This window comes from Leuciscus leuciscus, assembly GCF_965113295.1.
Source record: "Leuciscus leuciscus genome assembly, chromosome: 6".
NCBI lineage: Eukaryota > Metazoa > Chordata > Actinopteri > Cypriniformes > Leuciscidae > Leuciscus > Leuciscus leuciscus.
Genome location: NC_138730.1, coordinates 34,603,619 through 34,664,566, shown reverse-complemented (window position 1 = coordinate 34,664,566; position 60,948 = coordinate 34,603,619). Strand labels below are relative to the sequence as shown.

The following is a 60,948-nucleotide window of genomic DNA, read 5'->3' as shown; positions in this document are numbered from 1 at the left end:
ACTGAAAGAAACAGTAAAGACTTTTACATCGTTAGAAAATATTTCTATTTTAGATAATGTTCATGTAACTTTCTATTAATTTCTATGAACCGTTTTTGTGATGTAAATGCAGCCTTGATGAAAACCTTTTTCTAAAACATTGCAAAAAAATTTTTTTTTAAACTTACTGACCTCAAACTTTTTTAAAGTTCCATGCAAATCTAGTTGTATTTGGTGTTTTTGATACGTTACCCTGTTAATACCATGTTTTTGGACATTTATGTACCATCTTTGAAGTAGGCTATCTTATGTAAATATGGAATATGAGTATAATTTGGTACCATGGTATAACAATGTACCATGGTGTTATTATCTGTCTGGAAAAGGCTAGTCACAGAGTACAGTAAAAAGAACAACAGCACATGTGATATTCAGTTTTTTATTCATTCAATTACATTTAGTAGAAAATAAAGTTCATTTAGGGCCGGCAAATTCTTAAACATTATCCAGTTGCATAAACAATGCCTGATTAAGACAACAGTAATACTGCTATGATATTGATCGAGTAGACGGAAAATGATAAGAATAAGTTAGTCGCACACTACAAAACTTCACATGGGTAATGTCGGACATAAAGGGGAGGTACATCCACCAAACCAAACGAGAAATCAAGCGATGATTAGTGCAAATATTGGTTCTGTTTATATATTATACTTTACAAAATATCATTCTATGGTTTTGAAGATAAATAGATCAAAATGTTCCTTTATGTCAAAGATTGTCAAAAGACTGGGAGAGAGACAGAGAGAGAAATAAAGGAATAGTTGTTAAGTGCAGAAGGTTAAGAATGATGGTTAAGTAAAAGCGGGAGCAAAACAATTCACTTGAGTAAGCAAGAATATGCTGAATATGTGAGTGTAAAATTGTCTGAGAGAGTCTTTATGAATTCATCAAGGTGCAAATTCATCTACTGATCATATTTCTCCCTCTCTCTCCTCTCAGCATCACAATGACCCTCTGTTTTCACAGGGCTTTGGTTCAAATGGTTGTCATGATGCTTCAGCGTTGCTTGGCTCCGAACTCTGATGACCTGCAGAGGTAAACAGAGGAATAGAGAGAGAGAGAGAGAGAGAGAGAGAGAGCAATGAATGATGGCCTACTTGCGTTACCTGTTTACTAATCTGGCTTAGTTAAAGGTCAGTTCAGAGCCATCTGTCTGTGGACACACAAACACGGACAGGTGCACACTCGCACGCTCACGATACATTCACATGTAACAGGAAAGATTTCCTCTAATGACTGAAGCAGTTTCCAGTCAGACTAGACAATTAAACTGCTTCTCGCTTCCAAGAAGTACATACACACACAAAACAACACAGTACCGGGGAAATCCAAAGATTTATTTCGTTTCGGAGGGAGTCTAGGTTTTTTCACAGGGGGTTTGCGATCTGAGGATCTTTCCAGATCACAGCGGTTATCCTGCTCCATTCCTAAGGGAGTAAATACAGGGGGCACACACACAGAGGGGGGGATAGGCACGACGTGAGGATCAGGCTGATGCGGAGCTGATGTATGAAAGATGCATGCTAGAGCTGAAAAGCTAAATTCGAATTTCATTCTTAAATGTTCGCAAAATTCCAATTATATTCGAATTCTGAAGCCAATACTAATGTGAGAGGGAAAAAAGTACTGTATTGTCTCCTATGCCCACAAGAGGGCGCAAGTGAGCGCAATAAGCGAATATAAAGTAAATCAAGCATCGCATCTTTTATTGAAATGAAATTCACTTTTTAAAGTACATTAACTTTTGAAACAATTGTTCCTTAATAAAATATAATTTCCTTAACATTAACTTTTGAAACAATTGTTCCTTAATAAAATATAATTTCCTTAATGTGCATGCAAGGAAAATTAGGTTACGATAGTGCATAAAACTGTAAATGCATCAGTAACCTGAGAGAAAACACTTCAACAGACAGCGTAATGAACTACATGAACACAAAATAGCAAACTGCCATTCAGAAACAATCCACTTCTATTTACTACACATCTACATATTGTTTGTCAAAAACACCAGACGGTCAACTTGATCTGCAGCGAGTGCTGAGCGCTTTTTGTTGACAATGTTTTCCGCTGATGAAAACACACGCTCAGCTCTGACCGATGTGCCAGGTATGGTCAAGTATGTCCTTGCACGATTTTTGCCACCAACTGAGAGGGTTTTTATCAGCAGGAAGCCCCTTTCCACCCTAACAACGCAGCCGCACCAGTCAGTTACGTCATCATCATGTCTCGCGTGCCTCTTGACACACCAAAAATTCGAATGCACGGTTTTTGCATTGGAATGTGTTTTTTTTGGGACAAATTTTCGAAATTCGAATTTATATTTGACAGCTCTATAGAGCAGTAGATGTTGAACGCAGACCCTCGTCGCATGCTCAAAAGGGATGTGAAGAGTGTACCTGTGTCACATGAGTTCGCTTTCCTGTTTCGATGTGGCTTCATGGGACCTACAGGGCTGCTTTTGATTTCATCACCTGAAAAAAACAAAACATAATACATTCTCTACATCAGGGGTTTTCAAACTGGGAAGCCACAAAAAAATGTTTTACAAAATCATTTTTAGAGCTGTAAAAGTCCTTAAAATATTAATTTGATATTTAGAATTAATACACTAATTAAAATATGTATTTAAGATATTAGTAAAATATTAATATCATTATTTTTTACATTCACATTTATCAAATTTGATATTACCATTTCATTCTGCTTTCTAAAAACTGTTTTAAAGTGTTGATCTCAGATATTCTGTTAACTTAATTAAAAATAAATATTTTTTCATATATAATATATATATAAAAATCCTTTTATGAAGTTATGCAATAAAGTAAAAGTGAATTATTAGATTTTTAAACAATAATTGTTATAATTAATAATAAAGTCTTTATAATATTACATTTAATTATTTCACAAAGTTTAAATGTACAATGTATAATTGTATAGGCCTAGGAAAATATATATATATCTTTATATTTTAGGAAAGAAGTCCCTCACTAGGGATCATCATATAAAGGAGTCCTTTGCTTGTGATCCAAAATGTAACTTTAGCTTATGGAAAGTTAAATGCAACTACCAGTATGACATTTTAACGTAACTGTTGCCTCTGAATGAATTACCTTGAAGTAAAGCAGAATCTACTGAAGCAGAGTGAAACACAGGCTTAGCAGAGCTGGGCGGAGGAGCTGGTGGCTGATTCTCATTGGCCACGTCATTTGGAGTGGAGCCAATGGGAGACGTGTGAGGTGAATAATAACATGGCTGAAAGGAAAGATATAATCAAAAGCTGTTTTAATGATACATAAAAGACACACTCCCACTCAACAATCACTGACATTATGAATCAAAGATGTTTCACGATACTATGATCCAAACACCTTTTCGGGGATAGGTGGAGTCTGTCCTTCTGGTTCTTTTTGGTCTTCTCCACATCTCCAGTTCTCCTTTTCCTCATCCTTCTCCCTCAATTCTCCAGAATCTTCAGTAGATTTATCTAGGGACAGAAAAATAATGACCATGCTCATACTATTGATACAGAGAATTAAATAGTGTAATATGCTTATTAAAACTAGTTAACATGAATTGACTTTTCAAATAAAAGACTAAATATGCAGATATATTATTATATCTATAATAACATATACCAGAGCTCTCCTCCAGATGGCGCTGGCGTGTCTTAGCCAGGCTTGGCTTGGCGCTCTGAAGCGGTGGCTCTGGTCTTTTTCTGGTTTCCAGCAGCTGAGGGTCCATTATATTGTCTGCCTTTTTCTGGCTGTCTGAATGTGATTCCTGTCTTCTTGTTTCTGTCTGTCTGTCAATAGATGGCATGTGCCCTTTAGCAACAATATCTGAATGTCGGTCCATCTCAGGGTCTCCGAATCCAATCTCTTCAGATGAGCCGAACACCTCACTGTAATCAGGCGACTGCAGGAAACAGAAAGACAAGAGTGTGAGAGACTGTGGTAAAATTCATAGTGTGTATAAATTAAATACACATCTCTGATAGCATTTTAAATATTATTAATATTATCTGATGTTTCTGGAAATAGTCAAAGGAATAATATACATTTATTTTAATTAAATTTTACTTCCTTAAAATTCACAGTTTCAAGAACTGAACAGGAATTTAAATGATGTCATGTGGTGGACTACCTGTCTCTGTGAGAAGCAGGAGGGGCTAATTCCCATCATTCCTGGCAGGGGTATACCCTGCACGGGCCGTCCCGACAGTTGAGGGGTCCTCTGAACACCTGGCCCAGCCAACCTCCCATTGGTGCTTTCAGTGCCTGGGTCTAACCTCCCACGATCCTTTGGGTTTTGAATCAAGGAGTACACATTCTCAGTGGCAATACTGAAAAAGCAAAAAACAACCAAGATTAAGAGTTTGACTTACAGTATGTTGTCTGATTTATTAATGTAAAACAACGACTTTATAATGTATTATTTCATTTACAACTACCATTTAAAAGTTTGGGTTTCAGTACTTTTATTCAGCAAGGACATATTAAATTAATCAAAAGCTACAGTAAAACATTTATAATGTTACTAAAGATTTCTATTTCAAATGAATGCTATTCTTTTGAACTTTCCATTCATCAAAGAATGCTAGAAAAAAATGTATCATGGTTTTCACAAAATAATATTTAGCAGCACAATAATTACATTTTCACATTCCTTTATTCATATTTTGATAATCAATGTTGATTTTTTTTTTGTGTGTTTTGCTTCTATATAAAATATAAGCTAAATATTTATATTTTGATGGTTTAATCAAACTTGTAGGGCAATTAGAACCAAATATCCCTTCTGGACATCACTTTTGGCCACTACTGTATTAAATTATGAATGACTCACTTAGTGCGACATTCCTCCCCACAGGCCCCGCTCCTTCCTGTAGGGTCTGGCTCCTGATATGATATGGTAGAGTTTCGGTTCTTCCTGAATCCTGAAAAGATTGACAGCACACTACGTCGTTTCTTCCTCCTCAGAGCCTGAGCGTGATGGTGGGATGACAGCTGACTGCGAGGCAGAAAGTCAGGGTGTCAGAGATAAGATAACGTCCACATTTATGCATGCCCACATTACTTCAACCTTTAAAACCTTCATTGTTACACTTCATTACTACACAGAAGTGTTCAGTGCTGAAGCACCTGTCTGGTAAAACTCTCTTGGTGTAGAAGTCAGGCAGTCCATCATCCAATAGAGATACCCCACCATTCTCCGAGCAGTGCTACAGGACGACAAGAGAAATAATGATAATGATGTCTGCTTTTGAGGACTGGGGCTGGAGTAGATCATCTCTCTAAATTTGTGTTAGAGGATGATGCTGTCATAGTGCTGTGTCTCACCATCTGGGATTTGTTCCTCTATATTATGTCAGTGCATTAATTTGATCAACGGGCAAAACAAAGACAATCAGAAGTGATTGAAAAGAAGAGAGCCTTTAATGCTTGATGCTGGAGACCATGCAGAAAATATCTGGGCCTACGTTTAGTCAGATTTCTGAGAAAAATCACGTTAACAAGAGAACGTGATTAAAATCTCCCCCCCTTCCTCTTAACATCTTGAATGGTTGTTGGTTAACCCATTTTATTTCATATTTAGCGTATTTTTGAAGAATATCTCCTGTAGAATACATAAACCAGCGTGATTTTGACTTAATTTACTGTAAATCATATTTAATTACAGTATGTTTTTTTTTTCTCTTTAAGAATCCAGAACTGATTAGTTTGCTAGTCAGCGGAATAATAGAAGTTACAAGAAGACTGCAGGGGATACAAGCAATTCAACGACAACATGATAAGGAATGCCTCTGGAGGTGCAAATCTAGACGCGTCTGTCTGCAACAGATTTAATTACAGGTGAAATTCAGAATTCAGTTTGATGTGATCGTGTTCTCCCGCAATACACCAAGGCCCCGGTATATGACTGGTTGCCAAGTGCATCCATCAAACTGAATTGAATACAATATTGATCACACAAAAAAATGATGAATATGTGGCTAATATCAAACTATAGGGCAACGACACAATAGGAGGCAAAGCCTGAAATGATCGGAGTGCAGTGTTAAGTCATTTTTATGACATTTACCTTATTTTAGCAATAAACATGCTATATAAAGATATATGAAAAGTAGTACTGGTGTGGTAATACTGGCAATGGCATTGGTTCTTACTGTCTCAAAAGGAGCATGTGCAGCCCTGTGTTTTCGTGGTGGCCGCGGTCTGACGTGGGTCACATGACGCAGAGGTGAACCCTGTGTGGGCAGGGTGGACAGACCTTCCCAAGATGCAGAGCGTGAAAGAGGAGCAGACGTCTGAGGAGTGGACACTAAAGGTGAGGAGTTAGGGTCGTCACCTAGACCTAGAGGACAGTGAATCACATCAAATGAATTACATGATATGCAAATGTATTAATGAACTAATCAAATCATTCGCAAATAATCATATACATTTTTGTAGAGAAAAGCACTCAAATGAAGACATTATTGTGGCAGACAAAAAGCAGTGAATGGCAAAAAGTGTCTTTAAAAAGTTAAAATATTTATTTATTTATTTATCAGTGCAGTTAACATGTTAACATCATAAACTGACAAGCCTACTAAATGTTATATAAATATTATACAATTGAGCTAAAATATGATATAAAGAATGAATGGGTTTAAACTTAAAAATTTATGAAGTATACATGACTTGAAAGCACTGAATGAATGTTAACTAAAAAAACTGAATGATATGGTTTCATCCTACATAACGTGTGTGTGTGACTCACTGAGTCTGTTGGACACGGGACGAATGCGTCTGGTCCTGGAGCTGCGTTTCTTAATGGCGATAGTGTCCTGGGTGCAGAACGACAGAAGTGAGTGAGAACATTGCAAACTGAGCAGATGATGAGGCAGTTGAGTTACAAGAGATGACAGATACTGTAAATACCACCAAACACACAGATGAGTCAGTTGTGAGTGATTCACGTAACACACTCACTATGCTGATGCCAAAGTCATCCTCCACAGCATCCAGTATGTCAGCGTGTCTGTGTGCGCGCCTGGCCGTTCCCCCGTCTTCCAGCCGTCTCATCTGTGAAATCTGCCGGAGCTGTGATGACGAACAGATGCGTGAGGAAGAGCGATGCGCGCGCACATGCTCAGAATGAACAGACGAATGGAGTGAGAAATTGGTTTGTAGTTACCAGGGTTTTGTGTGTGGCATAAAGTTCCTGAAGGATCTGGTCCACTATGGAGTTGGTGAGATATGAGACGACAGACAGTTTCACCTCCCTGAGAGTGAGAGAGATGGAGACACAAAAATTCATGTTAGATCATGTTAAAACCATGCTGGGAATTCCAACTGTGAACACAGTGGCTACAGAAAAGTAGGTTTCGTCCATCCATTAAAGATTTCATCATTTCGATTGATGAGTGAGCGTTTGACTGAACAAAAATCTGGATGCACCCATGAGTGTAACAGTTTGGGATATTTCTGTCATTCCCCATTCAAGTAGACAGCTGTTTTGAAAGCTGCAGCCAAGGGGTGTTATAAAGATGGACGCTGAGCGAACTGACTTCAAAAGGACTTTGACATAATTCTCAAGGTGTTAAACTGAGAGACATCCACCACTCAACACCCTCGTTTCTTACTCCAGAGCTCTGTTGATGTCCTGAGCTGCTCTCTCCATCAGAGCGGTGCGGATGGATGAACGAGGGATAGAAACGCGCTCTGAGATGGAGGAGAGGGGAGGAGAGAGACACTCTGCTGCGGCACAAGAAAGCGGACACAGCTCCCGGCACAGAGACACCATGGAGTCCACAATGACCTGCACAAATCCACCATCAATCACCCATCATGCCTTTCAAGTCCAATAGAACTAGAAAGCAGAAGTAAATCAGGATGAAGGATGAGCGAGAGATAGAATCATCACCTGTAGTTCTTTATCAGCTGCTTTGGCAAGTTCTCCTGCCAGAGAGTCCAGCCTCTGTCTCACCGGCCCGTCCACTGACAGCACGTGGGCCAGTTCACACAGTGAGGGGTACAGCTAGAGGACAGTGCAGACATAATTCACATACCAGTCATGATCTCTCACTCACTGCTATTGAGCTTCTCACGTGACATGAGTCAAGCAGGCGATGTCTTTCATTTTTAATGTTTGCTCATAAAAGCAATGGTAGTGGAAGTTTCTTAAATTAATAAACAGAGAACACATGAAATCAATAACCTGAATATCTGGATGTAACACAGCACATAAATAAACATCTGACTGAATGTTACTGTATAGCCATCTACTACTAGATCAAATGAAGTTAAGCAAATATCAACATTAATGTGATTACAGAAAAAAAATCCACATTACTAAAATGTCCAAGCAATGGAAGTAATATGCAGTATATAATTTAATCTTCGAGTCAAAAATGTAGACATACTTGACTGAATGTGTCTCTCATGATCTTAAAAACCTTTTACTTCAAAGTCTAAATGCTTAGACGCTAAATTAGTTTTGTAGACAAATATAAATGTGCCTAAAAATGTTACACTTTACAATATAGTTCAGTTTGTTCACTTTAATTAATGTAATGAACAGTTCTTTTACAACATTTATTAAATTAAAAGTGCTGCTTTCAACATATGCTAATTCATTTTAACATTTCAAGTTGTATAAATTAAAATGAGAGAATGTAGTCTGAGATCATGAATTAACAATGAACAGTAGTATAATTTATAAATGATCGTTTACCTACATTAATAAATGCTGTTCGTTAATAAATGTAATTCTTACACTTATATTTATTATGTTACATAGTTTTGATGACTGAAGCATGTGACAGTGGGTGTCCAAACTTTTGACAGGTAAATACACAAACACACTCACAGCTCGAGAGTTCCTGGCCTCCTTGAGGACCTGTCTGGCAGCCTGTAGCTCTTCCCATTCACCTGTTCCTCTCAACACACACACCTGCTGCTGCACGCGTACGCACAGACGCTCCATCACCTGGGACAGCAGGAGGAGAGAAAGACAGAGACAGAGATGAAAAGAAAAGGAGAACAACAGAGATAGGATAGAGATATTGCTGTGTGAGTTTGATCTAACAATACAAAGTTCACTTTAGCAAGTAAAAGACATACACACACACACACACACACACACACACACACACACAAAATGTATGGTAAAAAACGTTCTCCTATCCCAGTTTATTGGGAAGAGACCAATATAAGCAATCCATTCTCAGGCTGACCTGAATGGGAATGCAAATGATCTCCTTGCACCAGGTATACTCTACTGAAATTTGTTTTGTTTTTTTAAATATGTTTTTTAAGAAATCTCTTATACTAGGGCTACATTTATTTGATAAAAAATACAATCAAATAGTTATACTGTGAAATATTATAATATAATATAACTTTTATAATATAACTGTTTTCTGTTTTAATACATTTTAAAAGTAAATTATTCCTGTGATAAGGCTGAATTTCAGCATTTAAAGCGCTAACTGAGAATTTTTATTAGATAATTACGCAAGTCTGCTTCTACAAAAGAAATATATTAATAACTACATTTTAAAAATGAAACTGCCTCATTATCACCATCATCAACATGATCACATACTAGAAGAGTGATGAAGAGTCTGCAGTGGTGAAGAGTAAGAGAGACAATGAGGCGGTGATCTGTACCTGTTCTGCAGTACTAGTGACCAGGCCCTGATGCAACCGAAGAGCCTGTTTCTGAGAGAAACGCTGAGTCTGGTTATTCCTTAACAAAGCCCGCTGGATCTGAGAGAGACACACAGAGTGAGGGAGAGAATACTCATTAATGTCAAATAAAAGAACATTGATGCTCAGATAAGCCATGCAGTCATGTGGAAATGATTGTAATTATGCTGCGAATTAATGAAAGATAAATGTATTGTCTGCGGTGTCCCTCTTTCAGCATTGACCTTGTAGAAGTTTTACATCTCTGGGCTCATTAATCGTGCATAAACATTTCGACCACCTTGGGACTGTTAATCTCAAAACAGCTGGACAAAACAGTCACATGATGCAAACACATTTTTTTTTTATGAATTAGTCCCATCTATTAGGAATGCAACCAAATATTCGTGATTTTGGGGACCAAAAGTAAAAAAAAAAAAAGTGTCTGATTTTATTAATTATGCACTGTTTACCTGCTAATTGCCCTGATTGACCAATCAGAATCAAGTATTCCAGAGAGCTGTGCAATAAGAGCAAAATAACCAGTCTAGTTCTAGTTCTTTTATTTATAAAGCACATTTAAAAACAGTCTGAGGACTGACCAAAGTGCTGTACAAGTCAGATGAACACAACAGAAAACTTAAATAACACATAATAAATAAGACCATCAACATAATTTAAAAGCTAAAAGAGAGATTTAAAAAATGATAGGGAGGGAGCAGCCCTAAGTTGTGCTGGCAGGCTCTTCCACAACCTAGGTCCCACCAGAGAAAAGGCTCTATCTCCTCTACATTTGAGGAGTCAACAGTCCCTCCAGTCAGTGATTCCAAGTCGGGCTACTTTTAAGTCATTGCCATGGTTTGATTTAATTTTTTTCACAGGTTGATTTCCAGGTTTTGCAAAGAGGCTGTAATTAAGGGTTGAGCAGCAGCACATATCTTGCACTCTATAGCAAATACACAATGTTATTCACTTCACCTAAAAAACTGGCCAATCATAACACATGGTGTTCACATAGAGGTCTTCAATGTATAGAAGCAAAAAAGTCTGTTTATTATTATTTCTAAGGGTAATGTTGAACTAAATTATGCCTTGACTATTATTATACCTAGAATAAAAAAGAAATGTATACCACGTCAGTAATACTTTAGTTTGGTGAACTCATATTACCTATTAATTATGACGTTTGCTTCAATAACTCCTAATTTACTGCTTATCAATAGTTAGTAAAGTAGTTGTTATAGTGGTTAAGTTTAGGTATTGGGTAGGATTAAAGTGCCCCTATTATGCTATTTTAAAGTTTCCTAATGTTGTTTTTGAGTCTCCTACAACAGGTTTACATGCATCAAAGGTCAAAAAACGGTTTCAATTCCTCATAATATACATTTGCACATCACATTTTCAATGATTCTCAAATGACTCGTCAGATGAATCAATCTCTCTAAATCCCTCCTTTCCGCAAACTACTCTGCTCTGATTGGCCAGACAGCTCAGTCTGTTGTGATTGGTTTACCACGTACGTGTCGAAAACAAAAACGCCCATTGCTATAACAACGTCATCTGTCCTGAGGCTTCCTACACCGTAAACTTAAGACCATAACGAACAATGACGTCTATTTTACCATATCAATGCGAGCGCGAGTCCGATGATGAAACATTGGAAGAACTATTCATTCAACCCGAACCTCCATCGCAAGGACAACTCGAGCAGGACGTTTCTCAGTGATACGCTAACGTTACTCAGTTTGAGGTACATTCTGAGATGTTGTAACTGTAATTCCTCACCATCAGCATTAACAAGTGCATGTCCATCAACAAACAGATTTATTTTACTTGTACTAATTTATTTACAGAGTATTTTTCAAATATATTGTGGTGAACACGTGGAAACTGTATCAATAACAGTGCATGTATGCAATGTATACATTAGCCAAGCTCTAGCGTGAATGACTGATTCATATACGGTGCACTTTCAGATTTAAAACTTTGCAGGATGTTTTCATTCACTTAGAGCTATGTTACACACTACATGAAAGATCATTTTCAAAAATCCATAATAGGGCCCCTTTAAGGGATGTAGAATATGATCATGCATCAAGGCATTAATATGTTCTATTAACAGCCAATCCGATTGTTAAGTCTGACGTCACGCGTGACGTTTAGCCTTTTCCGGGTCCAAGCGCTCCTCTCGTCCAGAAATAACAATGGTGGAACCTGTACATTTATTTACGATCACGTCCTTCTTAGTGAGGCACCCTTGGCGGTCAAAAAGGGTTTAAATTCCTTTAACACCAACAGAGTGGTTAGTGTAGCTCATCACTCAGGTGGTATAATTAAGGGTAGAGTCCAGACATCAATGAAAAAGAAGATTTACGAGGTTGAAGTGAGTTAGCTCGGGACACGGGACACAGCACTGCGGCATTGTAAAAACACTCAATAATAACCAAAACACTAGCGAAAGCGGTAGGTAGGTAGAGAGGACCTGGACTTTGGACCCGGAAAGAGTATTATCGGAGAGTGGTTAAGTCACGACTTAACAACCGAATAGTAATATGCAAGCTAATAAGCAACTAGTTAAAAGGGAGAATTGGTTCCCAAACTAATTTGTCACTATAGCTTCTTTAAAAGAAAAACTCTTACCTTGGTTAGTGCCTGTTCTGTCCTGTCAGGGGCGCTACGGTATGCCTGTGTGACATCACTGAGTGGGATGGGCATGTACTGCAGAGTGAAGTTACTGAGGAGAGAGCAAAAATGATTAAAGTTTTCCCCAAACATGGCAACACAAGAGATAAATCAGCTCCAGCAAGATAGAAAATGTGTCTAAAGTCTTTTTTTTTTCTTTCTTTTCAAATTTTAACAGAGTACTATGTTTCTTGCAACAGATTTCAAAGCATTCTGTACTGAGAACAACATTCTCAAGATGATTACAGTTTCCTGAATGCAATTTCAAGTCTGCTAAAAAAGTTTTTCTACATTAAATAATAGTTGTGTAGATCTCCAGGGAAGAGAGGTGTTTCCAGAACAATGCTCTAATTGTGTATCACAGGCAGGTCGGAGAGGTGATGAAAGACTGTGCAATAAACACATTCATGTAGGCATGGACTGAAGTTCTTATTTCTTTCCCAGTAACAGCATGCTGTGAATAAGTTTGCAGAAGGATGAGTGAGTCAGTTCTCACATGGGTGAGTACGAATGTGAGTGTGTGTGTGTGTGTGTGCGTGCGTGTCATACTGTTCTAAGGCTCGAGCCACATCTTGGAAACCCGTTGCACTTGTGTTATTCCGATCCCATGTCACACTTCTACAAGAAAGAAACGAACCAAGACAAATCTTAAACAGTATTACAGTACTAGACGATTATGCATTATTAATTATTAATAAGTACACTCGTATAGAATCTTCATGCCTTTTGTAAATTTTCTGCTCTGATTTTGAGGAAACATCTGCTGGATTTGGTTTTAAATATGGTAAAATGTGTTAAACAGAAAATAATTAGGGTCATTGTCAAAATTGTTAATTTTCCAGCTTCCAGTCATTAAACAAAACATTTAATAAAGGGGGGGAAAAACGCAATAGGCAGAAGATGCAGCAATCATAATTTTGCTGAAATCTACAAAGCTTTCTATGAAAAAGGATGTATCATTAGAAGGTCTAGGGCCAGATTTACTAAACAGGGCAAATTACCGTGAGAGCGCAATCCCATAAAAGTCCAGATGGGAGTGGAAAGTTCTGCGCGTGATCTACTGACGACGCACAAATTGAAAAACACAGACACAACCGGATCATTTTCATAATGACCAATGCAATCTACTTTTTTGGGTGGTAAATAATGGCGCAAACACCAGTGAATCAACATGACATCATGACTTTGCGTAAACATACACGCCACTTTCAAGTCAAGTGGCGTGTTATCTATACGCATTTTGAGCTATCCGCGTGTATGTCCACGCCGTCATCTTCCTCGTGTATGTCTACGCCGTTAAATGTCCGAGTGATTCCACGTGTGTGTCTATGCCGTTAAATGTCCGAGCGAAACGAAGCAAAATGTATATCGTCATCTGGGGAGCGATATTTTTTACTAGGATGGTAGGGGAAGACTCATAAATGGTATTAACCCCAGTGACGGGTAGGTTTAGGGACGGGGTTGGGGTAAGTCATATATATTTATATAGAGAGTAATGTAACGTTTAGTCAACGGCGTTGATAAACACGCTGAAAAGCGATTATGCGTGTTGATAGCACATCAAAAATGGAAATACGAATTGACGTGTCAGACGTGTCATGAGATCAGTCTGAGTGAATTGACTAGTGCAAAACCTTAGTAAATCACCTTGGATGACTCTTTTAAATACTCCCCTCCCACACATTTTGCATCTGATAGGGAAACTCCTACGAATGCATATGCAATAAGGTCACTGGCAAAAATAACCCCGTCCACGCTTGTGCAAATTTTTCACTGCATGCATTAAGTAAATCCTGACAGTAGTTTTTTGAACTGATGCAAGCTGACAGTAGATCTGGCCCCTAGTCCTTGACATTTAAATTAAAATTAATAGTTTGCCTCTCAGTCAACCGGTTTTTAGTTATTACTATAATGTGTAATTTCTTTGCGCAGCTGAGACAGTGTATAATTCTTTTGTAATTCATAGTACTGTAACCCTGTTCTCCTTACGACAGACTACCTGAGCGTGGTGTTGATCTGCAGGGCTTTACTGAGCATCCTCGCTCCTGTGTCATCAAGTCCGTTCCCACTCAAATCCACCTTCTTCAGACAGGCGTTGCTGCCGAGAGCGTTCACGAGCACCGTGCCCCTCGAACGCAGCCTGGAGTCAGCCAGAGACAAGCTCTGCAGGGCCTGTCAAGAAAGAAGAGCAACCAGAAAGAGACAGAAAGAAGAGAGCATATGTGTGTGTGTGAGTTTGCAATGTCTGTGATCTGTACAAACAGTGCTTAATAATTGATCAAGCAAGGCAATATCTGCAGTGAGAGGTCTACGTGCCCTGAAGGAGAGAGATTATAAAGAAAGAATGAGAGAGAGAGAGAGAGAGAGAGTGAAGGAAGGATGGATGAATCACTAGTGCTGTAATACAGCAGACCATTAGAAAGCTTTTGCACTCTGCACGTGTGTTTGAAAGCAGAAACAGAGTAAGGTGTGTACAGGACACAGAATTATGTCCATGTGTATAATGCTTGTGAAACACTCACACACTCTTCCTCCTGCACGAGATGCACTAGTTTCTGCAGAACCTCATCCAGAACCCTGCAAACACAGGAAACATCAGGGCTTAAACATATACACACACACACACACACACACACACACACACACACACACACACACACACACACACACACACACACACACACACACACACACACACACACACACTCCATCAACCCCAAGATTAATAACACTTCACACACCTCCCCCCAGTCCCTCCTCTGCCTCCCTGAGAGCCTCCTACTGTGTGCCCACATTCAGTTTGAGATTGCAGATGGTTTCACAGACTTTTCTAACCTGCTTTACCTCATCTGCCTTTCTCAGAGTGGATATCTGCTTTATCTGTTAATCTGTGTATGGTACTTACGCTCTATATCTACTGTGTCAAGATGTTGATTATCACAGAACATCATTTTGAATAATCCATCAATCTGTGAAAACAAACATTTGACGCTTGCAATAATGCTTTTAAGACTGTGCCCCATTTTTTGTGAGGGGTGGAACTACAATACTATAAAGCAATGCACATTGATTTAGAGCCATTTGTTATAAGTATAAAAAATATATATTTTTAATGTTTCGAAAAATATTGGTAACACTTTATAATAATGGTCCATCATTAAAAGGTAACTATACAGGATGTAATGCAGGACCAATGAGTACATCAGTAAGTAATAGCAAATGTATGCCCTTTTTGGGTAATCAGTGATTACTGAATGAGATTACCCTCATCAAGAGCTAACTCTTGTCAGTGACATTTTAGAAAATAAGACATTTCTACTGTATAACTGAACAATAACCTTTTAATGCACTTAAAGTGAAATGACTGAATCTTAACATAGGAGCCTGAAAAAAAAAAAAAACTAATTTAAAAGATAAATGTCAGACGGACTTGAAGGTTTTTTTTTTATCTGAAGTCTTCATATTTTAAAATATAATTTATTCCTGTGATGGCAAAGCTGAATTTTCAGCATCATTACTCCAGTCTTTAGTGTCACGACTCACATGATCCTTCAGAAATCATTCTAATCTGCTTATTTTATTTCTTCATTTCTTATTATCATCAATGTTGAAAACAGTTTGCTACTTTTTTTTTTTTCTTTGTGGAAACCATGATACATTGTTACGTTACGTTCTAGTTCTGTTTTGGTTTTCATTCTCTTCCCTGTTCTGGGTTGCATGAGTTCTGTTAGATTATTAGTTTCATTAGTTCCTCACATGTTCCTAGTTCTGTTGATTGTCTGTGTATTTAAACCCTTAGTTTCCTCTGTTCATTGCCATGTTGTTGTTGGTTTACATGGTTGTTTTATATGTTTTTGTTATATTCTCCCGCATTGTGTGCTTCATACAACAACCTCCGTGACAGTTACATTTACATAATATAAAAATGATACACAAACATACAAGAAGCTTGAGTATGTATAGCAAGATACAGTGTTCACCCAAAAATAGTGGCTATTAGTCACATCATATAAAATGCTTCATAGTAGTGGCTGGTCACTGCTAAGCTGATTTGTTTGCTGCAACTCTCTGATTGGTAGATCTTTCTTCCCGGGGTTACAGGTAGTGTAGTTCTTCACCTGGAATTTGTCTATTAAATATTACGCTGACTGATGGCTTCAATAGAAACATTTACCATCCATTAATAACCTCAGAGCTCACTGTAGGTCTGTCTTGAAAGTTTTAAATTGTTAAAAACATATTTTCACCAACCTAGAGAACTCGTTCCTTTTCAAAATGACAATTTAGACCATTTAGACAGCTCAAATAACATTTTTTACTGTAGGATTCATGTAAGTGCTTTGACAAAATATGAGTTCCCATTTCCCACTTGCCTGCAAGGCTTCCATTGTAAGTGCACAGTTGTAAACACATTTTTAGTTGTTTGGTAATCGACAGCATGCCACAGATGTTGCTGATAGAGCTTAAGCTGTATTGAACCTTTAGGCGCTTATCTTCAAACTGCTACAGGCAGCTAGTATCATTTGTCCTCACTTTTACATTTGTAGTCACTTTGGATACATGCATCAGCCAGACAAATAAATGTATACATATATATCCGTTTGCTCTACGATGTGTGTCTCTCTCAGTCCGGGAATATGTACCTGCCCTTGATGTTAAAGTTCTTGCCCAGCATCAGGTGTTTGAGGGACGGGTGTCTGGAGAAGGCAGGAATGACACAGAGGAGATCAGCATCCAGCCCTGAAATGAACACGAAAATGAACAGGCAGAGTCAACAGCGCCTGAAGCAAATGCAACTGAGGGGAAAGAGATGGGCTGAAGGTCGGTGGGAGCAGACAAAAGCTTCCTTTCATTTATGCAGTTAGATGTCTCACCGTTGTCTGAGATGTCCAGTGTGCTGATGCAGGAGACTCTGGGGAAAAGGTCCTGTATTATTCCTGCTCCAGCAGACCTGAGCTGAGAGGCAGACAAACGGAGAGAATGAGAAAGAGATAGAGAAAGACGGGAACACGGGTTGATAGAGAGAGAGAGAGAACGCTCAGAGGCTCAAACATGTATAATTTATACTAGTATGCACTTAGATATTTTCAATAACTCAACTGAAAGAGCATGTTGCCATCAACACCAAGGTCAAATTTACTGCCTTTTCATTTTTTAACAGCATTTCAAATCAGTGTTGGAATAGTTTGTTATGTTGAGACTAGGGCTGGTTGTCATCTTTTACTCCAGTGGATATATTTTAGGAAGATTTTTTCGAAGGTCAATTTCTGTGTAGGAACATATTGTATTGTTTTGCTATTCTAAAAAAGTCCAAGCATTTTTGTCCAAAAAATAAAAGTTGATCCGGAATGAATAGCTCTGCACATTTGTCAATTTTTGCAGTGCATAATGGATAGAGCAGAAGTTTTGGACTTATTTAGGGTTATATAGAATTTATTATTTCTTACTTTTACAAAATAATATTACTACCAGAACTTACATCAAGAAATATTTCAGTTCATTGTCATACAAGCCATATTGGCAACTGAAAAAGTTACAGCAAAAGCTACTAAACACTTACACCATTATTATGCAGGGGGGAAAAAATTTTAAGTTATATAAAAAAAAAAATTATACAGGTTGACCTTTTTAGATATGACACTATATGGGGTAAGTGTCACAATAGAACCTGCCATTAAACAGCTTATAGATCTTTCAGCGAAATGTAAACAGTAAGATCATTTATTCATCAGCCAATATGTAAAAAAAATTAACAATTGATTTGGTCAACAAAAATCCCTGGCCTAAAGCCAAAATACAAAATATACTGATATAGTGTGACAACTAGCAGCACATAATGTTAACTATTTTCAGATCCACAGTACTGAGATTTGCGGTAACTTTAAAATAGTTTATGATTTGATTTCTGAGAACAAATAAAACAACTGCATGAGGGCAAAATAAGGCCCAACAGAGATAAACACACATTGCATTCTCAAAAGAAACCTTGAAAGACTTTCTGTGTGACTAATTCAGTAGCCAACATATCTGTACACACAGTAAAGTGACCACAGACTGAAGGATCTACAGCCAACAGAGAGAAGGACAGGCATTTATAGAGCTCAATCCAGATTTAGGGACACAACGGGGGGATGGGGTACCTCACAGCTGCTGATGTCCAGGTGTAGGTCAGTGATGTGAGGATTGGATGAAAGCCCAAGGAACAGAGCCCTGTGAACAAACACATGGACATCGTCATTACTGACAGCATTACATGCCTCATTGAAGAGACTTAGCATTCTATTATGAGCTTCCATGGCTGATCTCCATAATAAATCAAATCAGAAAAGGTCTATATGGACACTGTCAAAGCGTTACGCAAGTCTTAAAGGATTAAGGGGAAAAGAGCTTAGAGATTAGTTCGACTCCTCTGGTGTGGGCCGGTGGTGTTGACAGAAGAGAGCTAAAATCAGGTGCTCAGCTGGGTGTGACAGACTGTCTTGCGCTCGGTTTGTGTTTGTGAGCAGGGAGGTAGTATGACCCTGTTTGAAATGCTTCATTTGAAAACATTCTGGCTTTCCCAAAATAGCAGCTGCGTGAACATCTTGATTCTGACCTCAGTTATGGGTGCAGAGCTCTAAAACTAGAAATGAATCGCCAGCTAGTTCTTCAAATGGGCTTTTCACACTCAAAATTGTTAACCCTTTAATGAATACATCCAGACGAAAAAAGAAAAAAAATGGAATATGATTTGCTGTTTGTGTTCCCTTTTAGGCAATAATAACAACAGATTTAACAGTTTATTTTTTTATTATAAGCCTCCATCGAAGGATTGGGATGTCCATTAATAGTAAAAGTCAAATAAATAATCCCATTCAAAAGTTTAAGGTAGCAAGAATTTTTTATTCAGATAGGACATGCAACTGTTTTCAACACTGCTAATAATAATAATATGAAATGCTTCTTAAGCACCAAATCTGCGTATTAGAATGATTATTATAAGATCATGTGACAATAAATACTGGAGGAATGATGCTGAAAATTCAGCTTTGCCATTACAGCAATAAATAAAAATAGACATGATATTTAAAATATTTAAATAGAAAACCATTGTTTTAATTAATCATTAATTATATTCCACAATATGACTGTTTTTACTGTATTTTTTATCAAATAAACACAGCTTTTGTGAGCAATGCAGAACAGAAAGTACTTTTACCACTAATGGACAGTTTAGCTGAAATGTATTACTTAAACACTACACGTTTTACTTGTACACTACACAGGGGGGTGTGGTTGATTTGATCTCCTCAGCAAGCCCTTTGAATCTATATTACATCAAAAAATATGCCTGCCTTTAAAAAAATCACGAAAGTGAGTGATTTCACTGCTGGCTTCATGCTGACATGAAAACTGTGTATTCTTGAAAACTGCAGTGATAACTAATGATTTTTGAGCTTAAAGGGATAGTTCACCCAAAAATTTAAATTCTGTCATCACTTACAAACTTTTTTTTCATACAATGAAAGTCAATGGTCACCAAGAAAGTTTACCAACATTCTTCAAAATACCTTATTTTGTGTTCAGCAGAAGAAAGAAAGTCACTTTGAAACAATATGAGGTAAATAATGATGTAAATAATGACAGAATATACATTTTTGGGTGAACTATCCCTTTAATATCCTGCACCTGAATTTTTTAGATAATTAATCGGGTTCAGTTCAGGATAGCATGATTTACAATATGCAAATCCTGGGTTAATGTGACATGGGTTATCTTGTTCCATAAAAGTCACCCAGCTTAAAACATCGTAAACCAGCCTAATGTGGTAGGCTTGTCTCTCAGAATGTGAAAATCTGTTTTGTTGGCTTTAGAGAGGTTTTGGGCTTCAGAGTTGGTCAGGCTGGGAAACCAACTAAATCAGATTAAACTAGCTAAGCCAGTGTTAACTGCAGCATGAAAAGGCAAAACGCCGACCGGGCTCACCTCAGCACGTCGGGAGGCATCTTCATAGACGCCAGACTGATGTGAGTGAGGCTGAACGCTGAACTGAAGAACTGACGGAAGGAAGGAAGTGTCTCTCTCACTTTCCTAAAAGCGTGACAGAAAAGAAGGGGAGACTTTTATCCATAATACATCATACCATGCTTCACAAAACCCTGAACCCAAAAGTATACCCTCTGGCTTATTAGAAAAAGCGTTGTTTGTATATCTATTATGTGTTATACATTTTAACAACGTTCAACATTTTAACAAGCTGTCTTAGTTTATGTCATTAAACATTGGACAAAAAAATATCATTTGGATGGGACAGAACTAGACAGGGAAAATAAGAAAAAGAGAGAGAGGCAGTCAGTGAGGGATATGAGGGAGGGGGGGGGGGTCTAAAAACATGACAGTTTATGATAGCATTTCTGTGTTTGACAGTGACATTATCATTTAAGAGAGAGAAAGAGAGAGAGAGGGAAGAATATGAGGTGTAAACGTGTTAACAAGAGCAGAGAGTGTTAAGGGAACATTCCCATTTAATATTCATGAGCTCTCTGTCTTATCAGCTCAAACAGATTTACATTGCTGCCTTCACATGGCACTAGCGTAACCAGATTTACTCATACACATGTGCCCACACACCTCATATGGAGATGCCCATGTGTGCAGTGGTTCTGTGTTTGGATGTGCACGTTTCTGAGTGCTCACTCACAAGTGTGGGAGTCGAGGTGGGAGTTTGTGAGAGGATGAAATTAGCACTAGGAAAAGAGGCTATGTTTGCAATAGCATACTAGAATACTATTATTATTGCTGCATGCTGAGCACAATGTACAACGACCTACTACATTTGTCAAAAATAGAATTAAGGCCTGTTCACACCTTGAACGATTACTATAAGATAAATATAATGATATCAGTAACCTAGCATTCACACCAACGCATAACAAATGTTCTGTCTATTTTATGTGTTATGTCGTCTGCCACTTTAAATGCTCAAGGTCTGGATTTTGATTGGCTGTTAATGTTTTTTAGCATTCATCAGCTAGAAAAAATCGTTCTCAAAGTGATTCCAACGAGATTGTTCCTCTGTGGTCATGTGACAATGCAACATACTGTGCTGCTATTTGAAACATATTTCGGCATTATGTGTCAACAAATATTACTACTAAACAATATTGCACAGCATTCGGTATGTAGTAAGCTAGTATTTCAATCCTTATTTCAATCTTTAGACACCTAATCATCTAAAAAAACTCATCCCTCTGCAAATTCAAACCCAATTAAGAAGGTGCAAAGGATGAAGAAACCTTCCAATTTGAACAATAAGTTCAGCTAAAATTAGCCTCATTTTTCAGAGTTTCTCATAATGCCGTTAACGTGCCGAGAGGGGAGATGGAATCGCTGTTCGGGTTCAGAGGGAGTGAGGCAGGAAGATAGATCACTGCATTTCTGTATCTCCTCAGCCTACAGCTTCTCACGTGCAGGCACATGCATGTTTACTTGCCATGCCATAGGCTTCTATCATAAAGCTAATGATAGAGTATTGGTAGAATTAGAACATTATTTGCTTAATTTATGAGTCGTTTTTTCAAATCAGGTTTTAAATGATTTGGCTCACCACATGAGGGTGCGTAATTAATGACAGAATTTTCCTTTTTGGGCGAACTAACCCTTTAAGCTGGTTTACCTTAGTTTCCAGCAGGATTCTACTTTTGGTCAAATTCATGGAAGTAGTAAGAAGTGTTTTCTGAGAGACCGACTGAGATCAGTCAAACTGACTCGTGGTGATATGCGTGGTTGAGGCAGGGAGGTTCAGCTCACCTGTGAAACGGATTCAAAAGTGACAGATTATCGTGCGAGAGCAGGTGGGAGGCAGTTTAGCTCACCTGTGAGAAAAGGAGTTTTTGGACAGGTTCAAGTAGGAGAGATCGGCACAACAGCCCCGCAGCAGAGCTCCAAATAGCTAAGAGGAAATAGAAAGAGAATGTAAAAAACAGAGAAAAAAAGAGAGGGAAGGAGAGTGGCAGCAAAAGAATGATGAAAATTTGAATAATTCTGTAATTTAGGACCATTAAATATGACAGAAATATCAATACGAAATCAGAGATAAATTGATGTCTCGCATCCTGGGTGCAATGACATAAATCATGGTGTGTAAAAAGCAGTTTGGCAATAACGAATTCAGAAGGATGAGGCACACTGTCAACTCACAGAGTCTACGGTACAGTCAGTGCCTGACAGGTCCAAATGCACCAGGCAGTTCGGCTGTGCCAGGAACAGGTACAGATTCTGCAATGAGGAGGAAGTATTGAGGCTGTTAATAGAGGTGTGTGTATGTGTGTATCGTGTACCTGCCTCTATATACGTGCAAGTTATTTTCAGCAGAAATCAAAACCAGGAAAGCATTGTTAATGGAACATTAACATTATATATTATACGTATATGCCCATGAGAAATTAAATGAAAAGCTACACACTCCATCCAATAGGGTTAGGAGAACTGTTTGCCAAACCTATCACATGCTAGAAACATAATTACTGCAATAATGATCCAATCATTGACTTGAGCATTTGCCTATTTAAATCCAAACAGTGACTTTTTTTGGCCAGGAAGTAAGTGTGTGTGTGTGTGTGTGTGTGTGTGTGTGTGTGTGTGTGTGTGTGTGTGTGTGTGTGTGTGTGTGTGTGTGTGTGTATAGATATATAACGAGATATGTTAATAGTGTGCCGTTGAGGTGTGAGACTGGTAGTGAAACTGGTAGTGTGAAACTCGCGGATGTGGTAAGGTTCGTGACATTTCCTAAACATGCTCAAAGTGGTTGACCAATCACAACACACTGTTCCAGCCGACCAATCAGTGCACATTGCGCCTCTTGGACAGAGCGGCTTCATAGAGAGAGGAACTCAGAGCATTACTGACAGACTAGGAAGAGAGGTGCTGCAACAATGTAAATTATGTGAAAAATAATGAGTTTTTTTTTTACATTCAAGCATGATAACCTATTCTACTACAACCCAAAAACAAAATCAAGACTTTGTAAAAGGGCATAATATGGCCTCTTTAAGAACACTAGAAGTAAAAGTGAGATAAAACCATTTCTAACCGTTGCATCTTCTCCAGACAGAATCCCTGGGTTCTTACTCAGGTCCAGATGAAGGAGAGAGTTGGAGTAGTCATCACTGGAGCACAGGGCCTGCGAAAGAGACGTGACACCTGGGGAAAAAAAGACAAGGAAAGGCTGAATCATAGAGCAAATCTAAAGTTCACCAGAAAAAAAATGCTTCTAATTTGCATGTTTTAAATAAAACACATTTTTCATTACATATTCAATTAAATTGTAGCATTTGGTATTTCGTCCTTCTGCTTTAATGAGTTTGTTTTAAACCTGATAATTATGTTCTCCAGCGTGATTTAAGAATGATAAAACAAGCATCTTGAGTTTTTAATGGAAGACATCTGCCTGTACAAAAGGAGTTCACAAATACATATTTGATTAGAGACTTTGTTTACATTTGATCAAATCCTAAACCTTTCTGTGTATTTCCAGATTTAAATTAGATTTTGAATCCCAGATTCTCAATGTGGTCTCAGACTTTTGGACTCCACTGTACATGACCACCAAACCACAACGACATGCACAGAATGTTCTGTAAGCAGGGTGGATTTTCATTTAGTTTCTAAAGAATAAAATGCTAGTGATTGCCTTTTGTACTATGAGACAAAAAGACAGCTCTCCTAACTCTGTTAGGTGGCAGTTTGCCAGTGAACTCAGCCAGTACGCTTCCTCACCAGGGAGTAACAAAAACATCCCACTGCGCTCTCTGAAAGCAGGAATCTACTCATCAAAATGTTAACCACTGCAACCTTTCATAATCCAGTAGTTTTCAGTTTTGCCTTTCACACCTGCTGTAGTTCATATTTTGATAAGTAAATTCTGTTTTTACTGCTGATATGATTTCACTTTAAAGTTCACAATAAATCCTAAACGAATGTGGCAGATGCTGAAACTAAACATCTCAATTTGAAATGAGCTGTATTCTTACTTCTATATTCAAAGTTAAAACTTCTGCAATGAAGTCGTCACAAAACAGATTATTAATAAAGATTAATGATGGGAGCTATTTCGAGTGGATTTTGATTCATGGCGTGAGCTGGAAGGCTATCCATCTATCCACTTGGTTTAAAACTGTATTGATTGAAAGAGAAAACCAGAGGTTTAGCAGACCATGGGAGCAGCCAAGGATGCTGGTAATTGAGTCTGGGCTCTCCAAGAGAAGACAAGCTCTTTGGTCATGAATCTGAAGCTCTGAAGTCAGATGCAACTAATCCATCGATAATCTTACTGATTTAAGACAGAACAGGAAGTTGATTCTAGATCAGTAGAGTGAGAAAACATATTTTTTACAGCCTGAAATGTAACATAGAGATTGCAGATCTTCTATAGACCATGTGTCCAGACTGTGATTTGACAAAATATTGTTTTGTGCTAAGTTTGAGATAATTTTTCATATCCGATTTGGGTGTGTAATTTTGGGAAAAATATTATTATAAAAAGTAATGACTATATTTTAATTGTATTATATTATATATATATATATATATACAGTATATACAGACCCTTTCCAAAAAATTTGAATATCATGGAAAAGTTTATTTATTTCCATAATTCCATTCAAAACGTTAAACTTCCATAGATTATAGATTCAGGGCCCACAACTTAAACGATTTCAAGTATTTAGTTGTTTATTTGTACATAATTTGGGCTTCCAGCTCATAAAACCCACGAAAACAGGATTTTAAAAAATTTGAATATTACATGAAATCAAACAGTAATTACACAGTTATACCATGGTCATTGAACCAGGTTTTGGTTATTTTGGCAGTGTGGGCAGGTGCAAATCCTGCTGGAAAATGAAGTCAGCATCTCCATAAAGCTTGTCTGCTGAAGGAAGCATGAAGTTCTCTGAAAATGTCCTGGTAGACGGCTGCGTTGAGTGGACAGCACAGTGGACCAACACCAGCCGATGACATGGCTCCCCAAACCAACACAGACTGTGGAAACTTCACACTGGACTTCAAGCATCTTGGATTGTGTGCCTCTCCATTCTTCCTCCAGACTCTGGGACCTTGGTTTCCAAATGAGATGCAAAATTTGCTCTCATCAGAAAAGAGGACTTTGGTCCACTGTGCTTTATTAAACCCAGAGTCAACGCAGCCGTCTACCAGGACATTTTCAGAGCACTTCATGCTTCCTTCATTTTCCAGCAGGATTTGCACCTGCCCACACTGCCAAAATAACCAAAACCTGGTTCAATGACCACAAAATAACCAAAACCTGGTTCAATGACCATGGTATCACTGTGTAATTACTGTGTGATTTCATGTAATATTCAAATTTTTTGAAATCCTGCTTTCGTGGGTTTTATGAGATGGAAGCCCAAATTATGTACAAATAAACAACTAAATACTTGAAATCGTTTAAGTTGTGGGCCCTGAATCTATAATCTATGGAAGTTTAACGTTTTGAATGGAATTATGGAAATAAATAAACTTTTCCATGATATTCAAATTTTTTGGAAAGGGTCTGTATATATATATATATATATATATATATTTTTTTTTTTTTTATATATATATATAATTATTATACATTTTAATTATTATAAATTAATATAATATAACGGACAGTAGATAGACAGACAGACAGACAGATAAATAGATGTTGCGAGAAAGTTAATGTAGTTATGTCATCTACAGCAAAGGCTAACTGGACATTAATGTAATCTCACATTAACTTTCTTACATGCTTCTATTTAATATTTATATCTGTGAATTGTAATTGAGCAATAGTTGTTATAGACTTAACCAGCAGAGGGCGTTACACCTCTAGAGACAGATTACTTCTGAACACACCCTTTGAAGAGAGCGACGTCTTGGAGAGGTTAAGTAGACGCAAGCCTTTACTGAGCCGACACACTTGCTGGATGAGGTTAGAAACTCCTATAGGAAAACAAACATCCACAAACACATTGGATCAGTCACAGACCAATTTACACACAGCGTATTATCATGCACCTTCAGGCAAACACTGACATTGTTGTAGTTACGTTCACACATGCACACTTGTGATGTGATAGGCAATGACATGTGTCAGGCATGATGGCAGGCTGAAACTCTGACCCTGACACATATAGAGGACGTACCAGTTTTGGAGAAGCTACTGTTAGTGAAAAACACAAGCTACTCACAAAAAGAAGCTAATTGAACTATAGCTACTTAAAGGGGAAGTAGCCTTTTAAAATATGCAATTCATTTATTTATTTTAAATCATTTATAAAATCTTGAATAAAATCTTTAATTATTTATACTAAAAGATATATATACTGTGAAGTTCACTTTATACGGCACTATTGGCCAACTCGAATGTACTTCCATTGTCACGCTATTACCTGTAATAAATGTATTTAAGATGGTAGCATTACCAGTAGTTGCTCCACCAAACACTGTACAGTACATACAAAATGACACAAAAACACGCACATTAGAAAAAACACAGCACACACACAAATCTAATAGACGCCATTTTCAAATCAGCTACAGATTCAGCACAATCAGCCAGCAAAACAGAGACAAGAAAGAACAAAATACACCCACTCAGAGACAGAAATAGCAGACGTACATGCTGATACAGAAAGTGTAAAAACAGACAAAAGCAGGTAAATAGACAGAGAGGTGGGGAGAGAGAGGGATAGTAGAACCAGAGAGACTTTGATGCATGTACCTTGGTTGTCCAGTGTATTGTGGGCCAAGTTAATGGAGTGTATGACTGATGCTGGGTTTTCTGACAGGGCAGTGGCCATTTTCTGTGGGAAATCTCTAAATGACAGAAAGAAAGTCAGTAGAAACGGAACTGCAATACAAAGCTCCGCACTCTGGGACAAGAGATGAAATACAGAAGCAAAAATGTGGCAGGGGAATAAGACTGGGAACCGCATAAAGGGGGAAAAAAAATGACAGTGACAGAACAAGAAACAAACTTTTAGATGAAAAGAGAGTAAAGTGGTTGGAGTGATGAATAACACAGAGAGCAATAGAGATTTATAACTCACGCTTTAAGGCCCGCGTTTTCCAGCGTGAGCTCCTCCAGACTGCTGGATTTACTGACAGAGTGCAGAATCTGTTCTACGACCTCTGAACTCTATGTGTGTGTGTGTGTGTGTGTGAGAGAGAGAGAAAAAGAGAGAGGGGGAAAAGGAGAAAATCTCTAGAATTTAATTCTTTGGGAAGACTCATCATAATGACTTCATGCACATTGTAACATACTTCAGTTTCAGACTGAATGAATACCATTTTCATATACCATAGCATTAACATGGTATTTCAAAGAATATGATCGTATTACCATCAAATTAGTGTCCAAAACCGCATGTAGAGATAATAACCCTAATAATAATACCACGGTACGTTTTTGTACGTGAAACAAACAAAAACAGAAAAACAAAAGACTTGGACATAGTAAAGATTGAAATGGTTATAAAAGGATATTTACAATGCGCAAGTCTTTGCAATAAAGTTTGGTGAACCATGAGTTATACGCCATGGCCGCCACAATCACCGCAAGGTCCCTGTGACGAAAAGAGACACAGAAGAGAAAAATCAAAACAGATTGTTTTAGTGAGGTGCTGCATCAACCAGAGGCGTCCTCACTTTACTCATGCAACCCCTCATAAGATTGCATGCTCTCCTCAAGACAAAAATAGAGATGTTATTATTCAAGAAAAATGATAGATTCAGCAATAAACGCTCCCTGAGAGGAAAGCCAGGAGAGGAAGGGAAGAGGACAGTGTGGATCGATGGGAAAACTGATGCCAGGTCAGTGAATTACTCAGTGCAATGTGTCTATGATACAGCTTTTAAAATTGGCCCTGAGCCTAAAACCTTTTTACCCGGTAGACAGAGCGGACCTCACTGCACTCATATGGAGAACGAAGAAGAAGGCGGGGAGGGAAAGAAATGCAGAGGGGTTTCTCCTGTTGAGTACGGCTGATGGCTGTGTTCTCATTTGCAGCTTCGTCATTCCTCTGTTTAGACGCTGTAGTGAGGCTGTAGGCAGTGTGTACTCAGCTGTTCTCTCTTTCTAAATGAGAGTTTCTCAACCTCACCCGTTCGTCTCTCTCCCTTTAGATGTTCTAATGGAACAAATGCTTAAAAATCAGTGACATAACATCTTCAAGACAGATGCAGCATCTAGATGGTAGTTTAAGTGTCCCTGCTGGTGAAATAGCAAGAAACTAAGGAATGGCAGTTGAAGTGCTCTGCAGTATAAAGGCTTATATGTTGAGTTTGTGTCTAAAATATACTTCTTTTTGCAAATATTTGATGTTCAACTCTTAAGGCAATGCAAATATACTCCACTCTTCTTTTAATGGAAATATGTCATTGACCACATTTACATGCACATCGTTTTCTGACGAAAGACCGTATTTTACTTGTAAGAAAATCCATCTTAAGATGGCAGATGTGTTTTGGGATATGGTTACTGGTGTCTATCTAGTCTGAGGTAGACTATCTTGGACCAGCAGCAAACCAGCTACCAGCTGGTTTGTTGCCAGTTTAATGTGGTCAAGCTGGTTTTTGGAGGCTGTGGATCCAACTAATAACCTGGCACCAGCTAATTCAAAACAGCTATCACTTTAAAATGGATTTTTCAACATGGCTGGTTTAACCTTTATTCTATCTACAGTACATATATATATATATATATATATATATATACTGTATATAATCTGCACAGTATTTATCACATCATTAATCCTTAATCATGTTCTTGACACCAGCATACCAATGCGCTTTAAATTTTCAATATGTAGGTCATGAGACTCGTCCGCTGTCAGCATTTTTGTAAGGATAATTTTTTGTAGGATAACATTTTTTTTTTTTCTTCTTAGTCCAAAACGTTTTCTCTGAAAGCTTTACTTTTTTACAACAGCTTTTACTTCTAGCAGTCATAACAACTCTCACTTGGACATGTGGTTCATACCTACAAGGTATTTACATGACAGAAAGTTTAGATTAATAAAAGAACCCTACCCTAGCTTTCTTATTCAGATTTCTAGAAACCGGTATATTGGCTTCATCAACTTAAGGCAATTTTGTTCAAATGTTTACATCATGCATTTGTAAAACAGCATGCAAATGAGGTCAATGACGGAGCCAAAGCCTTTGCTAAATTTCACCAATCGTCTGAAAGACACTCACTAAACTGTATATCTGAAATGACAAGCACTCTTGTCAGGCAAAAGCTCTTTTTAAAATGCAAAAATGATCTTTAAGTGGCTGCACTCCCATTAGAGTTTCATCATACGACTGCTGAAAAAAAAAAGAATTTCAGCAGATAACCGGAACTGCCCTTGAGCAAAGTGCTCAACGAACCGTATCATTTCTCAGAGTCAGAGTATAAATATATTAAGTGCATTTCCTTTTTTATGTGTTAAAGTATGGTTATGTAGGTGCAAGTACAGAGATGACATTTGTTTTCACAGGTCATATATATTTGTAATCCTGTCTCAACAGGAATAGAGTTGTGGACCAGCCTTCAGCTTGCAAACACAGACCCAACATCAGCAGAAAATACAGCATCTGATCTGGAATCAGTGAAGGAACCTGACACCGATTGGACGGATGTAAAAAGAAACAGCATGACTCCCACCGGGCAGGAAGTCAGCAGAGACGCCACAGGAAAGAGACTAAATGTATCATTACTGTTTCAATTCAGCACATATGCAAAGCACTGGCTGACATCAGCATTCCTGTGTCAATTATCATTCAAATCCCTATCAATACGAAGCAATTAACGAAGCATAGAGTTATCATTAGACTAATCCTTCCAAAATGAAGAAGCTTTTAAACCTCCGCTCTGTGGGATGTAGAGATGGCAATGAAAGTAAAGGCAAGCAATTAGAGGTTGCAGATACAGAACATGAATATTAAGATGAGATGTAAATTTGTGTGCTCTGGCTACCCGCTTTCCAGGTGACTGAAGTCCAACAGGTTAAACTCCCTGTTGTCCTGCGAATGATAGATGGTATCCACATCCTGAAAGAGCAAAAGAGACAGAGGAAGGCAGAAAGACCCAAAAAGAGGAAGAAAACATATTTAGAGTGCAATAACAGCAGTGACACACGCAGAAAATGCCACAGCTAGCGCTGAGGATGTTTTTGTGGTCAAAGTAAGCTCTTACCCATTGTACTTCCTCTTTACAGGTGATACCATTGTAATCGCACAGAGCTGCATAGGTCTCAGAAAAGCCCCCTGAAATGGGAGAAAGGAAAAAAAAAAAAGCCTAAAAATGAAAAACTGCCCTACATGTGTTTGTACAAATAAAGATTTAATGGTTTTTAGAGCACCGAAGGCAAAGTACTCTCATTTTATCAAACTATTTTTCGCTGTAAAGGATTATCGAGCAGAGTTGTTATTGCTAACTAACACTTCTGCTATTTAAATCAAATATAAATATTATATGAAAACAAACTTGCATTAAAATGAGAAATGTTATTTTGGCAACCAACAGAAACAAATTAATTAAAACTAAATCGAAACATAAACTAATACAAATGATAAAAGCAAAACCAAATTACTAAATCTTAAAGGGGTTGTCTGAGGTGCCCATATAATGTTATTAACATTTTTACATAAAATTTTTTTAAAAAAATAAATCCCAATTTAAAAGTAATAAACAGTTTTCTATCCTGAACGCATTAACCCCATAAATGCCGAAGCAAAGGCAATCTGCATCAGATAAAGCGATGATGCAATATTACTGTTGTTTCCAATGTAGTTGTCATTGCATCATCTTTTATTTTCAGTGTCTCTGAAAAGCCTGCATCGAACTGTGTCTTGTTTAAAAAACAAATTGGTTGTAAAGAAGCGAACAAACCAACAGTGTCTTACTGACGTGATCTGACTGGAACTTCATCCATGCTTTCTTAATGTTAGGATCACATGGATGGAAAAGCAAAGACAGTTTGTTTCCACAATTTGGCACTTTTAAAACGTCTTTCTTGTAATCCTCAGAGGCATCTCTATGGTTTTGTTGCTGGAGTAATCCTTTGTTTGCGTCTCTCATATTTTCTACTACATGACATATGCAAATCGGTGGCGGGGCAAAAAAGGCAGTGATGTAGAAATAGGAGTTGATCTTCTTCTGCAGAGGCGGTCTTTCGTCGCACTATGACGTAATAAGTATTATGACGTAATAATAAAGAGCTTAGTTTAAATAAAAGCTGTTTTTGGACTAACGAGGAAGTTTTGAGTTCTGAAACTTACTGGATATTTTTATAGTACAATTCTTATATGTCAAAAGACCATGGACAAATTGATTTCTCAATTCATGACACCTTTAAACAAATTTTTTTAAATTAAAATAAAAGCACTTTTTCTTTTTTATATAATTACTATAATAGTATATAAACAATACTAAAATAACACTGTTCTAGTGCTGGCTATACAGTTATTTGACACATCTCAGGATTATTTAAAGCACCAATAAATTAATAAATAAATACATAAATGTATTTCTGAAGAACAAAAAGTTATTTGTGGAACTCCTCAAAGCGATTTTGTGCCACTAGTGACACTACACTCCCAGTTTTCCATTGTTCTACAGGTAACAGGTAGTCTTTCTTCTGTTTACAGGGACACTATGACATATATTTGAACAATATATGTCAATATGTAGGGAGATATTAGCAATATTTCAAAAAAGAGCTTGAAAGTGTTCTCCTATGGCATCGAGACTGTGAAACCCTTTTTGTTTCTCATTTTTAAGTCTATATAAGTCAAACACAAGGACTGTGTTCTGTGTACTGGCTGCACACTGCATCTCTCCCTGTCACCGTATGAAGGGCACGGAATAATTTGCATAGTCTTTCTTAAACCCAGTTACCCACTATAATTACTCCGTATAATGATTTTATTTTACTTCTCAATTTTCTTCTCAAAAAAAAAAACGTTTGTATTATTTTTTTTCTTAATTTATGTATTTGGCACCGTTTTAATTCTGTCCTTCGCTGTCTACAGCTGCAGCGGCTGTGGCAAAACAAATATTGTTATATAATTTGTCATGAAAAGCAAAGAGCACCAAAACCAAGTAGATGGCATAAATTAAGATCAAAATATTCAAAATATTCTTTGAGAAAACAGCAGTGGTGAGAGGGGAAGAAAAAGAGATTAGAGAGATTAAAATCTGGTGTATAATCAAAATATGTATGAGCTTGTGTGTGGATGCATGAACTATATGTACTTATATTTCTCTCACCACATGCTCTTTGCGTCTCCACTGAACCCTCAGAACTTGGAGAAAATTTCCGATTTCCGTCAGTAACATCTCCATCTGCGTGAAAGATGGAGGGGCTGAAAAAGAAGAGGGAGGGGGGAGAGAGGGATTCGCAATGCATCAGAATCTCAGTTATTCCGACCCAGCATGTGAACACCTGGCCAAAGAGCTGAAACAGGAAAGAGAGCGAGAGAGTTGAATACTAAGACAGAAAAAGAGTGCTTTTATGCATTGCACTAATCTCCTACTGTCTGAATATGAGAAAATCTCTCAATTAACTGCTCAGCAGTGCCTCACACCCCTGCTTGCTCTAGCAGATACTGACTTCTATAGGCAGCATTATGGATTAAAAAAAAAAAAAAAAACTACATTAGCACTAAGATACAGTGCATAGGCAACAGAAATCAGACTTGCATCTCTGCTTGGATGGTGTGAGCAAATACAGATCGGTCAACAGGGTTAGTCTCAGCCTCAGACATCGTGTTCGCTGACCGCTCAATCTGGCAAGCTTTAATCTAATTGGCTGGCTTTATGCAATTTACGAGAGTAAGGGCACATAGGTTTCTTTCTTTTTTTTAATCAGTCCGCCTGTGTTTTAATGGTGAAAATGAAATATTAACTGAATTTTCCAGGTTAGTAGTATAGATATCCATAAGAACTACTGTATTTATTTCACTTTGCAATGTTTAAATAATGTAACAACTTTTGGCAGGACTTTATAAAGTTAATATATATTATTTACCAAAGTTTTCGTAAGCATTTATTACGTTTTTCTTTGTTTTTACGCCACGAGGTGCTTATGTTTGAAATATGTTATGCACATAAAGCATATATAAGTGCTTTTATATTATATTATACAGTATATGTACAGTATCTATCTATCTATCTATCTATCTATATATATATATATATATATATATATATATATATATATATATATATATATATATACAAATATAATATGATATAATTGAATATAAGCACTAACTTTTGGATGTAACAAGTCTTTAATGAAAAACCACTAGTAATAAAACAAAGCAAACTGTGATTGGTCGCTTTATGTTCGAGTGGGCAGTTCTTGGAATGTGGATACTTACGTGTAGATGGAATTGTTGAAGATCCGAGAGAGAGCAAAGTTGATGTGGTTAATCAGCTGATCCAGGTGGTCATTAGACTGCAGCCTCAGGGAATATGTGGATTTGTCTGTTTCTATGACAACCTGTGAAGGAAAGAACATGCTTTAGTGAAGCAAAACATTTGAGAGAAGTAGTGAAAAAAAAATATGGCAACAAAAAGCTAAAACACAGGAGCCCTGTAAATGCTTTTTCTACCTGATTATCCGGGTGGGTGTTCATTGCCCGGATCTCCAGGAAGTTGAACGTTTGTTCCACCTGAGGGGAAAATGAGCATCTTGCTACATTACTCATTCTAAATCAGATTACTGCAGTGCTTTGAGATGGAGCAGACAGGTGGTGCGTAATTGCCAACCGTACCTTGGTTGGTATCTTGGGGGCCATGAGGTACAGCCGCCATGTTGCCAAAGCCTGAGAGACAAAAGAGAGGTTGAAAGCACAATTAATAGGGCAAGATTAAGTGCAAAGTGCAAGACTGTTCAAAGAAATAATGGTTTAGGTTTCCCTGGAGAACAACCTGTTCAACTGAATCCAAGTCATGAAGTAGTTTAACTATTTTGCCTACTGAACACTTCACTCACAAAGATAACGCTACAGTACAACGGGGCTCTTATTTGTTTAATGTGTGCATTACGCAACACAAATTACCCTATAAAGCGTACTTTATCTTATTTGATACGCAAATTTCGAAGGCCTCTGAATTATCAACATGATCAGAACTTTGCTGAAAAACCTGTTGAACACAATCTAATACACATTTGCTGTCATTGATAGTTTTTAGCAAGTAAAAGGCCTTTTAATATTATTCTAAAAACATTCCCTCCTTCAGGACGTGGTACACTTGTCTTTTTGCTGTGAAATTTTTACTGATTTTCAAAGTAAATCCAAGTATAACTTTTATATTGTTAGTTATATTTCAAGATGAACACTTTCTGGACTGAAGAAATTTAGGTTTACATGATGCATTTACATGCCACCTTTTTTTTAAACCATGTTAAAATATAAGATATAAGCAACTTCACCAAACTGGATTTTGGGCCTCTAAATAAAAATGGCGTGTTTTTATTTATTTTTTCTCTTTGAGTATGAGCTTCATATTCTCCTATATCATACTATACCAGCCATAAAAGTCTGATTTATCAAATGTGAATACACACAGACAATCTTTTAAAAAACAAATTGTCTAAAGATTTAATAAACCATTCCAAATGTGATTTTTCTTACTATTATTTCATATTTCAGGCTTTACAGGGTTAATACATTTCTTAAAGCATTTTAATAATTCACTTTAATAACGATTCAGTTTTATAACAAAATTATGGAGACAGGGGGCTTCTATGGGTGCTGTTGTTTATGGATTCCTCATGTGTTATGAAGTGAGGCGAACAGTGTTACAGACAGATAAATAGGCGCAGAGAGGACGGAATAAGGATTTGTGTGATGTCTGAGGATTACAGAAACATAAAAAGAGGGATTGTACTATATTTTAAGAAAGGGAACAAGTGTGTGCGTGTGCCTGAAACAGTATGATCAGGTCTGGAGAAACCACTTAATCTCATTCATAATTTAAATTCCTTATTAACACACTTCATTTAGGCTTTTGTGACACTCTCACACGGTCACCAGTCCCTCCCTTCCCCATCATGTAAACCAGTGATTCTCAACCAGGGGTCCGAATGCCACTAGGGGCCACAGCATAACTTAGAATTAATTCAATTAATATATTATTATTATTAAAATAATTAACATTAAGATTAGTATATTAAAACAAACTTGCTCAATCAAAATGCTAACAAAAAACATACAATTAAGATGTAAACTGACATTTTCTTTTTTCCCATTCAATAACTATTGTATCTATTTTCTATTGAGTTTCTGGAATCACAAAATGAATTGGTCAATTAATTTACCTATATCATAATACGGTGTGTGTGTGTGTGTGTGTGTGTGTGTGTGTGTGTGTGTGTGTGTGTGTGTGTGTGTGTGTGTGTGTGTGTGTGTGTGTGTGTGTGTGTGTGTGTGTGTGTGTGTGTGTGTGTGTGTGTGTGTGTGTGTGTGTGTGTGTGTGTGTGTGTGTGTCTGTGTGTGTTATGGACAGTGGTGGGCCAACGAGTCAAAAAGGCAGAGATTCAGTGATCTACACATCAACCATTCTCCATCTGCCCTTTTTCTTCTCTGCAACATTCTTCTACTCTTCCCGAGATGTTCTTTGTTTGATCTACAATGTATATACTTCAATTCTCCCTTCATTTTATCTAAAAAATTTCCAACTTCCTCTGATTCAATGCAGAACCTCATCCTAGGCCCCCTGTTTTCTTCACCCTCCTTCATTCGTCTATTCTTTTTCTGCCCTGTCGCTTTCGATTCTTCAAGGTCTCCCTCCGATGTGTTACTAATGGCACCCCACCAAGAAGAAGAACCAGAGATGGAGATCCCAGATTTCTCCTTAATAAAGACTCTGTATAGGCTTTGATGGCGGGTATCCGTATAAGGTTTGATGGCGGCTGGGGTTGGATGTTGAAGTTTGGGTGTTTTAAGTAAAGAAAGTTCCCAATACTTTGTCAGAGTTAACAGACACAACCATTGATCGAGAGATGACATTTTAGAGAGTGCACCCCACCACAAAACTCAATAACCGGTCAGGAAAACTTCGTTATATAAAAACGCTCCTTGAGAAAGAGAGATGACTCAAGAGAAACAGATAGAGGAAGGAAAAGTCAGTTTTGGGAACCAGAAAGCGTCGTCTACTCATCAAAGACTTTACTATCAAAGGAAGCAGACACAAAAGATTGGCACGTAAACAGCCACATTAATTATTAAAGCCCGCTGGGGTGTTTGGACTTGACCGAGTTTGCATGGATGGATGGAAGAGCGGGGATCCCCCAATTAAGGAAAGATTGGAATACATCAAAGACTACCTAACACATTGCATGGGTGGGGACCGTGGCTGATCGCATGGTAATGAATGCAGCAGTTAAGCTACGACTCACATTACTCACCCTGCTGTCGAGCGCAGACAGAATACGGCATCCAGCGTATAATGATATCAACATTAGTATTCATTATTGGATCCAAGCCCTGTTGAGCAAGCATTTTTGAGCAAGACTGGGCCAAGCGAGGTTGGGTTTATCTGTAACAACGTCCTGCGAGTAGGTCAGAGGTCGGCCGCTTTAAGTGAGACGGCCACCCACCGCATCCACTCGTAAAAGAGCAAAAAACACTTTCATCCTGTGATCGCAGACATGGACAATTGTGGAAGGTAGACAGGGCGACTTCAGTCCGTGGCTTTCATGGACCATTCGAGCCTGAGGAGATTAGACTGGTTCAACACTTGCCCTAAAAATCATCCACCACCTCTCAGTACCGACTTCAAAGAATGAGAGATATGAGGATGTGTGTGTGTGTGTGTGTGAAGGAGGGAGGAGAGGTTTGTGTGTGCAGAAGGGAGATGGTTTATATTAATCATACGATGTCAGGGATCTGGCTTGACACTTCAAACACGACCCATAATTCAAAGGGTGTTGGGGACACGTCAGCGCTATGCCCAGGAGACTAGAAAAGAGCAGCAGATTGCTCCAAACATGCCTCTGTACATCTCTTCTCAGACACATCACACTGCACACAGGTGTCATTGCCTAAGACGGACCCATTACGGCTGTCAGCCATTGCAGGGGAGAGGAAGAGCGTGGATTTACTCCCGCGGCAGGTCCGCGTCTTAACTCTGCTGAACTTAAGAGGCGAGGAGATGAGAGGAATAACGAGTGAGCAGAGAGGATAGAAGATAGGACAGATCAGGGCTGAAATGCTGTGCTCCAGATTCACTGATGATTAAAAGTCTCAGAATCAAAGCAGCTCTGCAACTAAAGCCTAGAGTGAGAGAACAAGAGAGGAAAGAAAAGAGAGAATGAAAGAGAACGACAGAGAGGAGGGGCTAAAAGCTTAGGACTAGAGGAAGTATGTTACTTAGTTATTTGCATTGCACAAAAAAAAAATGTGTTCTTGATTATTTTTGTCCTATTTTTCAGTTAAAATATCAAAACATCATTCAGTCATTTGCTGCACTAAGTTAAAAACAAGTGAAAAAATCAGCCAGTGAAGAAAGACAAAATACACTTCTTTTCAAAAGAGAAGTCTAAGAAAACAAGCCATAATATCTTATGATTAAGTCAATTTATCTATTGGATATTTCTTTCAAAATTTCTGGTTTTGTCTGGTTTCCCAAGAAAATATATAAACATCCTTAAAGTAAGATAAATTTACTTGAGATACAAAGTAGTAGAAGATAATAAGACTTCATCAAAAATGGTTAGAATAACAGGAATAATAATAATAATAATTTTAATCATTTCAAACTATTTTCTTTTCTTACAATTTCTTACCGTTTTTATGTTAAGCATAAACCTAAATCATTTTTTTCATCATTAGATTCTGTTCCCCATTCTGTTTTTCATACAATTAAGTTCTAATATGTATCACACTGGTACTGGTAAAGATCCATGCAGCTATAAGCTTGAATTTCAAGGCAGTGTTAAGAATTCAAATTAAAATGTTGAGACATAGGGCCTATAAAAACAGTAATACCTTTATCTTCTGAGTGCTCACTTCAAGTGTCTTTCAGAATGAGTAGGACATAATAATGCACACTTTCGAATGGAATCCACTCAGTGACTTAATTTTACTTCTCACGTACATTTATCTGTTTATAATATCATTTCAGGTATTTTAGAAGATAAGACAAAGCTATCGATTAATACAATTTCGATTTCAATTACAAATATCGATTGTATTTGCATAGAAATAGAATAAGAGGCAGAATACCAATTAGCCAAAATCAGGAATTCTCCTATTTTATTTCTTCACTTAAAAGCAGATTTCCATTGGTATACCTGGCATCAATTTTTGGAAAACTTTAAAATGTGCTCCCTAGTATTTATACAAATGTCTGCATTAATGCAGTACATTAGGCTTTTGAAGACATCAAACCCCATGGAGGAAAAAAAGTGCTAAAGGAACAAGTTATTTGTTAGAGACATTTACTGACCACTAATATCTCGCTCAAGGGTACAATGATCATCGACCTTTCTGGAGTTTGAACCTAAAATCTTTTGGTTATCATCTTAGTTCTTCAACAAAGGCTTACCCTCAGCTTTAAATCATACTCTACAGATAAACTCAAACCAAAAGGGATACGTATCACACCATATCTACTCTATGATGTCTCTTACTCTACCTCTTTTGTTGTGGATCGGTTTTGTCTCTTGCATCACATTCGGCCAGACTGCAGTCAAATCCCCCATAGTCACTACCTCTCAACATCACAGGTTATCCCTGCACCGCAGACTTCTCCTTAAGCACCTCGTATCACATTACCCGTCTTAAACCCAGCGTCTACTATCATAATGCAGCAATTGTGCAACTCTAAGATACTTCTTAGAGGAGAGAAAGCTCATTACCCTAGCGGAACACCCATAAACCTTATTAAGTTTTTATATTTAAAGATCTAATATGATCTGATCAGCACATTAAAGGATTATTTTGGGTTAAATACAAGTTGAGCTACTATATAGCAATAGCAGCTGTAAACAACATTTTGACAGTTATGCAATTATAAAAACAAACAACGGCTGTCCCATGGACTTCCACTGTAAGTGCGTTTCTGTCAATATGCTGTTGATAAAGCTTCACCCAGAATATTGCTTTAATAAAGATCATGAATCATATGTAATAGGTTAGTTAGTTAACCAATAATAGACACATATTTTATTTTCAATATTTTAGGAAAAATATTATTTTAATGTATAATGGAAAACAAATTTGTAGCATTTTGAGATTGATGCTGTAAGGAAAGTGACACCAAATGGGACATTCTTCTAAAATGTTTTATTGTGACTTAATTCTCAAAATGTTATGCCCTTTTCCTCTTAAAATACCTAATCTGAAATGAATCATGAAACTTTATTCTCAATTTAATTTTTTTACATGGCATTAAAATGTTCTTAATATTAAGGTGCTGTGACTGAAGTTGTTCCATTTTTAATCTTTTTGCAATTAGTCCTGCAGTGTGAGTATAATTAAAATCTTATTAAAATTAGTTCATAAAACTGCACATATAAGAATTATATAAGAATTAACAAATGTTAGTAGTTAAGTGTTAAGTAGTTTTAGATGAATTGCATGTCACACTGCAGGACGCTACCAGCAATGTCAACTACCCAGTAACAGTCATACACTAAAAAAGCAAAACAAAATCTTGAAAGAAATATCCAAATAAAATCACTGCATCTGAACTTAGACATGCCACTAAAGTCAGTCATGTCAGGTAGAAAGCGTTCTGCATGAGTACGGGCGAGCAGTCAGCGTGGTGGTGCGGACAGCCTCGATCTGAGGAAGTCTTCACGTCACTCACTGTGGCGATCGCAGCCTTTAATTGGCCTTTTATTCCACATGAGGAAAAACTGAAGCGACAGACAGAGATAAATAATTGAAGGGGAAGAAAAGGCGACATTTGGGGCTTCAAAACAACCGATCTCCTCTGCCGTCCGCACTCCTCTCTTTCTCTCTCTCCCTGTCTCTCTCTCTCTCTCTCTCTCTCTCCATTGCCCCCTCTTGTGAGCCTCTCCCTGTTCCTGTTCACCAAGCCCAGCTTTTATCCCATCCCCTCTTCCAACATCACACTATCTCTCTCTACTGTGGAGGCAGCAATGTGGGTTCCACAAAATATATAGTGAATGTGTGTGCTCACATTAAGCTGTGTGATCTCTAAGTGAACGTGTATGAGAAAAAGTGTGTTTGAGTCATATTTTTTAGAGCTGTGCCCCAAGGCTTGAGCTGATGTCTTGCTGAGCACTCTATACAGCTGTATCGGGGCCAGATATGTCTGTCTGTGTGTGTGTGTGTGTGTGTGTGTGTGTGTGTGTGTGTGTGTGTGTGTGTGTGTGTGTGTGTGTGTGTGTGTGTGTGTGTGTGTGTGTGTGTGTGTGTGTGTGTGTGTGTGTGTGTGTGTGTGTGTGTGGATGAATGTGCAGATGAGGCTGTGTTTGTAGGCTGGTACAGTTGGCAAACCACCACACACACAAAACCCTTGGGGTAAAGGAGCAGCGAGTGACAGACCACAAGTGAGGAACACAGTGTGTGTGTGTGTGTGTGTGTCTAAGTGTGTTTTAGTGTGCCTGCAAGCTCTTGTCATAGTGTTGGACCTACATTTAAATTTGCTTTGCTCTTTGAGCACACTTTCTAACCATCCACAATCATAAGCACATTAAACTACTGAAAATACACACTTGACATCAATCTGACAGAACAGAGGAGCGAGCCTAAGTAAAGAATGTAATGTGAGGAACAGAACGATGACAGAGAAAGAAAGAACAGAGCCGTCTAAGACACAGCGGAGGGGGGAGGGGTGTAGAAGATGTTAATATAAATGGACAGAGTCAGAAAGAGGAAGAGAAACAAAGGCTAACTGGTAGGAGGGGGTGAGGTTAAAAAGATATTTACCCCAAAAATAAAAATGCGGTCATCATTTATTCGTGCTGTGCACTATAAACACTAAGTTGGTAAAACTAAAAATATTTGAAGTAATCAGTTGCATCAATTTTAGAGTAACAATGTTAACTTTTTTTCTACAAATTACAATGAACTTTCAGTAATATTTAAGTGAAATAAACATTTCACTTGGTTAATTTTACTGTTCAGGTTTACAGCGTGGTCTACATTCACTTCTAATTAACGGAAAAGAGCAGCCGGGACATTCTGCTAAACATTTCCTTTTGTGTTCCATAGAAGAAAGTAAGTCAAACAGGTTCGAAAGGACATGAGGTTGAATACTGTAAATAACTGAACTTTTATTTTTGAGTGAAGTACCCCTTTAAAAAGAAAGGAAAATCTCTCAGGGTTTGTGTCAACATCAATCTGTCGACACTCAGCAGGAAATGAGTTTGATTCCTCACCTCCATCACCTTTTTCACTCTGTGTGTGTGTGTGTGTGTTTGAAACCGATCTGGATGATTAATTTAGCTTTTGTGGCTCCAAACCCTGGCATTTTAAGTCTCCAGTTGCTTTCAATGGTCTTGAAGTGACTATCACACACACACACTGGCATTCGTATGCCACCTCTGCTCTCACCATCCTTCATCTCGCACACACTCCCTCCAGAGTCGGTCGGTCCCTCCGACCCACACAAGACTCAATGGCCACGGTAATGCTCACTGCACAGCAGGGGTCTGGTCTCCAACAATTTCTGTTTGTGTGTGTGCGCACCATCACACTTACATTGCTTTTATCATTGATTCCATTGCCCATTCTCCAAATGGACTTGGCGAAAACAACCCAACCAGCAGGCAGTAAACACTGCACACACCATTACAGAGGAGGAAAGGTTAAAGTCTTAGGCTCGTTGTTTTTGTTACTGCTGCATAATAGAGACACAAAATAAAGGCACAGAGTGCCCAAAGCTGATGGTTTTTTTAAATTCCATAGTTTACCCCCAAAAAAAGAAAATTCAGACGTCATTTATTTACACTCATGCTGTTCCAAACCTGTTTGACTTTCTTTCTTTTTAAAAACAATGTTTCTGAACAAGGATGGAAGCTTTCAAGCATTAATAAGCACCGGAATGGTCTGAATGATTCATTCATGAATCAAAATCAGTTATTTAGTTCAACTCACTGACTCAATGATCCAGTCACAGCAATTAACAGCGAACTATTGGGGAAGATCATCACTGAATGACTTCAATTTCTTAAAAGGTCTTACATTAAGGCTTCAGAAGATCTAGACTATGGTGAGTTGTAATAATAATATGTGGTGCTTTGCTTTGGCATTGTTTTATGAGTTCCCATTCATTGTAATTTTATGAAATAAAGAATTTCTCCTTTCGAATTTCACAAAAGAAAGTCCACATTTGGACCAACATGAGGGTTTCAATTTCAATTTGAGTGAACTGTACCTGTACTGGACGTATACGATAGTATTATAGATTAGTGACTTACCAGAATCCGATCTTCTGATTTGCCACTCTTGTTCTCTACTTTGATAGCTATCACCAACTTGATTGATGTCTTGTCGATAACTCGTCTGATGCTCTCTGCAAAATAGACAGGCGATGCATTAACAGCCAGAGAAGCACTCTAGCTATATCTTAGACGTATTTTCACTGCACGCAAGGTTAGAAAAATGACTGCATTACACCCATATGCTTTATTTTTACACACTGTCCACTTGTGTAGGTGGTTTTTCTACATGCATGAAGTACATATCAAAAAGTAACACACAAATAAAAAGCACCTCAAGATGACCTTCAAAGCAAAAGCAGAAAATAAAATAGAAACGTCACAAAGTTTATCTGGCCTAACACAAATTAGACCTGGGATCTAATTCCTGGAATATGCCTTTTACACTAAAGGAAATACTCAGAGAAGGAAGAAAAAGGAAGAATGAATAACAGAGAAAAGAGAGAGAGGGAGAGAAGGATCAGAGTAAGAGAAACAGTTAATGCAATCGCAATCAACTTTAATCTGTGTAAGACCCAATCACGGAATCCTGGGCTTTCTGACTGACACTAAGAACAGCAAAGGGACAAACTAGAGCACATGTTTCCACTACAGTGAGTCACAGGGGATAAATAAATGGGTAAATGGGGTATGGATATGTAAATGTGGGCGAAAAAAGAGAGAAGCAGGAGATGAAAAGGGGGGAAAAAATGGAGAGAGAGAGAAAGACTGCTGTGTTCAAGCAGCACAGTACGTCTTCAATCACTGTCCTTCATATTGTATAGGCAATCTGTCTTGCCCACTATTCTCCTATTTCAAAACTTTGGCTAACAATTCTTCTCACATCTAATCTCATTTTTTATGTTTAATTAATGTTACCATTTAGATTTTCTTTTTTTTTTCAATGACATTTTACTCTGCATTGTTTATTATAGCTTATTACATGCATGCCATTCAAAAAGGCTGGTTTCTGATTGGTCAGTCACATAACTTTGCAGTCAAATATTTATTATAAATTGACTTAACTGTATATTTGTCCTACATGCCAGTTTCATGTCTCTCATATCATGTCTCTTTCTTCTCACATAATCCAATAATTTCAGCTCAAATCAATAATCTACATCCATTTAAATTAGCAGGTATAGCGACGAAATACGCTTTACGTTGGGGTCTGGATCACTTTGCTGGAGGGTTATTTTGTGTTATACTATGGGGCTGTTGAATGCTTGAATCTGATTGGTTTGCGAATGTTCTAAGCTGTGCAATGATTTTAAGGCAAACGCACATCTAAAGTAGTTCCAGGCACCAGCTGACTGTACATTATCCCATACATTTATTTTTTATTCTATCGCTTTATTTTATTTGTTAATGCTCCTTTTTTACTCTATTTGCTCTATTGTAATTTTACTTTTTAACACATAAGACTTTAGGTTAAAATTAAAATAGCGTGGTCACTTATTAACATTAACATGATTGTTGTCTACAAGTGGCCCAGTTTACCTGAAAGCATGCATAATGGAAAATGTATATTTTAGGTGCTGTGACTGGTCAGCATTTTTCATTTTTAATTTTTAGCTTTTCTATTAGGAAAAATAATACCCAGGGCAATTGATAAATGAGAACATCTCTCAGAGTTTGTGGCAATGGGGACTAAGGTCCCTTGTGGTATAGACTACTGATCCCCAAAATGTGGTTCTATATTATGTGATTTAAAGTGTCAACCCTTGTATTGTCATAATATGTATTGCCTTGTTAAATGGCAATACATGTATAATATATGGCAATACAATGCATATATAAAAGGCAATTCATACTCATTATTTCAAAAAAAAATTATTATAATACATTTAAAAAAATACTTTACAGTAAAAGTATGTGTTGTCTCATATACCATACGATAAAATATCTTGATTTTTTTATGATTATGGTCAAATTATTTTGGAAGGTAAAGCATTTCTAAAAAAATAAAAAAATAATCAAGTGCACTAAATGGAAATTGAAGAGCATGGCTGGGAGCAGGACAGTAAATACTGGGTTAGTAATAGGGATTAATTACCAAAGGAAGATAATAATGTGTGAAGGTAATTAACAGTGAGAGCGCTCCAAATGTCAAACTGCTAGTGTGTGCTCAGTGTGTCAATGTGTGTGTCAGTAAGTGTGAGGAGGACGCATCACCGTGCGCAAAGATGACGGCCTCTATGATTGTGTTCAATCAGCCCTAAAGACACACATCATGAATGTGACTGAAGAGTATCAGCCTCTCTGTGAACTTGCGTTAGCAGCGATCCGCAAATGTGTAAAGGACTGAAAGTAACTCATATCAGACTCAGAGACACATCAAAGGGAGAACAGCGCGCGCGCACACACACACACAACTACCTATACACGCGCGCAAACACTGCAGGCAAACGCAACACACACATACAAAAACCCAACTGATCGATTTGCACAAATTTAGCCTTTTGAAGATAGACACGAAGTGACCGTCATTACAGCGACAAGCACACATGCTCACACGCGAAATAAATGATTCTATCGTTAATCACATTAAATATGTATTAGAAATCATTCCATCTCCACAAATGTGCCACCTTATAAAACATTCCCCGCTCTGAGGATTTCAAACCTCTAAAAAACAAAGCACCGGCCGCGAGCGGGGACGCGCTTAACAAATCCCATGGTGCGCGTGTCGAATGTCGGATAGGAAGAGGAAAAAAGAGCTATAGGGTTTAATCACCTGTCATTTCCCGACTCACGGTGAGAAAAGCAATCGCGACGGTGTCTTTGGATGCCATGACGTCCAGCGCCCCTTTCCTCTTCCTTTTCCTTATCAAGCAGGAGCAGCTATAATGCTCTCTCTCTCTCAGCCAATGCCTATAAACATATCATACTGAAGAGAGCCAGCGACGGGGGGAGGAGAAGGAGGAGGAGGGGGGCATGAGAGAGGAGTTCACTCACAAGTGTGCATATATCTAGCCTATGTAAAGCAATGAATTAATAATGCAAACGCAAGGTTTTGTGCCTGAATGAATGAGAACATTAAGTCCTTTAATCTTTTTGACAAATTTACGCACATGCTAGATAGATACATGATGCATGATAGATAGATAGATAGATAGATAGATAGATAGATAGATAGATAGATAGATAGATAGATAGATAGATAGATAGATAGATAGATAGATAGATAGATAGATAGATAGATAGATAGATAGATAGATCTATATTAAATGTATCGAATGTGCACTTATAGTGTACTTATTATTTTTTAAACTGTATTTCACTTCCATGGCTGTTTAACACAATTGCATCCTTTTTTAAAGTGAACTTTGTAATAATATCAAAATAAAAGTTTTACTTTAAAGTACACTTTAAATCACGGTTTTCATAATCTATCTCATGCTTTAAAGTACTCTTATTCTGAAGGTGTGACCAACATACTAAAATGTGTACTTGATTATTATTTTAACTGTGTGTTATTTGGTATTACATTTAAAGTTAATATATTTTAAATATACTAAACAGCAACTTCATCATTACAAATGTGTAATTTCAAACAAATACATTTAAATCATTACTTGCATTTTTGCATTCACGCTTAAGCACACTTTGATCTGCTTTAAATCTTTTAAAGTGTATCATTTCCGTAATAAGTAGCCTACTCTTTTTAAAAGTATGCTAAAGTGTACTTTTTCAAAAGGTGAGCAGATATACTGAATGTATTTAAAATGTAGTCTTTCTCTGTCCAAAAATATTGATGACTCATCCTGCACTATACACATTTTTGTCCTATCAAATGCCATCTAGAATGAGTAAGTCCCTCCCCTAAGACCATGGGAAATATATTAACACGAGAAAGAAAACTGTGTGTGTATTATACAATAACAACTTACTCTAACAGCTTCAAGAGAGTCATTCACCTTGTTAGCTGTAAGAGTGACAGACCTTAGCATCAGCTTGCAGGGTGATAGCTGGGCAGAGTTTGTGACTAGTGCTTTTAGTCTATATTGTGACTCGGAGTTTAAAAACGGGTAGGCTATTTAAAGAGACTAGTGTCGGTGTCCTTGGCAGTGAGATAAATGTTTTCTTTTATAATAGAGTATTTTAAAATCCCTGTCACTCATAAAAGGATAATACAGGCAGCAAATAATGTCTGTGATTGGACAGAACTATAAGCGGGCTCCCTGAGGACCATGGCACACACTCTCTCTCTATGATGTTCTCTATTAGTGCCTATCCTTTCCTCTTCAGACTATTTATTTGCTTCTCTGTTGCTCTGGCATTGCTTGCTCTGTTGAAACCGTGTCTGCCCTACACTTACCCCTAGGCTGATTCTGTGTTTGGAAGGGTGGGTAGCAGGGGGAAGGGCAGGATGCGACTGGGTTTAGTGTGGTCCCTAGTGCCAACCCTCCAGGCATCATATCTAGTCAATGAGAAGATGCAAGTGTGTGTGAGTATTTTCATTTGCTTGGTTTAAGGGAGAGAAAGAGACCATGTACGTCTATTTGTTGGGACAGTGGAAGAGTGCACCCTGAGGGGAACATTACAGGAGGGATGGACTAATGCATAAAGAAGGAAAGGATGTAAGCACAGTGATAGGAATAGGATGGAGTAAGTGAATGTGGTTGAAGGATTAGGGGCCATTTACACAACACCGTTTTCAACTAAAAACGAAAAATGTTGTATGCATTTTGGCCATTCATTTAGGCCTACACGACAACAGTGTTTTAGGGCCTGAAAACGCAAAGTTTTTGACAACAATAGTTATTGTCTCCGTGTGAACTGCAAAAATGTGAATTTGTGAAAACGGTGACTTCATATCATGTGCATGCATATTAAAGGAATAGTTCACCCAAAAATGTAAATTAGCCCATGATTTACTCAGCCTGAAACCATCCCAGGTGTATATGACATTCTTCTTTCAGACGAATACAATCAGAGTTATATTAAAAATTGTCCTGTCATCTCCAAGCTTTATAATGGGAGTGAATGGCTGGTGAAAATTTGGCGAAGAAAATGAATTTTGTAGAATTTGGCAAAACTTAAGACTATAATCTATAAACTATAGTCACTGGCTTCCAACAGATGACCGTACGCAACCCCTGACCCGACACACAACGTAATGATGAACGCGGAAGTTCAGAGCAAAACAAAACAAAACAAAACAAAACAAAACAAAACAAAACAAAACAAAACAAAACAAAACAAAACACTGGTTGCAAATTAGAAATTAGAAATTTTGAAGAGAAATGTCAGAGGATTTCTATATAATAGAAGAGTATAGCTTCAGTTTGTTGCGCAGCCCTTTGTTTAAACCGTGAGAGGCGTCTAAGCTTACGATACTCCAACATTGTAAGTCATACGATGTCACGGGTCATGGGTTACTCTTGTGGCGCAAGTCGACATGCGTAGTATGCGTACGGTTGTCTAGCGGAAGCTAGTAATTTTAGATTATAAAGTTATAAATATGGGTATTTTTCTTACAAAAACTCATGGCTTTGCTCCAGAAGGCCCCGGAGCAGTGTGGAGTATTTTTTATAATGGATGGATGCACTTTTTTGGGCTTCAAATTTTCACCAGCCATTCACTCTCATTATAAAGCTTGGATTAGCCAGGACATTTTTTAATGTAACTTCGATTGTATTTGTCTGAAAGAAGAATGTCATGTATACCTAGGATGGCTTGAGGGTGAGTAAATCATGGGGTAATTCTCAATTTTGGGTGAACTATCCCTTTAAGTGTTCAGTTTATAGGCGCATAGTTTTTCTTTACGAAGTGACCTCACCAACTACAATCCTGGCATGCATAATGCAGCATTTTTAAAGGGGTGCTATTATGCTTTTCCACTTTTTCAACTTTAGTTGCGGTGTAATGTTGCTGTTTGAGCATAAAAAAAAGATCTGCAAGGTTACAAAGCTCAAAGGGAGATATTTTATTTAACAGAATCCCCTTTTCAAGAACTACAACGAACGGCTGGTTTGGACAACAACAATATTTTCTGGATCTTTTAAGTCACAATGGTACTCATAATAATCCCCCCGCCCACGGAACGCAAAAAAGAGGATGAGGCCTGTGTTGTTGCTGTATCAAAGACACACTGTTTTTTCCACATTTCCAAAACTCATTTATTTGACCTTTTTAAGGCTGACGAATTTAGAGTGGTTAAAACTTATTTTAAACACAGTTCCTGAACATTAAAACCCCAATATTTATCTATGCGCTGCACATTTTATGGAGAACTGCTTGTTTTCTGTAGCTTTTGTAAGACGGTTAATCGCCCCTTAGGAAAATCAACCATGGTTTTTGTGATTGATTATTGTTTGTATTACCATAGTTTTCTGACAAATATCACGATTAAATGGTGGATAACATCGTATCTATAATATAATAAAATTACAAAAAGCATACCACTCTGAAACGTCCTGTGAAATCTGTGCCTGCAAAGTTTGTGCATGAAATACGTTCTGCACGATCCTCTTGCTTGTTAACATTGTCAGGGTCTGAATCGTGCTCGAATTGTTTTGAAATTGAGACCATCTTCAATAATTATTCTAGAGAAGAACTCGCAGTTATGGAGGTACTTGACATTTCCCGAACACGTGCCAAGCGCTGCCAATCACAACACACTGGGCCAGCTAACCAATCACAGCACATTTCGTATTTTGGAAGGAGGGGCTTCATCGAAATCGGCGTGTGCGAGCCAGACTGTGGAGAGAGGTGCTGTAATAATGTAAATTTTACACCCCAAAAACAAAATCAAGACAGTAAAAGGGCATAATAGGAACCATTTAATCGTTTACGTGGATCCGTGTGAACAGGGATTGTTTTGACAACGTTGACGTCTGACTCTGTATGCGGAAAACGCAAAGGAAAAACAAGTTGGGGTTACCTCAACCCACGAACTACCCTTGGCAACAGTGTAAAAGTAGCCCAGTTCCACAGGAAAACTGCAGACTTGGCAACATTGTTTAGCTACAACCCTAAACAGACACACCTGAACAAGCTGATCAAGGTCTTCAGGATTACTATAAAGCTACAGGTAGGGTTGGAGCTAAACTCTGCAGGACAGTGGATCTTGAGGTTTGCCCTGTGTTTAAAACAGTAGAGATTATACATGTTGCAATAGTTTATAAAATAGTAGCTTTATAAAATCAAATATATTCAATAATCATGCCATGATTCATACAAAACAAAACTTTTTTTCTCTCAAAACACACTGCTTTGATATCCTCAGTCATTCTTGACTAAACTTATGTTGTCCCTATTACAGATGCTGAAAAAAGAAGAAGATTGCATTTAAAACTTATCTAGTGCTGCCACCAAGTGTCTACATGCAAAAAAGGCATTCTTCCTCTGAATCCTAAAGAATGATTACAAATCATTTGTTCATTAATGTTTGAGAATAATATACATTTCATGAGAGCATCATGTGTAAACACTAAAACTTACAAACTGCCAAACTTAAATGGAGAAGAAAGGGGCATTTTAGTCTCATTTTTCACTGGATCGCAAAGTCTCACATAGGAACCTTTCCCAGCCAGTCCAAACCCAGGATAAACTGGCTCTCTAAAAACAGTTTGGTGCTTATAAATGAGACTCATGTTGTCGGAAACATCGTAAAATGCCAAGATTCCAGCCCTGTAGTCCAAATACACTCCTATTTTGTAGCCACGAGATTTAATCTTCGAAAATATTTTCTTATTGTCCTGCCAAAATTCAATCCAGGACCCGTAACAACGTATTCCCCATGAGTGCGAGTTTCTCCCAAACAGAGTACGCTGCTTGCCTTTCCTACGGATCCCTTGGTAGGACACAGCAATGCAGACCCAGGTGCCCCCGCCAAACTCCACCTCCCAATATTTAGGGGACCCTCTGAGACGTTCATTGCACAGGATCTGTGCCCTGGAGTTAAACCTCTGAGCCTGTTCAGGATAGTCCTGGATCAGGTTTGAGGCTATCACCTCTCTGTCATCTTTTCTCAAGACGAGACTTTCATGTGCAGTGTTGGTATTAAAAGTGAGCTTTGATGCATCTGAGGTGAATAGATGAAAAGATGCAATATTAGTACAACCATCATACAGTAAGCAACTTATACAATTGCCAAATTATAGCATAAAAGATTTTCTGTGCGTTCAGTTCCATATGGAAACTTACACTGTAGAAACTCCTCTCGAGTCTTTGGTGGTGGGGATGTTAAGATTCTAGTGTTTTTCACTGCAAAGAAACATAGTTAAGATGAATTAAGGACATATTATAACCATAAAATATATATTTAAATAACTTACTAACCTTTTTTAGAAATTGTGAGTAAACTCAACTTGCTGGTCATGTTTAGCTTTTTTGTCAGTTCATTAACAGCCATGGAGTCACGCTCAAAAGAGTTGTATGGATGCACGTGGAAGACGAATGGTTTTGTATACTCTGTCAGTGAGGGCAGAGACACAGCGCTCTGTAGAGAGTACACAATACTTTAAATGCACTTGAAAAGAGACTGTATCTTATCATTTTTACAAGGCAATCCGACAAGAATCCATTTCAAAATCTGTTTTTAACAGCCATCTCCTGTGAATGTACCTCAAGAAATCGAACATTATTGTCTGTATGAGAGAGCAGCCGCAGCTGTTGTAGATCAGCATCTAGAGTCTTCATATGACTGATCTCCTGGAGTAGAGTCTTTATGAATCCCACCGCTTGCTTCACTGCAGTCTGTGTCTGACCTTGGATCAGCTCTGTCACTTTGGTTTGATTGTCCTTCAAAAACTGGATCAGCTCAGTAAACTCTCTCTCATTCTTCTCCAATGCCTTATTTGCTGAAGCCTAATAGTGAAGAGGGATGAGTGGATGTCTTATTAGCTACACACGCAATACCATACCATACCATAAAAATGAAGATGGTTACAGGTTTAAAGCAAATTAAATGCCCTCTAACCCTGAAAATTTCAACAGCTTGTTTCAGCTCTTGCACATCTTTCTCCTTTGCTTCAATTACGTCAATGTTCTGCTTCTGCAACTCCCCCAACTTGACCTTTAAAAGAAACATAATTGCAATTAAAATTCAGTTGAACAAATTCTAGTGTTTTTAAGCCTTTTTATCTCTTTTATTGGCACTGATAGTACAGAAAAAGAACTTGGGCCAGACTCAAATTCATTCCACCCACATAAGCAACTTGTTGAGCATGTGTGTTAACCACTGGTAATAGGCTGGCATTTGGCCATTTTGGCATTATCAGTCAAGTGCTTAAAAGATTATGTGTATTTTCAGTCATCTTTAGTCAGATTAATTTACATTGTGACTGTGCCTAAGATGCAATCAACTGTCAGAAACACATCCTGGAATTTAGCACATGTATCTATTCACTTCACTAATGCATTCTCAATTACCGCAATGAATCGCTAACAAATGACAAAGAAACAGCATTTCTCATAGAAAATTGCAGAGTAGATCAATCTCCTGTGGGAGGTCCCCTAACAGTTTACTATTGTTTGTAGCCCATTTGTCTTCATGTATAAAGAGGGTTAAGATTCTTTGAAGGCCGACACGCTAACATCGCTGCTGAAGAACTGTGCTACACAGTTGCAATTCTTCTCCCCACAAGAACTCTGGTCAAGCTTACTTATTTTATATATTAGAGGAATCGAATACACTGGCGAGCCTCCAAACGACTGCTGCGCCAAATATAGAGAAATCTAACATGCTGAATATTCAACTTTGCCATCAGGGGAATTAAATACAGAAAACATTTAAACTGTTTTAAATATTGATAGTATTAGTTTTTAATGTATTTTTTTAATCAATAATTAAAATGTATATTTACACATTTAAATTTTCATGTGAATTCGTTCAAATATAGAGCGCATTACTTTTTCCAGTGGCGTTGGTTAAGGAAGTGTTTTTTCCATTAATGTTTCCAATAGGGATTTTTTTTTTCGTTAAAATTTTATAAGCAGTGAACCAAGTCAACCAGCTACGATGTGAATCACAACATCAAACTTTTACTTGAAGCAAAAAAGAACTGCAATCCCATTAGGCATTGCAAACAACATAATCAAATTAAAAATGAAAGAAAGGAGAAATATTAAAACTATTCATGTAATGTTGTTGATTATATCAACAGAAACAAAAAATGTCTAAGTTCATTGCAATATATATAACTACACACACACACATGCATACTGTGTTGACTCGTTGTTGACTTTTTAATAGGTGGAATTTTCTGTACAGCATCATGGATAGTGTTGTTTTCTCCACGAATTCCATTTAAACATGATTATTAAAATATGTTGAAATATTGCGCCCAGGTGGTTTCAACAAAAGCATATACCATCGATCAACAAATTCGGAACTCACACTTTAAATGCTTAGTTATTGTTAAAAATCAAAATCCTTATGGAGAAAATGGAGTTTACTTAACTGCCTGGCCTTTTGGGTGTGACTTAATGTGTGTGTGTGTGTGTGTGTGTGTGTGTGTGTGTGTGTGTGTGTGTGTGTGTGTGTGTGTGTGTGTGTGTGTGTGTGTGTGTGTGTGTGTGTGTGTGTGTGTGTGTGTGTGTGTGTGTGTGTGTGTGTGTGTGTGTGTGTGTGTGTGTGTGGTTGGGGGGGGGGGACTTTGATATGGGAAATCTTTTTTTTTCCGAAAGGGGTTCAATGCCTTTTTGTGAGGGGCACTGACTCTGAAACACCTATCACAAAAATATATTACAGCGCCCACATCGCTCTCTAGTTACATTACAAAACCAACACCAGCCCATCACTAAACACCAAGTCCTGGCTCAGACTTTTAAGAATCACATTCTGCATTTTTAAATCACACTTCTGACCTGTTTATTGGCCACCTCCGCTTCCATTGCGATGACATTATGACCTCTGTGTTTATCAGTAATACACAGGTGACAGATGCAGCGTTGGTCTGTGTGGCAGAACATCTCCAGCATCCTGCCATGATCAGGGCAGATGTTCTCCTGCAACGTTGCATTCGGCTCCACCAGTCTGTGCCTCTTTCCGTGCAAAGTGTTATGCAAATCAAGATGAATATCACAGTATGATTCCACACACTCCAGACAGGTCTGTTCAGCTTTGCGCTTCCTTCCGACGCACGCATTACACTCCACATCTGTGGATCCACTTGAATGAAGAGCTGGAGCTGTGTCCTCCATGATTGTGGATGTGCTGGCACTGGCAGTACTTGACTGGGTTTCGTTTCTGTGGAAGTATGATTATGGCACTGGCAATGCAGAATTAAAATATTAATGACAAGGGTGTGGTTTCAGCCCCAGAGAAAGGGTAGTGACTCAGAGGACTGCTATTGACAAAACCACTGAAAGAAGCCAAGCTATGTTCTTTCACAATAAATCAATCTAATCAAACAGAGAAAGCAACAACTCTACTGTACTAATGTATTCAGTGTTACATAATCCATTCCTTCAGAAATCAATCCAATGCCAATATGGTGCTCAAGAATAAATTCTTAACATCATTATAAATATTAAGTTCAAACAAACAAACATTTTCCCCATGCTCAGGGCATGAAAGCAACAAGACAATATTAATATGAGCTTCAGTTTCATAAACAGTATTGTTTTAGGAATATGTAAATGTATTTGTATATGTAAAGTTGAGTTTGCTTTGGTTGAACCCTTGGAGCAAACAATATTGGATTACAGTACTTCAAACAATAATTCTGTGTTGCAAACAGACAGATATATTAATGTCAGTATGTATGACAACTCATGAGCTGTGTGCAAAAATCAAATACTAACATAGATGTATACTGCAGTAAACTATATAATTCACACTGCATTTTTTCAAACAGTATTAAATGCAACTATAAGGTTATGTCACGGGCATCTACGGCTGGTCGTGTGGGACATGTGCCAACTGTTGCTAGGGCAGTTTTGTCCCTTCTACTTGAAACAGTTTGCAGGAAAGAATATAGCTAATACAAAGGGAGCATCTCAAGTTGGCGAGCAAAGTTGTCATTTCATTGTAGTGAAATGAGTGCCGATCCAGTGCTGGATTTTTAATGTTTTCCTTAATGTTATGTTGTCATAATTGGTGGGACACAGTGGAAGGCGTAAAGTTCTTGCGCACAGATGCATGCTTTCATTCTGGTGAATTGACAAAACAAATGCTAGTAAATTGGTGCTTCTCAAATGGAAGATTGCCACGTCAACAAGTGTTGTCAAAGGCCTTGTAAGATCCTTGTAAGGCAGCCTTCGTTTCGTGTCCTTCATTCAGCTAATTTTGAAGGATGCTTTAAGTGTATCCTTCATGTCCTTCAATCCTTTCAGACCCACAATCATTTGCACACATTCCAATTCACAAAAAAGAACTGACAGAAAACGAGTTGGCACTAAACTTGTCTGAGTTCATTATGAAATGTCAGACAAAAATAATGTTTTCGGAGAAGAAGGCATACATGTTATCTTTTGTTTTGGTGTGAATTAATCACTTTACACTAAACCGCCACTGGGAGACCATACGGTTGTCAATCATTGCATTGCATTAGTAGAAAGCCAGTTAATATAAAGATTTTTAATACAAAGTATTTTTCCAAAATTAAGTTTTAATGGTGTGTTCATGTTGTGATCGAGGGGACGGGATGGGAACATGTGTGACGTATAGCCATGCGCACTTACTAGACCGTCTCATTCTAGCATTTTCTAAGGAGGAATCTAGTCTACAAGCCTCTGAAGGACTGAAGGACACTCAGCCTCACTCGGGTGCAGCCTTCCAATTGAGAAGCACCCTATCTGTCCCCGCTTTTCAAACACAGTACATATTTTTGGCGTACACTTGTAGCAATTTTGGTTCATTCAAATAAAAATGTATATCCCCAGTACGAACATGCAGCTACACTTATTTTACTCCATTCATTTATCTTCTGGCATGCAGAATCCCATGACTAAGAGCAGCATATTTAAGAATAAGGTTGTAAAATCAAATATGACACTTGAATGCGTCAGCAAGAAATAACTGCTGCTTGAAATCGCTGAGTAATGAGATGAGAATTCATCTAATTTCTCGTAATGTTATTGTTTACAGTAGGCAATGTTGTCCTACACACCACATCTGTGAATTAAATGGAAATATGCCATGAAATGCAGAAAAACAATAAGCAAAATGAAGAGATATTTTGTTTTTAAATGATAATGAATAAGGTTAGTGTTTACCAGCAGTATTTCACCTGATCAGCACCTGTGTGTTCCGGGGTGTGGGGGATTTATGGCCAGCAGGGGGCCTGCGGGGCCTCACGCATTTGCATGATCTGTATGGTGGTTAACAATGCTGCTGAGTATGTCTATTCTTCACTATCTTTGCAAAGCCTTGTCTGTATGTCACTGCAACCCTAAGCAGTCTTCGTTGTCATTGTTTGTCCTGGTTTTGAACTGTCAGCGTTTTTTCTTGGATCATGGAATTGGATTTTTTTGCTGGATCTTATTTACTCTGACTTTAACTCCAGGCACATGTCTCTCTGAATTGTAACAAATTCCTTCATCATAGCCTATAGTGGTTTTACCACTGTACCAGAGGCTTTACAACGTGTAGCCAGATATTGCTGTGCAAGATCTGACAGAGTAAATGTCACAAATGAGTGACAAATGCTGTTTTAAGTGTTTTGTCCAAAGAGAAAAAATAACTGAAATTGTAAGATCTAACTTCAAATGAACAAACACAAACAACATCAAGTATTAGTACTTGAGTAAAAACTTAAAACTGTAAATTAGTGTTAGTAATTCCTAGTCAAATAATTTATCTCATATCTATTTATTATGCACTGTTCTTCTGTCAAATGTCTGCTGCCTTTATTTCCATCCTTTATCTTTTATCACTGTTCTTTTATCTTTAGTTTCATTTGCTATGGCTTATCATGTCTCACATCTCTGTTTCTGCTCAATTCCATAAACGGATTTGCTCATATTGTCTGTTGTAAGTCAGTGCAAGGTTCATTAATGGTTCTTCTTTCTTTTGACTTACATTGGTGAATTTGTTGATGATTTGCTGAAGCAGTGTTGTATAATCAGAGGTTCTTGGATTTATCAATCCAACGTGTTTTCATTCATCACAGCGAAAGCTAGTTTTTCAGTTTTGTCATCCTACATCAATCCTACTGGGAATGTGAAACCCCTGTAGACACCTAGAACAAAAATCAGTTTGACATCTGGTTAAAAATCATTGCAAAAATGTCTTATAACAGTAAAGTTCAGTAAAGCATAATTTATTTTGCAGATGACACTTGCTTTTTGATTTTGTTATCTAACATTCATGCATTTTAAGTCTGGTTCTTCTAAATACTTTCCGGCCCACTCTACTATATTTGAATCATCTTCTATAAAGAATGGCAAAATAATTAAGTTTGAAAAGTTCAAGTTATTTATCAACATATCATATGGTGGCTTAGAGCAATAATGGATTACGTAATGACTGACACCTGTTCCCTCACATATTTACTGTAAAGTTACTTGACGAATCACTTCCTTGTGTTTAAAATAGCTGAGTTGATAAGATAAACCAATAAGGAAAGTCTTAGTTTCTCACCACACACATAGGCCTACAACAATGAAATACTGTACATCAAATAAACAAACAAGTCAGCTAAATAAAATGTAATTCCCACCTATATTCTAGTTTTTATTTCTGTTTCCAAGATTTGTACTTCAGAACTTCTCAGATTAGTTCTGGTCATACTGTGACGTTGTGGAATAAAAGTGAAACCGTGGAGGTAGGTTGGTTGTTTTGTTCTGCTTAAATCTGCATTATTATTGTAACTATAAACTGTGTTCTTGTAGAATATCAAAGAGAATTGGTTCACTATACCTTATAAGAAAAATAAGAGAAAATAAGAAATATATAATAGTATATATATATAATACCAACAGCATATATATAATTTTAAGAGCATGTACTGTAATATTATATACAGTATTTTAGTGATGTCCCGATCAAGTTTTTTGTGCCCCCGATCCTATTTGTGTCATTGAATATTGAGTATCTGCCGATATCGAGTCCCAATCCGATACTTGTATTGGTGCGCACTTCAAATACAAGTTATTAAAATCAATCCAATGTGGGATGTGCTAAAGAGTTTCTCAGGGACAGGGGCTCAAATGTGAAAAAGGGGCGTCTCTCTCTCTCTCTCTCTCTAAGCTTCTTTTATAAACTACTATTCTATTGTATTTGATATAAACTTATTCTATTTTATATGTACACAAAATAGACCAACATGTTAAAAGTATGGACTGTGCTGTTTAAAGGGATAGTTGATGAAAATTCTGTCATCATTTACTTTTCCTTGAGCCACTTAAAAAATGACTTCCCATCTTCTGTGAAACAATACTTTGGAAATTTATTTGCAAAAATGTCTCATGTTTTTTGTTCGTATAATAGCATGTTTTAGACCCCGCTTCTATTGCACTTTCATTGCATGCACAAAAACAGCCAAAAATCTAAATATATTCATTTGTGTTCTACAGTAAAAAGAAAAGCAAATAAAGAAATACAGGTTTGAAATGACATGGATGTAATTGAATGATGACAGAATTTTTATTTTGAGAGTATTGAAGAGTTTGGACAACCCTGCTTTAAGCAAACCACAAAAATAACGAATGTATTGCAACATTTATCTGAAGGTTCACCAGACGTCTGTACTGTCGTGGGACTACAGCAGCAAGATGTTTCGGACATCTGTGTTTGTGAGCTCTTCTTGTTCTTGTTGTGTGTGCCCTGGGTGTTTCTTTGTTGACATTCAACCAAATTGGCATAGTGACAAACAATCCTACATAATGTATCATGGCACTACAATGTGGAATGCGATGAGGATCATGAGCGAGGGCTTCTCTCCTTCCGCTGATGGCATGCTGGGTCCTGGAGTCTATGTCACCAGAAGCTTTGAAAAAGCCTCCCGTTACCCTCTGCATTCAAATGGGGAGATGCTTGCTGTTCTCAGACTCAGCGTGAGAGTGGGCAGGGTGAAGAAGATCGACTACCAGAGTCATCCTTTACAGAAGACCTGGTATGAACATGGATATGACACAGCGTGGGTTCCTCCTAACTGTGGCATGGTGAACAGTGGCCTAGAGGAGAACTGTGTGCGTGATCCAGGCCAAATCACAGTGCTGGAAGTCATTCAAAACCCCAGATTCTGGTAGATTCTGTGAAAAATAATGAACACTTCAATAATAAATGAATTCACTCAAAAATACACATTCTGATTAATGGTTTTGTTTGTTTATTTTTGGTTTTATATTAAACAGAACATTTTTACTTACCTTTTGTTTTATTTTTACACAATTTGTAGATGTACACTTGCATTGTTTTTGTTATTTACATAACGCATAATCAATTATTGGCCGTTTTAACAATAATGAGTTTATTATACAAAATACATTTATTTTAAACAATATTCATAATTTGCAGTGGACATTAATATTTTGTGAATAAAGTGATAAATTGTGTGTGTGTGGGGGGGGGGGGGGGGGGGGTTGCACAAACGAAGCACTCGCGTCACTTCATAAAATTGAGGTTAAACATCTGGAGTCACATGGATTACTTTAATAATGCTTTTACTACCTTTCTGGGGATTGAAAGTGGTAGTTGCGTAGGCTGTCAATGGAGCGATAGAAAGCTCTCAGATTTCACTAAAAAGATTGTGTTCCAAAGATGAAAGAATACCTTACAGGTTTGTAATGACATAATTTCTGGGTGAACTAACCCTTTAAAGTGTTCATTCTTGACTTTCTAAATAGTTGTTAGTCACTGATACCATCTAGCATCAGTTTCATCTGATCAACACCAGAGGTCACCATCACTTGCTTTATGACATGGACTTTATAACCTGTGCCAAAATAACTCCAGTCATGACTTAACAACATTCTGAATATACTATAACAATAAAACATTTTACTGGTCTCCCCTGCATAGTTGTCAACTTTGGAAGTTTTTTGGATGTGTGTCATTTCAATTCTATCCCAGACAGCAATATAGTGTCGGCCCAGATCTGGCCCACATCTGGTACACGTAAATTCCGCAAGTACCAGATGTGGGCCGGATCTGGGCCAATACTATGTTGCTGTCTGGGATGCATCCTGCCGTGTCAGCAAGAATAAAAAAAAATGAAGAGACAATCTCTTCTCAGTCTGGCTTTAGTTTGCATTTAAGGATTCATTCTTGTATTACATACATACCTTGTTAGGAGGTAATTTGTGCCTTGAAGGTTTCAGTAGCAGTGGAAGTTTATACACGTCTTACTGATTCCTTCATCAATCAATAAATTCCACTTGAAACAAACCTTGTTGTATTATTTTAATTTAATACTGTGAAGCTGCTTTGATACAATCTGTATTGTGAAAAGCGCTATACAAATATACTTGACTTGACTTGACTTCAACATAGCATGTTGAGAAACTACTGTTATGACTTCTTTTGTTAAAAGACTGAATCTATAAAAAACCTCTGGAGTTAGTGTAGCATTGTTTGTTTGATTACATACACACAGAGCATTCAGGCAAGAAACTGAATTGCATTGATAAGAAATATGGTCTAAGTAAGAGTAGGCGACCACACACTTAACCATCTATCCCGTTTCTCCCCTTTGGCTCCACCCAATATACAAAATAAAAGTGAAACCAAAGTTCTATAAAGTTTTAGTCTTTTTCTAGAGCAGTGTTTCTCAACCTCTCCTGCAGGGACCCCCTGACAGGCCATGTTTCTGTTTTAACCCTGAAATGGCACACCTGATTCAATTAATGAGTATTTATTAGAGTAGGAAGAGTAGGAATTAGTCAATTAATCAATTAGTCAACTACTCATTAAGCCTTTAATTAATTGAATCAGGTGTGCCATTTCAGGGTTAAAACAGAAACATGGCCTGTCAGGGGGTCCCTGCAGGAGAGGTTGAGAACCACTGTTCTAGAGGCTGTTTGGCACCAAAAGACTCCTGAGCATGTAAGTTAAATTAAAACAAATTTTTTATTAAAGAAATTGTATTCAGCTAAATTAAATGAAGCTTTTAAATATTTAGCAAAGCATATTTTTGATATCATTCAAATAATGTCTTTGGTTATCCTCTAATTATCAAATAAATGAAAACTTTTCAGAGTGCTTTGGTTACTGCCATGGGGGACAATGG

General features: G+C 37.7%; 2 protein-coding genes across 4 annotated transcripts; both read right to left on the bottom strand.

Moving 5' to 3' along the window:
- Positions 1 to 402: 402 nt before the first annotated feature.
- carmil3 (capping protein regulator and myosin 1 linker 3) lies at positions 403 to 45,717 on the bottom strand. 3 transcript variants are annotated; one of them, XM_082172733.1, is made up of 40 exons: positions 45,561 to 45,717; positions 42,824 to 42,918; positions 34,197 to 34,247; positions 34,035 to 34,094; positions 33,801 to 33,922; positions 32,686 to 32,780; positions 30,610 to 30,680; positions 30,391 to 30,464; positions 27,919 to 27,994; positions 27,479 to 27,567; positions 27,151 to 27,245; positions 26,283 to 26,369; positions 23,473 to 23,582; positions 22,581 to 22,658; positions 22,256 to 22,332; positions 20,367 to 20,471; positions 18,542 to 18,611; positions 17,276 to 17,357; positions 17,045 to 17,141; positions 14,924 to 14,978; positions 14,401 to 14,573; positions 12,951 to 13,019; positions 12,360 to 12,453; positions 9,702 to 9,800; positions 8,899 to 9,018; positions 7,954 to 8,067; positions 7,673 to 7,848; positions 7,225 to 7,312; positions 7,020 to 7,130; positions 6,808 to 6,874; positions 6,212 to 6,399; positions 5,187 to 5,266; positions 4,891 to 5,055; positions 4,189 to 4,387; positions 3,681 to 3,960; positions 3,414 to 3,529; positions 3,156 to 3,297; positions 2,442 to 2,516; positions 1,362 to 1,469; positions 403 to 1,069 (listed from the first exon to the last, which is right to left on the bottom strand). In XM_082172733.1, the coding sequence occupies exons 1-40, from the start codon at positions 45,616 to 45,618 to the stop codon at positions 1,029 to 1,031; spliced, it is 4,152 nt and encodes a 1,383-aa protein (XP_082028859.1). In that variant the 5' UTR covers positions 45,619 to 45,717; the 3' UTR covers positions 403 to 1,028. The 3 variants fall into 3 exon arrangements, with proteins under 3 accessions (XP_082028859.1, XP_082028858.1, XP_082028860.1); XM_082172732.1 differs by having other exon boundaries at positions 403 to 1,469; XM_082172734.1 differs by lacking the exon at positions 1,362 to 1,469.
- Positions 45,718 to 48,562: 2,845 nt separating this feature from the next.
- Positions 48,563 to 53,997, bottom strand: LOC309501465 (tripartite motif-containing protein 16). Its single transcript, XM_082173584.1, has 6 exons — positions 53,642 to 53,997; positions 51,753 to 51,848; positions 51,398 to 51,640; positions 51,113 to 51,272; positions 50,978 to 51,037; positions 48,563 to 50,855 (listed from the first exon to the last, which is right to left on the bottom strand). Exons 1-6 carry the CDS (start codon positions 53,975 to 53,977, stop codon positions 50,269 to 50,271), a joined length of 1,482 nt encoding a protein of 493 aa, XP_082029710.1. The 5' UTR covers positions 53,978 to 53,997; the 3' UTR covers positions 48,563 to 50,268.
- Positions 53,998 to 60,948: the final 6,951 nt, after the last annotated feature.

Coding starts and splice junctions, on each gene's coding strand:
- carmil3 (XM_082172732.1), bottom strand. CDS start 45,618: ATGGCATCCAAAGACACCGTCGCGATTGCTTTTCTCACCGTGAGTCGG. Junction 27,995..30,390: donor TTCAGTCACCTGGAAAGCGG/GTAGCCAGAGCA, acceptor TTTTCGTCACAG/GGACCTTGCGGTGATTGTGG. Junction 17,142..17,275: donor ACTGGACATCTCAGACAACG/GTGAGACATCTA, acceptor TGTTCATTTCAG/GGCTGGATGCTGATCTCCTC.
- LOC309501465 (XM_082173584.1), bottom strand. CDS start 53,977: ATGGAGGACACAGCTCCAGCTCTTCATTCAAGTGGATCCACAGATGTG. Junction 51,038..51,112: donor ACTCACAATTTCTAAAAAAG/GTTAGTAAGTTA, acceptor GTTTCTTTGCAG/TGAAAAACACTAGAATCTTA. Junction 50,856..50,977: donor TCGAGAGGAGTTTCTACAGT/GTAAGTTTCCAT, acceptor TATTCACCTCAG/ATGCATCAAAGCTCACTTTT.